Source organism: Pistacia vera, unplaced genomic scaffold (genome assembly GCF_008641045.1).
Source record: "Pistacia vera cultivar Batoury unplaced genomic scaffold, PisVer_v2 Contig459, whole genome shotgun sequence".
NCBI classification, from domain to species: domain Eukaryota; kingdom Viridiplantae; phylum Streptophyta; class Magnoliopsida; order Sapindales; family Anacardiaceae; genus Pistacia; species Pistacia vera.
In genome coordinates, this window is record NW_022196289.1 from 1,113,268 (window position 1) to 1,185,356 (window position 72,089).

Consider the following 72,089-nt stretch of genomic DNA (forward strand, 5'->3'; position numbering starts at 1 on the left):
CATCTGAATTAGCTAAGACATCACATGCTGAGGCACAACACCAGAATGAACTCCACTCATGGGATATTGTAGAGGTATTCTAGATAAAGGAAAACTTTGACTTGAAGCTGTTTCAGATGGTTATTGTTTTGAAGCCATTAAGGCAGAGGACAAATGCTCATGAAAATTCATCATTGCACCATATTGTCTTTCTAAACGCATCTCATGTTTATGTAAAAGGAACTGGGCTTCTTGGAGTGTAGCATGGCTGCTGTTTGACTGAAGATTTGCAACAACGGCATCATACTCTGGTCCAAGACCATCCAATTTATATAAGAGTAACTCTTCATCATCAATATTCACTCCGCTAGCAATTAATTCATCCCCTAATTCTTTCATCCTCAAAACATATTCATTTATACTCTGTGACTCCTTTTTTGTTTTTTGTAACAAGTTTCTAAAATACAAAGTTCTTGCCTTTGAAAAGGACTGAAAATGAAATTCCAACGTATTCCATATTTCATACGCACTGTGACATTTTCCTACATGTCTAAACATTGACTCAGAAATAGACGAAATCAACCAACTCACCAAGAATTGGTCAGTTCGTTTCCACATATGATACTTAGGGTTTGGCTTTTTAATCAAATCTTCATTTTCTTTTGTTTTCTCAAATTTAAAGATTGAAGGACAAGGATTCTCACCGGTTACAAAACCATCCAATTCGTGAGATATCAGTGCTGGTAGAACTTGCGAACGCCAGTAATTGTAATTTTTGTCAGTCAATTTCACAGTCAGCGTGGGAAGTGAAGGTTGAGCTGCTTGGGTATGTGCATTTGCATTACCAAACTGCTTTATATCTGCTTTAGAGGTGTTATTGTAAAACTCAGGATTTAGATCTGCCATTGACATGTGTCTGAGGCTCTGATACCAAGTAGAAATTCAAGAAGAAAGCTTAAAGAACTGAACGAAAAAATGCAGAGAAGAAACAGAGAAGCTGTTATAACAAACTGCACTTTTTAGTAAAGTGTTTTTCTCATTAACTGTTTGAATCTTGCGCAGACACACTTATAATGCTGATGGTGTCTGAAACGCACCGTTTACATAACTCATCAGAGTTTACAAAATAACCCAAGCCATCTTTTCTATTCTTACAATTTCACCCCAGGTTTCTACAAACTAAACAAAACATAAACTGCAATAGAAACCAAAACAGAGCATGCGAATACAGAAAACAGAAACTCCTTTTTACGTCTGACACCTACACTTCATATCACAATATTTCCCCTCAAACTAAAACACTCTTGACCCAACAGAAGACTCCTGTTTACGTTTGACACCTAAACTTCATATCACAATATTTCCCCTCAAACTAAACCATTCTTGAACCAATAGAAGACTCCTTTTAAAATCTGGCACTAAGACTGCAGATCACAAACACCATTAAACTGCAAGAACAAAACTGTGTTACACTTCACCGATACTGCAGATCACAAAACACCATTAAACTTGCAAGAACAAACTGAGTTACACCCCACTGAGACTGCAGATCGCAAACACCATTAAACTGCAAGAACAAAACTGTGTTACACCCCACTGATACTGCAGATNCTTAGGTCAATACTTCCATTAGATATTACAAGTCATTCAACTATTCGATTCAACCTTCAACAAATCTTTTATGACTATTAAAAGTTTTTGATCCAAACAACTAGATGATTGCGACTGCAGTGCTTAATTGGGACAGTCAATAAATTCGGTGTGAATATAATTATGGTTACGTTGTCTAGTCAATTTTAACAGCATTTCCAAAGGACTCTTTATATGATCCAAACTCTTTATTATAAAGAGTTTATCCATAAAAATACGAGTCCAACTGACTCTTTATCTTTAAAATATAAATTAGAGAGTGAGTTTGACTTTCCACATTTAAAGAGTGGAATTTGACTCTCTATCCTAATTTTAATTAATAAACTATAAGTTCCTATACATTTCATTTATTAATTCTCTCTCCTATTAAGTCTCTTTCTTAAAAATAAAGAGCATCTTCATTAAATTTAAAGAGTTTATTGGATTTGAATGAAAATTGTGTTCTTTATATTTTAAAATTAATGAAGATGCTCTTTATTGATATAAAAGATGCTCTTCAAAATAAAGAGCACATCTCCAATGGTGTTCTTTGTTTTAAAGAGCATATTTCATATAAATAAAAAAACATTTTCATTGATTTTTAAATATAAAGAACAAAATTTTTATTTAAATCTAATAGACTCTTTAAATTTTAAGAGAAAGAATATGTTTTTTCAAGAAAGAAACTTAATAGGAGAGATAAATCATAAATAAAATATATAGAAACTTGCAATTTATTATTTAAAATTAAGATATAGTGTGAAATTTGACTCTCTAAATATGGAGAGTCAAACTCACTTTTTAATTTATATTTAAAGAATAAAGAATCTGTTGGACTCTTGTTTCTATGGATAAACTCTTTATAATAAAGAGTTTAGGTCATATAGAGAGTCTTTTAGAGATGCTCTTAAGATTGATCGAAAATGCATACATAGAATTTAATTGATTGATACTGCCAACCACAATACACGTAGGCTGTAGGTTTTTTCCCCTTCCTATTTGTCTAAGAACTAGCCTATAGATCTACCATACCATAACTGAACTTTTATGCCTCTTTAATCTATATAAAGCTGAGCCACCCCCTGGTTGATTGACATATAGTACTCGTTTTGTGAGTGTAGAATTGTTCCATCTTGACACGTTGGATTTACGATTTAATGAGCCCACTAAAATTGCTCCATCTTGACACGTTGGGTTTGTATTAATTGCTTCATCTTGACACATTGGATGTGTATTAATAATAATTATATAGGTGCATTGCATTGACATTCCAAAGGTCTAACCATTTTGACACATTGGATGTGTACTAATAACAATTATATAGGTGCATTGCATTGACATTTTGAATTTCTAAATAGAAAGATATAAAGATTGGAGTTAGTCTTTTCATATCTGTTTTGTAGCTCTACAATTGCTACATTTTGACACGTTGGATGTGTGGTTTAATGACCTCTACCTGAATTGCTAATAATAACTATATAGGTGCATTGTATTGACATTGCAAATGTTTCTTCGTATTCAATTGCATTGACATTCAAAAGGTCTAAATAAAGAGTTATAAAACGGTCATCTATTTAGTTGTGTATTATCACAATATGTTAATTGGTGTCAACAATACGTCCAGTCTTTTGTTAGTTGTTTATAGATCATGTTAGTTGGTGTCAATAATACGTCTGGTCTTCAGGATTTTGTTAATTGATTTTTTTTTTTTTCTTGGTTGTTTACAGGTCAAAGATCCATGAATTGGCATGGAATAAAGGCAGGGTGTTTGAGGAGGATGTTTGTATGCTAAGATGTTTTTATTAGGAACTCAGATTGTTGAACCAATTGCTATTTGAGTGATTAATTGTTTTAGACATGCCGAACGGTAAGTATATTTCTTAACAATTTATGAATTAACTTTTGTTGATTTTGTTTTCAGGTATTTTGTTATGCCGGTTGCAAGTATATCTCCTAACTATTTTAATGTGAAAATCAATTAATTTTTGTTGATTATGTTTTCAAGAAAAACATTCACGTATTTTAATGGAATCAGTAACGGTAATTATATTTCTTAATAATCTTAATATGAAAATCAATTAACTGTGGTTGATTTTGTTTTAAGGAATAATCTTAATATGAAAATCAATTAACTGTGGTTGATTTTGTTTTTAGGTATTTTGCTCTACCGAGTTGTAAGTATATCTCCTAACTATTTTATTATGAAAATCAATTAATTTTTGTTGATTATGTTTTCGGGAAAAACATCCATGTATGTTAATGGAACCAAAGGGAAGATGTTTGTATGCCAGGATATTGTTATTATGAACTCAAATTGTTAAACCAGTTGCTATTTGAATTATTAAACAATCTTAATATGAAAATTAATTAACTTTTGTTGGATTCCTTTTCAGGTTATTATTTGAATGAATAATTGTTTTTTTTTTTTCTATGAATCTATTTGAATTATTAATTGTGTTAGTCCTGCTGAACGGTAAGTGTATTCCTTAATAATCTTAATATTAAAATGAAATTAACTTTTTGTTGATTTCGTTTTCAGTTAACAGTTGTTATTTGAATGAGTAATTGTTTTTGTTCTTTGAATGGTAAGTATATTCCTTAACAATCTTAATATGAAAATTGATTAAATAATAAATTGCAACTTTCTATATATTTTATTTATGATTTATCTCTCCTATTAAGTTTCTTTCTTGAAAAAACATATTCTCTCTCTTAAAATTTAAAGAGTTAATTTGCTAATATTTGGGCCTGAGTTAGGTTAGAATTAATTTGCTCATGGTAAGCCCTATTAATAATTGGGTTTAGAATTAATTTGCTAATATTTGGGCCTGAGTTAGGTTATATCAGGTAAACCCAAATGGGATTAGGTTTTCTATTACATGCATTAGCCGTTTTTTACATTGTATTTGTTGTAGCTTTCTGATACTCAATAAAATTCTTTATTTGAATGTTGGATGCAGTTCTTTATTGAAACGAAACAGGATAAATCGTGTGTCTTCTTTATTTTTCTGCTTTTATTGTTGCGTGTGTTTTTGCTGTGGTTTCAACAATTCCAAGGCAACTGCTGGGGCAAGAACCAAATGGGAGAAGCTAAAAGTGTTGTCCGTTGAAATCGATCTTACTCCCAACAAACTTTTCTTTGTAAAACTTCCCAAATCACTCAAGGCTTCAGGATGTCTTCCGATTACGCATACCTTTATAAAAAGCTCATACATCTCTGACAACATAAAAGAGAGAAGATTCGATCAATGGCTAAATTCTACAGTTTTCAATATAAACAAATCTTTTTTCATACAAAAGACTCTCTCAGTTTTACATTATAGAGCTATTCTATAACAATTGTTTACAGAGAGTTTAAGTGGAATAGAAATAAACAGTGGGATGTTATCATCCAGATTAATCCAACGGTTGAAACTCCATCCAAGAATCACACGCGCACATATAAACGACCACAGCGGATCAGATTTTTTCACAGCTCAATGAACTCAAAAGAACTCCTGCCAAATTCAACAAACAAACAATGGAAAAGATTCGCTCACCTGTTCTCCTCCTTATCACACTTTCTTCTCTCCTCCCTCCTATCACAACCGCACATCTCACCAACCAAAAACTCTCTCATGCAATCTCAGCCCTCCGATCCCACAGCTACATGCTTTTCCCCAAAGCTATTACCGAATTTGATCTCCACAACCGCCTCATTTTCTCTCGGAATTCCACTTCTACCCTCTTCTCTCTGCCCGACTCACTCATCTCCGCTCTTGATCTCTCCTCCCACTCCCTCTTCTACCACGTGTCACCTCTCAAACTGACCTTGTCACACCTCTGAAAGTTGAGCTCCAATGGAAGCTCCTATGTCGACACGCTATAGGAAGAAGATTTTAGATAGAATTCTAGTATATCTTTCTATTGAGATAATTCTAATATAAATAAACAGCAGAGTATTGCTAAAACTAACAGACCTAAACCCACTCCTATATACAAGGAACAGCTAGAAGATAAAGATATAAAAAACAAATTACAAATTCAAAAATATTTAAATACAAAGTTGAATCTGATCAGATTACTCCAGCAAAAGCAGTCTTCAATATGAGAGTCCTTCTTTATGCCCCCTCAAGATGGAGCTTGACAAGAGAGACCAATCTTGTCTCTAAGAGAGAGAAAACGAGTTCGGGGAAGCAGCTTTGTAAGAATATCAGCTAGCTGATCTGTGAAGGATACATGAGCAACATGTAGAGTCCCATTTTGCACCTAATCACAAATTAAATGAAAATCAATAGCCACGTGTTTCATTCTAGAGTGAAAAACAGGATTAGAGCACAATTGAGTGGTTCCAATATTATCACAGTAAATCACTGGACATGTACGAAGCTAAAGTCCAAGATCAGTTAATAAGGATCAAACCCAATTTATTTTAGCAATGGTATTAGCAACAGAGTAGTACTATGCCTCAGTTAAAGAACGAGCTACCATTCTTTACTTCTTGGAACTCCAGGAGATAGGGTTGTGGCCAAGATAGACAATATAAGCACCAGTGGAGGAAAATTCATCTTTGTTGCCTGCCTAATCGACGTCAGAAAAGGCGTGTAAAGAGATAGGAGAGTCACGGTAAAGTTAAAGTCCATGATTAAGTGTGCCACAAAGATATCGTAGTAAACGTTTGACAAGAGCCCAGTGTTCAGTAGTTGGCTTATGCATATACTGAGACAATTTATTAACAGCAAAAGCAATGTCAAGGTAGGTGAGCAGGAGATATTGTAGACTTCCCACAACTGCTCGAAAGTTGGCAGGATCAGAAAAGCTAGTGCCAGAGTGTAGCGAAAGTGAAGAACTAGTGGACAGAGGAGTTTGCACCAGTTTAGCATCAGACATATGAGTACGAGCAAGAAGATCCAGTAGACAACGACGTTGAGAAAGCAAATAACCATGCTGATTTGGAATAACCTCAACACCCAGAAAGTAAGAGAGCAACCCAAGGTCCTTAAGAGAGAATCGTCTGGCTAATAAATGAACAAATCGATCTACTATTGTCACATTATCTCCGGTAACGATTAGATCGTTAACATAAACAAGCAAATATAGGATATGCCCACTAGAGTTGAAGACAAAGAGAGATGTATCAGCATGAGAATTTGTAAAGCCAGATTGAAGAAGAAAAGTATGGAATTCTTGATACCAGGCGCAAGGAGCTTTTTTTAGCCCATAGATGGCTTTCCGTAGTTTACATACATGTGATCGAAATTCACAATCAATGAACCTTAGTGGTTGACTCATATGCACAGTCTCACTAAAATGACCTTGCAAGATTGTGTTATTAACATCAAGTTGACGAATAGACCAACCGCGACTGACGACAAGACTTAGAACAAGTCGAATGATGGTAGGTTTAACGATCGGACTGAAGGTATCATGATAATCAATGCCTGGTCGTTGATGAAAACCCTTAGCAACTAAGCGAGCCTTAAACTTGTTAATAGAACCATCAGAGTGACGCTTAATACGAAAAGTCCGTTTACATCCAACAACATTGTGACTAGGATTAGAGGGTACTAATTCCCAAGTACCATTCCGAACTAGAGCATCATATTCAGCAAACATGGTTTTACGCCATTTTGGATCTTTGAGAGCCTAGGTTGGTGTTGTGGGTTAAAGGTCAAGAGATTTGGATAGCTGGGTATGAAGGTTTAACTTTTGAATAGGTTTATGAATGTTATTTTTGGCTTGTGTTTGCATTGAATGAATTGGTCTTAGTGTGGTGGGTGTGGGTCGATTAGGTTGAGTGGTGGTGGGTGTGGGTCGATTAGGTTGAGTGGTGGTGGATGAGGGATATGTTGTGTTGTTGGAATTGTGTATTTGGTCTGTGGGGATAGCTAATTCTGTTAGAGCTTCACATTGGAGTTGTTGTTGAGTGTCAACTTCAGATGGTGGCATGAGTGACAGTGAAGAGTTGTTAATTTTAATTATTAGTGGAATCCAAGTAGAAATAGTGGTGGACTTTGGATGTGGACCTTGTGTAACTAAAGATGCAAAAGGAAAAATGGATTCAATGAACCTAACATGCCTAGAAACATAGATTTTTGATGTTGATGGATCATAACAATAATAGGCACTTTGAGTTAGATAGTACCCGAGAAAAACACAAGGTTTGGAACGTGAGTCAAGTTTGTGAGAAGTGTATAAGCAAAGCTAGGGATAGCATAAGTAGCCAAATACTTTAAGTTTTGAGTAGTTAGGAGAAGCACCAAAAATCTTTTTGTAAGGAGAAAATAGGTTTAACATTGGAGTTGGCATACAATTGATCAAATACACTGCAGTAGCAAAGGCATTAGACCAATAGGTTAATGAAATAGAGGCATGAGAGAGTAAAGTAAGACCTATTTCGACAATGCGGTGATGACGCCGCTTAGAAAAACCATTGTGTTCGGGTGTATGGGGTGGAGTAGTGAGTTGAGATATACCATTAAGAGCAAGAAATTTAGCAAGTGCAACATATTCACCACCATTATTAGAATACAACGTATTGATGTTTTGATTGAAGTGTTTTTCAACTATTGCTTTAAATTGAATCAAGACTTCTTTTACTTTTGACTTTTGTTTGAGAGGATAAAGCCAAAGATACTTGGTAAAATGATCAACAAAAATAACATAATATTTAAAGCCATCATAAGAAATAACCGATGAGGTCCAGACATCAGAAAAAATTATTTGAAGCGGTTGATTTGAAACTAGACTAGATTTGGAAAATGAGAGTTTGTGACTCTTATTGCAATTGCACGCAGTACATGAAAAATCAGAAGTCATGGAAGATGATAAATCTAAATTGTAACTGGAAACAATGTGCTTTAAAATAGGAAAAGTAAGATGACCCAATCGGTAATGCCACTCGGACGAAGTGGTTTTGACACTTGAGAATGCAAATAGTGGGGAGGATACTAGCCACTCATATACACCATCTATAGTGTGACCCGTCAACATTGTTGCCCTCGTGCGAAGTTCCGTCACAAGAAAAGAAAATGGCAAGAATTCAATGGAAACATTATTGGAAATGCAAAATTTGGAAATGGAAATCAAGTTCTTTTTCATGTTAAGTACACAAAGTGTTGAAAATGGCTTTTAGCAAAATCATATGGGGTGGAAATAATAATGGAGAAAGGTTTAGGGACTTATATGTAATAGGCCAAAAAAAAGGTTAGTTTGTCCCACATTAATTAGGATTTAAAAGTGGGAAACTTTGGGGCCTAGATATAAGGACCCAAATCATTGTTATTAGGCATCCCAAGTTGTAATTCCATTATACTTCTTTTGTTTAGGGCTCTTTCTTTAAGGACCCTTTAGTTTGTAAGTTTTGTTGTATCTCCCTTGTTTTGGGTATTTGTTGTATTGCCCAAAAGTTTATAATGTTTGGAGATAGTGGTTTTCTTTTGCAGCGCCGAGGACGTAGGTTTCAATACCGAACCTCGTTAATTCCTGGTATCTTTATTTTATTTAAATTTTGGCTATTTATTTATGCTTACTACTGTTATTATTATATTCAATAGCTAGCGTTAGAGTTTATGTTTCCGTTGCATAACAATTGGTACAGAGCCTAGGTTTAGGATAGTGAGTAGATTTGTATGGTTATATGCATGTCTAGGAATTCTGTCAAAAAGACGATAAAAGTCTAAGGAGACTGGATTTTAAGCGGGCCATTTGTGACCCTCCACTGTTTCCTGGGAATTTCCTAGTGCATATTAATCATTTCAGCACTTACTACTACCTAGGGCTATTGTTGATTTGTTGGTGCTATTGAATATAATAATTTGTGGAGCTTGGTTATTGGAATTTGTTACCAAGCTATTGAGTAAGGCATAAATGGCATCATTGTCCAGGATTCATCGTCCGAGGCATCACCGTGTGGCACCACCATCCGCACCAGTAAAGATGATACAGGTTTCAAATGCAAAAATTGATGTTGAAAAATTTGATGGCCAAAATAATTTGGCTTGTGGCAGAGTGAGGTAAGGATAGCTTATACAGCAGGATCTAGATATCGTTCTAGAGGAGGAAAACCAGAAGATATCTATGAGAAAGACTGGGTGCGGTTGAATGTAAAAGCGTGTGGGATGATTCACTCATGTCTTTGAGAGAGCAAAAATATCCCTTCATGAAAGAGACTTCTGCCAATAAGTTATGGAAGGCGCTGGAAAACAAATACATGAAGAGAAGTAATGGAATCGGCTCTATTTGATGAAAAGACTGTTTCGTCTTCGTTGAGACAGGTACGAATATCAGTAGCCATATTGATATATTTAACAGATTAATTGCTAATTTGTTAAATTTGGATGATACATTCAAAGATGAGCATAAGGCTATGTTGTTAATGGATCTTTCCAGATGAGTTGGACTATCTTAGTATTACACTTCTTCATGGGAAAGAAAAATTGTCCTTTGAAGAAGTTTGTTTCTACTCTGTCCAATCATGAAATTCGGAAGAAGGACAGAAAGAGAATAGAGATGAGTCAGCAGAAGCTCTTGTTGAAGAGGGCGGAGTCAAAATCAGAGTCGTAAGAAGGAGAGAGGAAGATCTCATTCTAAGGGAAAACTCAATAGGGATCAATGTGCCTTTCGTCGTGAGAAATGGCATTGGAAAAAAGATTATCCGAAGTTGCAAAAGAAAGAGGGCAAAGCTGCTTCTGATGCATACGTTGTTGAGCGTGAAGGGATGAGTAAATTTTTGTCTAGTTAGCCTACCATCCATCTCTGGAACAAATGAGTGGATTATGGATTCAGGTTGTACCTATCATATGGGTCCCCACAAGGAGTGGTTCTTTAATTTGAAGAACTTGATGTGGGAGTTGTTTATATGGGCAATGATGATGCTTGTTAAACAAACTAGGATAGGTTCAATCGGTTGAAGAATCATGATGGCTCAACTGAACTCTGACAGATGTTTGGTATGTACCGAAGTTCAAAAAGAATCTCATCTCTTGGGAGCCTTGGAATTAAAGGCTTCACGGTGAATATGCGAGATGGAATTCTAAAAGTTTCTTCAGGCGCTCTGTGGTAATGAAAGGCACAGGAGAAACAACTTGTATTAATAATGGTAGTACAGTATTGAAACGATAGCTACAGTCGTGCAGAAGGATGCAGATTCAGAAATGCTCAAGCTGTGGCAATGCGTTTGGGGATGCAGGTGAAAAAGCTTACTTAGTTTGGTGAATCAAGGTTATTGAAAGGTGCAAAGACCTGTAAGCTGGATTTTTGTGAGCATTGTGTTCTGGGAAAACAGACAAGAGTGAATTCGGCACCGCAATCTATAATACTAACAGTATTTTGGATTATGTTCATTCTGATGGGGGGACCTACCAAAACAAATCTTTGGGAGGTATGCACTATTTGTCACTTTTGTAAATGATTTTTCCAGAAGAGTTTCGGTGTATGTGATAAAAACTAAAGATAACGTACTTGGTGTTTTCCTTAAATGGAAAAAGATGAGAGACTCAGACTGGCAGAAAGATCAAGCAGCTACGTACAGATCATGGTGGGGAGTATCGTAGTGATCCGTTTTTGAAAGTTTGCCAAGATGAAGGAATAAAGTACTTTACAGTGAGAAATACACCACAGCAGAATGGGGTGGCAGAACGCATGAATCGAACTATACTGGAGAAAGTTCGATGTATGTTGTCCAATTCTGGGTTGGGCAAAGAGTTTGGGCTGAGGGAGTTATATATGCATGTCATCTCATTAATCTCTACCATCAACTGCAATTGAAGGCAAGACGCCGATTGAGGTCTGGTCTAGAAAACCTGTTTCTGATTATGACTCTTTACATGTTTTTGGTTCCACTGCTATTATCATGTAAAAGAGTCTAAGTTAGATCCTAGAGCAAAGAAAGCAGTATTTATGGGGATTACCTCAGGTGTGAAAGAATACCGTCTTTGGTGTCCAAGTTCAAAGAAAATAAGTTTAGTGGGATGTGACATTTGAGAGTCTTCTTGTTAGAACAGAAAACAGGAAGCCAGATGAAGGTTTTCAGTACTCCGCAACAGGTGGAGCATACTCAGCAGCAGGTGGAGTTTGAAACAACATCAGTTAGCCTAGCTGGAAATGAGACTCCTATCATAAAGAGTTCATTGGAGATGAAGAAGAGGATTCTTCCCAAGACCATCAAAAGAATCCATTGTCGTTAATAGGCAAGGGAGAATTAGCAAACCTGCTCGTTTTGGATACGGTGGCCTATGCACTCCCAATTAAGATGGTGAAGTTCCTTCCACTTATAATGAAGTAGCTAGCAGTTCCGAAAATAGTAGTGGGGAAAGCCATGAAAGAAGAGATGCAGTTCTCCATAAGAATGAATTGGGAGGTTGTTCAATTACCAAAGAATAGAAGGCAATTGGATGCAAATGGGTATATGCAAAGAGAAGGATTTCCGAATTTGAAAGACATCCGATACAAGGCAAGGTTGGTGGCGAAAGGCTACGCTAGAAGGAAGGAATAGATTTCAATGAGGTATTTTCTCAGTTGTTAAGCATTCTTCCATAGAATTTTTTTTGGCCTTGGTTGCTCAAATGAATCTTGAAGCTGTCAACTTGAGTTGAAAACCGCGTTTCTACGGTGATTTGGAAGAGAATCTTATGACTCAGCCAAAAGGATTTAGGATTATTGGGGAGAAGAGTTGTGTTGTAAACTAAAAAGATCGCTTTATGGTTTGAAACAATCTCTGACAGTGGTAAAGCGATTTGATAGGTTTATGAGGGTCAGGAGTACACAAGAAGCAAATTTGACAACTGTGTGTATCTTCAAGGCTACAAGGTGATACTCTCATTTATCTACTCTTATATGTTGATGATATGTTCATTGCTTCAAAGAACGTAAGAGAATTGAGAAGTTAAAGGCTCAACTAAATCAAGATTTGAGATGAAGGATTTAGGGGAAGCTAAGAAGATTCTCGGTATGGAGATAATAGAGATAGAGGAAATGGCAAGTTTGTCTGACACAAAAGCAGTATCTAAAGAAGGTCTTACAACGTTTTGGCATAACTGAAAGTACAAAACCTGTAAGTACTCCACTTGCTCCTCAATAAAGCTAGTGCGTCATTATCTCCAAGTACGCATGAAGAACGAGGTATATGTCAAAAGTTTCGTATTCAAATGTGGTTGGTAGCTTGATGTATTCAATGGTTGTACTAGGCCCGACATTTCACATGCAGTTGGAATTGTGAGCAGGTATAGCATGATCCTGGTAAAGGACATTGGCAAGCTGTGAAGGGATTTTACGGTATATTATAGGTACTGTAAACATTGGTTTGGTTTTTGAGCGGATGAAAATCTTAGTCAATTCGCTGTGGCTATGTTGATTTTGATTATGCTGGTGATTTGGACAAGCGTCGGTAACTACTGGATATGTATTTACTCTTGCTAGAGCTCCAATAAGTTGGAAATCTTCTTTGCAGTCTACAGTTGCTTTGTCTACTACAGAGGCAGAATACATGGCAGTTACAGAGGCTGTGAAGGAAGCTATTTGGTTACAAGGGCTATGGATGAATTGAAAATTAGTCAGAAGAGATCACTATCTATTCTGACAGTCAGAGTGCTATTCACTTAGCAAAGAATCCAGTATTCCACTTTCGCACCAAGCATATGATGTTCGTTACCACTTTGTGCGGGAAATTATTTCTGAAGGAAGACTCTCTTAGAGAAGATTGGGACTGCTGAGAATCCTGCAGATGTCTTAACGAAGTAGTGACAATGATCAAGTTCAATCACTGTTTGAACTTGATCAACATCCTGCGAGCTTGATTGTGCTTTTTGACACATTTGAAGGTGTTGTAAAATTTGACAGAAGAATACAAAACTATGAAAGTTTGCTAATTCGCCAAGGTGGAGATTTGTTGAAAAATGGCTTTTAGCAAAATCATATGGGGTAGAAATGATAATGGAGAAAGGTTTAGGGACTTATATGTAATAGGCCAAAAAAAGGTTAGTTTGTCCCACATTGATTAGAATTGAAAAGTGGGAAACTTGGGGCCTATATATAAGGACTCAAATCATGTTATTAGGCATCCAAGTTGTAATTCCATTATACTTCTTTTGTTAGGGCTTTTTCTTTAAGGACCCTTTAGTTTGTAAGTTTCGTTGTATCTCCCTTGTTTTGGGTATTTGTTGTATTGCCCAAAAGTTGTAATGTTTGGAGATAGTGGAGTTTTTCTTTTGCAGCGCCGAGGACATAGGTTTCAATACCGAACCTCGTAATTCCTAGTATTCTTTATTTTTGCTTTAAATTTTGGCTATTTATTTATGCTTTACTACTTGTTATTATTATTCAATAGCTAGCGTTAGAGTTATGTTTCCGTTGCATAACACAAAGAAAATTATTTAAGGTAAATTGAGCATTGGAAGTTCTGAGAGAAGTGGAACTAGTGTGAGTTATTGGGAGACCTGTGCCATCTCCAATTATAATGTCATCGGAACCTGCGTATGGTCATGAATGGACAGATTTTTAAGTCAAAGGTGACATGATGTGAAGCACCACTGTCCAAAAGCCATGTTGGAGTGTTGGATGGATTGGCCGCATAATGAGCTCGTGGCTGCGAGAATAAGGATGGTGATTCTGTGGTGGTGGTTGATTGTGCAACTGGTACTAGACGAAAGGAGGGACATCATCTGGTTGTATGTCCTTGAATTTTGCAGATTTGGCTGTAGCCGAGATAGGGTTGTGGTGGTGGACAAGGTGGGTTAGGCCCAGCGTTGGTTGACGCGGGAAAGCGACCAGAGTTGGGCAACGGGCGCTAGCCCGTTTTGTTGACACCAGGTTTGGATGAGGAACGCCAACCAGTACTGGTGGGATTGGAAAAGGGTCGCCAACTTGTATTGGTGCGACTGGCAGGATTAGCGGAAGCTGGGAAATAAGACGGAACAGACTTGGTGCTTTGAAAAGATGATTCGAAACTTAGTAACTTTTCATGAAGTTCATCAAATCCAATTGGATTGTCTCTGGCCTGAACTGCACGCACAAGCTCTTTGTATTCATCACCAAGGCTATCAAGTATTTTGTCAATTAGATCTTCATCATCAAGTGGTGCTCCAAGGATCTCAAGTTCATCGATGCGAGCTTTAACTATCTATAGGAATTCAAAAATAGTTTGTGAGTCCTTGGTGAGATTTTTAAGTTGGCTTTTTACCTGTTTGATTCGTCCCCGAGAAGGCTTGCCATAAGTATTGGCTAGTATAGTCCATGCTTCCCTTGAAGTATTAGCTCTAGCAATGAATGAAATAATGGTAGGAGAGGGAGAACCAACAATGGCATTGAGGATTAGTTGATCCTGCCGAATCCAGAGTGTGTGAGCAGGATTTGGTATTGTTGTTTCATTCTGAATAAGAGTTGCAGAAGAGCATGATTTCGATCCGTCAATATACTCGAGTAGATCATATCCAATGAAGAGAGTCTGAAATTGAAGTTTCCAGGGGATACAGTTATCACCAATGAGTTTGAGACGGGCTTGAGCAGCAATGTTAATACTGATTAAAGTATTGTGTGATTCGTTGCGGTTGTGGATGGAAGTGTTTGGTGTTGTGGAACCAGAGGAAGTGGTTGTTGCCATGATGACGAGTTCAGAAAAGAAAGAAGAAGAAAAAAAATCAATTCTCTGATACGATATAGGAAGAAAATTTTTGATAGAATTCTGGTATATCTTTCTATTGAGATAATTCTGATATAAATACATAGCAGAGTATTGCTAAAACTAACAGACTTGAACCCACTCCTATATAAAAGGAACAGCTACAAGATAAAGATATAAAAAACAAATTACAGATTCAAAAAGATTTAAATACAAAGTTGAATCTGATCAGATTACTCCAGCAGAAGCGGTCTTCAATATGAGAGTCCTCCTTTACACGCTCCTTCCTCGCCATCGAATTGTGATCAGAAACACTCCAGTTTTTCTAAACGGCACTATCTTTGATTCTGTTACAGCTGACGAAGTGAGGCTTTCGATTCTGGATCTTTTTGCCGGGACTGGTGTAGAGGTGCATGGACTCGACGGGATTCTTGTTTCCGGGTTCGATTCTGAGGATGATGAAGAGGATTACGATGGCAATCATCACCTACGGCTTGTGTCACAGCCGGTGAGTCGTCCTAACTACGAGGTTGTGGCTCCAACCGTACCCCCGATGAAGTTGAAACGTGTCTCGAGATCAAAGAATCGACGGAATCCGAGAGGATCTCACCGTAATGGCGGTAAAACTGGTCATGGAAAGTTTTCGAAGTTAAAGAGTCGGATTGGTCTGTGATTTTCTCAATTAAAGTGCTGTTTGTTTCCCCCCCCAAAAAAAAAAGAGGAACTTCGGGAATCTTTTTCAGTTTTCTTGTATATTTCCTCAGGAACCAAACGGAGAAATTGTAGAGGATGAACGTTTTTAGGTGTATTGCATAAGAGAAATTCTCAGCTGTAAATGAGCTTCATCATGTTTCTAATTGCATAGTTCAGTTACATTCCTAAGAAATTAAAAGAAAAAAAGAGTTCAAGTAGTTATTTTATTTTTATTTTATTTTGGTTTTCATGTATTTCTCGGGAACCAAACAGAGAAATTGTAGAGAACGTTCGTGTTTTAGATGTATCGCATAAAAAAGTCGCACTTAATAAACGAGCTTCATCATGTTTCTAACTTTCTTTGTTTCCCGAGATAGTCAAGGAAGAAAATTAATAAGCAAAAGTTCAGAAATCTTTAACTAAAGAAATAAATTTTTTATTCCATATATAAGGATCAGTACAAATTCGTGAAGAAATTCTGAAAAAGACCCTTAATTTGAAACTGGCGAGGCTGCAGCGAAAGGCGAAGGAGCAGTTCCAGGGCCAGGGGAAGAAGGCTCAGCATCACAGTAGCCTTTAAGAATGTCACCTTCCTCAGCTGTGTAGCCAAGTGAAGTGAGCATGGCATTGGCATGCCAGCAATTACTCGTGATGACGCCGATGGCGCGACAGCATTCAGGACCGATACTCGCCTGCCCACTGAGGAAGAAGATTGCAATCTCATTTGTGCACGATTTCAGCTCCCAAAGCGCGTTGAAGCACTCGGCTAGACTTCCGCTGCTGCTGGCGGCAGCGGCTGCTTCAAGCCTCGCCGTGAGGTTGTAGCCTGGCTTGATGGGGAGGTCCCTTGATGCAGTGGCATATGCCATGAGGCATGAGAGGGCCAGAAGGGGAAGAAGCATATTTTTGAGAGGCATTTTGAGAATTGTTTGTGTTTTTAATGGAAGTGTTTGTGGAAATGACTGAGAGAAGATGGAGAAGAGATGAAACTTGGGGAAGGTTTTATAGGATTCGAGGGGAAGATTATAAGTTTTGGGAGGCCAAAGGGTGAATGAATTATGAAACAATTAAGCTGTTAATCATGCTCATTTGAAACTGATTAGCCTTTAATGCAATTGAATTTACTTATTTCTTGTAGTGGGAAGTTATGAAGATAAAACCCCTTAGTTAACCTTAATTAATTAATAATTGTAACTTCAATTCTCTCACAAATGATTCAAAATCTTCATGCAAATTTATGGAACTTAACTTTACAATATAAACAAGGGTTGCAATGTTTTACACAACCCATTTACAGCACATTCTTTCTGCATTTATGAGGTTATAATCAAACACTTGCAATCTGCAAATTACTGTTTAATCAAATTGTCCAAACTCTATTTAACAAGTTACCTGAAAATTAACCGAAACAAGTTGTTAGCATTCTTTGTTTTATCTGATCTAGAATAAAACTAATGGTTCAAGCACCAATTTTCATGCGTACAAATTCAGGGATATATCCGATTGATCTTGCTGTAATCATAAGGTAATTATCTTCAAAACAAGCTAATGGAGAACCTCAACTAGCTGCTGCTGCTTGTTAAGTATGATATTTGATGAGAATACACAATGTTACATCAATGTTAACCCACTTTTAGTTAATGATTGAGGAGCCAACCAACAGCATCACTCTTATTTACTTAAATCCCTAATTTATAGTCCTAATACATTACAAGGGATCATTAACAGGGGAAGGTGCAAGTGCAATAGAGTTTAAACTTGCTGCAAGTCCCTTGAGCTTTGGCTCCATGTTTTGCCTGGCAAGCTCCAACACAAGTTTCTGCTTCGCAGCCACTTTTAGGATTTAATATTTCCTTGCACGTTTTAGCATCCACCATCAGTAGCTCATTACCTACAAGAATTATAAACTGCGTAATTAGAATACCTTTATCCGGGGATTATGACACTAATTACAATTAAAATCAGTCGAGATTATTTTTAAATTTAATCTACCTGCAGTGGTAAAGAGAACAAGGAAAAGAATGGCAGAGATTGAGAAGCTTTTCATTTTTGCTCTTGTACAAAAGATTAAGCTAATTCTATGTGTATATATAAGGGAGATTTAGATATGAGTAAAGTTAAGTTGTTACTTGTTTGTGGCCATGAGTAAATATAATGTAACGATATAATATTAAAGCCACTAACAAAAAACAATAAAACCATATTTAAAACAATACTCACCGATGTTAAGTTAAGAAATCTACAATGATATAATAACATGACAACTATTTTACTTTAGATTCTAACATTCTTCCGTTAATTTGATAAATGTAGGGATTTGAACTTGAAATCTTTAACTCTCAAACCATGTTAAGTTACCACTACTTGAAAACTTAAGCTAGTAGTCAAAAGCTGAACACTAATATTTGAGTCTAAGGTCAATTAGAACGTTAACCAATACCTATCAATTTTACCGTGTGTTGTTAATTGTTAGAATGTGTTCATGTTATATCCATGTGGGTTAAATGTGAAATATGATGAGAGTATCATTTCACAATCTGGAGTCACTCTGTTTCACAACTTAAAAATAAAATAAAATGATAAAAAGTCTTTTATTTAAGCTCTAACAATTTTTGCCATGATAGAAGGAGATGAAGTTGAAGAGGACTAAAACTGCAGCAAAGGAATATTTAAAAACAACAACAAAAAATGATAAAAATAACACCAAAGAGATCTTTACTTGCATATAGAAATTATACAGTAGCTAGTTCTGAAATGCCTCTTAGTTATTACTTAACAAAGAAACTATTCTGCAGAATGCAAGTTTCCGGCTTGCATGACTGAGGACTATTCAGAAATTGCACAGGCCACATCAATATTTGTCCAGGCGATAAGCTGGAATAGCCACAAGATTATTTGCTGTAGGAATCACAAGACCAAACTCCTCAGTCATGCCCAATTCACTTGCCAACATTCCATTCGGAAGCTTCCAATCAAAGCAATGCAGAAGTTACGCTAACACAAGCTTCAACACTCTGAGTGCCAATTGCATTTATGTTCAATATGGTTTATACTTCTTTTAACTTTAACGGGTTATCGATTTACACTGACTCATGGTAAGCTCTATTAATAATTGGGTTTAGAATTAATTTGTTAATATTTGGGCTTAAGTTGGGTTATATCAAGTAAACCCCAAATGGGATTAGGTTTTCTATTACATGCATTTGATGCTATTTACATTGTATTTGTTGTAGCTATCTAGTACTCAATAAAATTTTTTATTTGAATGTTGAATGCAGTTTCTTTATTGGAACGAAACAGGTAAAATCGTGTGTCTTCTTTATTTTTCTGCTTTTATTGTTGCATGTGTTTTTGCTGTGGTTTCAACAATTCCAAGGCAACTGCTGGGGCAAGAACCAAATGGGAGAAGCTGAAAGTGCTGTCCGCTGAGATCGATCTTACTCCCAACAAACTTTTCTCGGTAAAACTCCCCAGATCAATCAAGGCTTCAGGATGTCTTCCGATTACGCATACCTTTATAAAAATACGCGAACTTTTTGCTATGTCAAAGCTTTTTACCGTGAAATCTTTCGCGGATTCAAAGTTTCTTTCACAACCATGTTCAATTATTCCAGCTTCTCCAAATCCGATTCTTCAACCATCCTGTTCAGTCCCACAACAGTTTCCAACTCTTTTTGTAATTTCTTTGTAATCTCAGGATTATTTAAGAGTTCCAAAAGTGTCCATTCAATAGCTGTAGAACTCTCTTGCACTCTTCGACATCTTTCTTACTGCTCTAGTCTTCTTCTTCGGGAGTTCTTGTCTTTCTTTCTCTTGCTTTTCCCTCTTTTTACTTTACGTTCTTCTTCTTTTATTAAAGTTGAGGTTCCTATAAATAAACAGAGATTATTTTATAACTATTTCGTAAGGTTTAAGGTACCATAAATAATCTGAACCAAATTTCTCATCGGATATAATTCAAATTCGAAAGAGTGGATAACTCAGAGAAGAAAGTTATTGGTCATGGAGAAAGAGTTGTTGTCTTTGTGTGAAGCGACCAAGAAAGCAGCTCCTGCTACTGCCATGGACATTGTCTCCTCAAATGGACCAGAGATTTCGCGATGTATTGATTCATTGAAGCGGCTCAAGGATTTTCCGGTCACCGGCGAGGTTCTTGACTCAACTGCAGTGGATAAACAGCTCCGACATCTCTGACAACATAAAAGAGAGAAGATTCGATCAATGGCTAAATTCTACAGTTTTCAATATAAACAAATCTTTTTTCATACAAAAGACTCTCTCTCAGTTTTACATTATAGAGCTATTCTATAACAATTGTTTACAGAGAGTTTAAGTGGAGCGGAAATAAACAGTGGGATGTTATCATCCAGATTAATCCAACGGTTGAAACTCCATCCAAGAATCACACGCGCATATATAAACGACCACAGCGGATCAGATTTTTTCACAGCTCAACGAACTCAAAAGAACTCCCGCCAAATTCAACAAACAAACAATGGAAAAGATTCTCTCACCTGTTCTCCTCCTTATCACACTTTCTTCTCTCCTCCCTCCTATCACAACCGCACATCTCACCAACCAAGAACTCTCTCACGCAATCTCAGCCCTCCGATCCCACAGCTACACGCTTTTCTCCAAAGCCATCACCGAATCCGACCTCCACAACCGCCTCCTCTCCTCACGGAATTCCACTTTTACCCTCTTCTCTCCGCCCGACTCACTGATCTCCGCTCTCGGTCTCTCCTCCCGCTCCCTCCTCTACCACGTGTCACCTCTCAAACTGCCCTCGTCACACCTCCGAAAGTTGAGCTCCAGTGGAGGCTACTATGTCGACACGNAATATGAGTGTAGAAGAGATGGCAAGTGATAAAAGGCAGAGTGAGATTAGGAAGATAAAAGAGAAAGCAGCTTTGAGGGAACAAATGGCTGAGGAAATATCAGAAGAAAAACAGGACTTTGATGAAGTAAATTGGTTGGAATCATTGTGGTGATTGTCATTGTAAATTGATCAGAGTGTACTGGTGTTTATGTAGTATTGATATATGACAAGTTATTAGTTTCTTTATAATCCAGGTATATCAGTTCTTAGTAACTATTCTTTGGGAAAGTAAATGATTTGATTGCTGTAATTTTAAACATTAGCTTCCTGAGCTAAATTAGCAGTGGAACGTGTCGACTTCAAAATGAAATATACATTTATTTAGTATTTGTTCATTATTTTTTTCTTTAACTTTCTTTAATTCGATGTTAATGGCTGTTACAATAACCTGAACCACCTATTATTGCCGCTACTAGTAACTGGGACTATTCCAGGTTCTATGCTTGCAGATGCTGAGGCCTCTGTTTCTCAACAGGGAACAACTGTTTCATTTTCCATTGATTTCAGGTTTTGGCCAAAGTGTTAACTTTAATTTGGAAAATGGATGACAATTATGCCTAATCTAATGTCGGTGTCTGAAATGCATGTATGCAAAATGTAGAAGTATTGTCCATATTGCTTCTTACAGTTTTCTGGGAAGCAATTCCCTCCTGGTTTCATTATTACTGTTCCTTTACACTCTGCACCATTCACCAACATTTTCTCACTCTCTGCAATTAAGGAATTAACAAATTTCCACAACTTCATCATAAAAGACTAGACTAAAAACATAAATAAGAACATTAAAACTTACCTGTGGCAATCAAAACAAAAAGTAAAAAAGCACCAAACAAATGGAGGAATTTTTCATATTTTATCTCTTGCATGAAAGAACTAGCTAAATTGTTGTAGCGTGAGATAAGATAATAGTGAAATGTAATTGTTTATGACTAATATCTATAATTAGGCCTATGATATTTTTATGGGAAAATTAATTAAATTCTTGAAGATTTTGTCAGCTGAAGGTTATATATATATAATTAATACTTACTAAAATTAAAATTAATTCGAAAACAAAAATCCTGACAACATTTATTTGTAGAGTAAGGTTAAGTATATGTTTGACAAGTAATATCCTTCAATTATTTAATTTATTTTTAATTTAAAATACTCTGATAATTTTAAAACACGTCAATTTGAAAAATAATTGTACTTATGTGTACATCTTAAAAAAAAGAAAAAAAAAAGAAAAAAAAAAGAAGCTATTTTTCTTTTTTCAGGACTTTTCTTCCTTTTATTTACCATCATAAAGAAACACAAACACAACTTAAATAATCCCCCACGAGGAAAGTTTTATTTAATTAATTTTAAGAAAGATAATAATTAGTAGGTTAAAATTAACCTCAATAATTACAAATTAAAGAAGTAATATGGGGATTAACAGGGATAAGCACATTGACAATCTATCATTCTAACCCATTTTCCTGAAACATTGGATTTGGCTCCAAATAGCTTCTTACAATCCTCCATGCAGTTTTCTGGGAAACAATTTCTTCCAGGTTTCAGAATTGATTCTTTACATTCAGCACCATTCGCCAGTCCACAATTTTCTCACTTCCTGTAATCAAGAAAATTAATTACAACGATATATTAATCCATGAATGGAGCCAGGATTTTGTTTCAGTGGGGGGCAAAGAAAATAAATTTTAAATATAAACAAATTATTCATGAAAAATCGACTTTTTAATGCATTTAAAGAAAGAAGATTAAAATATATTTGAGATTTGAAATAAATAAAATAAAATAAAGGTGGTGATAATGTTGCGATTTAAGACTGCTTTGATAAATAAAATAAACAGTGCTAATGTTTCAAGTTTCAACGCAGTAGAAAAATTTTCCATGTTCAGTGTGGGCATGAGCCCCCACTCACCACATCATATACGAGGTCGACGAGATTGTTGGATTAAGGATTTAAACATAACAGAAATAATTTCCCATCATTAAAAAATTCAAACAAACGCATTAACATTTATATATAGATCGTATATAGTTTTTTTTCTTTGATGCGAATAAAAAAATAAAAAAGAGTAGAAAACTACGTTAAAAACAAATAAAATTTAATATATACCTGTAGCAACGAGAACAAAAAGTAAAAGCAACAAAGAGATTGAGGAATTTTTCATTTTCGTTTTTTTCGTAATATTGAATTGTAGGATTATAAGATTATAGTGAATTGTGATTGGTGGTGAGTCTAGTGACTGATATTTATAATAAAGTGTAACTATATAAGGATCATACATATTCACTATTGGATCTTTATATGTAAAATATTATTTCAGTCTAATAAGTGGATCCAACAGTATTCAAGCACGGCCCGATATAATTATATCGAGACAGTCTTGACTAGAGAATTTTCATATATATATTAATCTTGATATTAGTCATTGATGGAACCCCCTACCAAAACAATCAATTCCACCCACAAACAACCGCCAAAACACAAAGAACAAATAATAACCCCGCAAGGAATCAAATATTATATTGAATTAAAGAAGAAAGACAAAGATGCAATTAATAAAAGACAGATAAGTTCGAGGAGCTAGGGGCCTCCCAAAAGTCCCTTAAAATATAACCTGCCTTTTAAGAGTTAACTCCCTCCTAATATATTGTTCCTTCCCAATATTATTCCCCTCTAACGAACTATATTCCCTTAACACGAGGACAACCTATAACAATTATAACAACCCTCACTACATCACACTCGCAGCACCCTTTTTACCCTTGTGCCCCCTCAGCTAGTAAACTTTACTAACCGGAGGTCTATCAATACTCCCCCCCGAAGAGTCACCTTGTCCTCAAGGTGAAAAAGCGGATACTGGATATCAATGATATCATATGACTCCCAAGTTGCTTTGAAAGGCGTGAGGTCCTTTCATTGTATAAGGACTTCCTTAGACCCATCCATTAAAGTGCGGACTGCCAAGACTGCCTTCGGTTGGACAAGAAGTTCTAAGCCCTTGGATAGGAAGGGAGGAAGTGGTTGAATTGGAATTGAACTATGCAAGCTGCGTTTCAATTGAGAGACATGAAAAAGGGGATGGATTCGGGCCGTCGAAGGTAAATCTAATCGACAGGCAACCTGCCCAATTTGTTCCAAAACTGGAAACAGACCATAAAACCTTGGACTTAGCTTCTCATTCATCTTTTGGCTAATGACTTGAACCGGTATGCTTGAAGCTTGAGGAAAACTTGATCCCTTAGTTGGAAGGTGACTTCACGTCGGTGCAAGTCGGCTTATGCCTTCATATGTCCCTGGTAGGTGTGCATACAAGCCGAGCCGAGCCGAGCCGAGTAGTGGCTGGCTCGAGCTTGGCTCGGTCAGACAAGGTGGGAGCTCGAGCTCGTCGAGCTACAGCTTGTGAGCTCGAGCTCAGCTCGGAAATTTAATTGCATGGCTCGAGCTCGACTCGGCTCGACTCGTCAAGTTTCAAGTCGAGCCGAGGTCGAGCTCGAGCCAAGCTCATTTGCACCTTTTTATGTTTGAAGTATTGATAATGGGATATTGCCACTTTTTTCCTTGGAGTTAGACTGAGGTTAAGCTTACTCAGTTGTCATCTATACATCCTACAGCACCTCTGTGGCAACTTATATGATTATTATTTTCCTTGCTGTAGTCTTTATGCTAGGACAATAATTTTATGTCATTGCCGAATCATTAGCTGTTGCCTCATATCTTTACTTATATCATGAAGTCGGTACAGAACTGCAAGTTTAAGCTTGATGGGAGTTGGTTCTCACAATCCATTTGAAACTGATTTACTCTATCATTTCCCTCACTATTTAATATCTTATTAAACGTCAATTTTCTAATAGCAGGTGAAATTCAATGTGAGCATCCAAACAATTCATTGTACAACTTCAAATATTTTTTTCTCCATTAACATTATGTGCAAACTCCACGTAGTCATTCACTTAGCAGTAAAAATTTTGGAGTATTACCCATATGATCATTGATATCTCAACAACACATTGGATCAGCATCAACCTTAAATATGAATAACTTTGGAGAGCAAAAGTGAAAGCAAGCATATATTTATTGAACATATGGATAATAAGGGGCCCAGATGACCAATATCTTTCATCAACATAGTTCAATTTATAATCTAAAAACATTCCAAAAGCTGTAATGTGAAAAGAAACAGACAGAATTTGAGAGTATAACCCATGTGGTGGAATTCAAAGTTGACCACAGGGTCAGCATATTAAACTTTTATGTCTGCTCTAATTTTCCCTTGTGATGAGGTTGATCCAATTATCAAATAATCAAAAACTTAAGACAAAATAGCTACTGAGAAACAAATTTTTCAGACCACCTTCCTTCATCAACACCCTTCTTCAACATCCTGTGCACATATAAAACATCCCAAATCATTGAAATTTGCATATAGCAAACAGATTATATTCAATTTTTAGAAATAATAACACATTACTGCCTAACCCAGCAACCACAAAGTATGTTCAAATAGTAACTAATTTCTCATAGAAAGTTCAACATTTACTATCACTAACCTGTCAAGATTCCACCAAAACTTCATAGGATTGGAAGCCGAAACTTCTCATTTGTCTTCTTTTTCTAAACAACAAAAAGGAAAACATATTGTTTTAGTTTCAATAATTTTAATAAATGACCAAATTAATACATAATTTTAATAAAATGGACTATAGAAGTATGAAACTTTGGAACTTTTCTTGACTCTATAAAGATTGCAACACCAATCACCACCACAGAGTAGCATTTGCACGGTATCAGGAGACAATTATGATCGATAAGTGTCAATAACTCGACTCCCCGCACTGAAAGTTGCCTCCGAAGAGACTATGGTGATTGGAATGTCAAGTATTTCATAAACTATCTTAGATAGAATGCGATAGTTCATTTGATTTACCTTCCACCACTGTAACACATCAAATAAGGTATCATCCTCGTCCCATAACAAACATTTCTCCTCTAAATAACGATCTAACTGAGATTTCTCATGTTGCACAGTTTCAGTTGTCCTAACAAACTGGCAGAACCATGAACTAGTACGTTTAGGGTGTTGTACATTGTCCCGCTGAACTTTACTGATTTCTACAGGTGGTTCACTATTGGCAGATTGAGTTTCCGCTGCATATTCCTCATAAATCTCATACAAGGCAACTTACACTTCATCAATTTTGTCTTGTGCTTCTTCAGCAGGATACATTTGTGGGTAGGCAAATTGCAGCATCCTCATTTTCATCCTCGGATCCAATACAGTTGCAATTGCCATTACAAAATTGCATTCCCCCCAATACTTGTCAAACTTTTCTTTCTTCTTTCCCACCATTGACCGAATGAAATCATCATCATCAGAACACTTTCCATCTAGCAACTCTTTTATGTCAATAATTTCTTGCAAAAATAAGTTCGAAGTGGGGTACTCACTCCCCGATATGACATTAGTTGCCAAGTTGAAGGCTTCCAAAATCTCACACACTTTCTTAAGTTTTTCCCAATCTTTATCTATTAGGGCAAAAGTAAAGTTATTATCCAATTGAACTAACATTGGAAACACATCTCTGTATTGAATTGCAAGTGTCAACATCTAATAAGTAGAATTCCACCTCGTTTTGCAATCAAGTATGAGTTTCCATTTGGGCTACTGCAACATCTGAACAATCTCTACAAACATAATTGCTCTGGTCTCTGATTGCTTGACATACAAAATACAGTCATGTATGTCTTGAATGATGGGCTTAATCTGGGAAAGCTCATCCTGAACCATGAGATTCAATATGTGTGCCACGCACCGTACATGAAACAACCTCCCACCACACATTAGCTTCTTGTTTCTTCCTAAATTCTCCCTCAAAATCTTGATTGTCGTGTCATTACTTGAAGCATTGTCAACCAAAATACTAAACACCTTGTTCTCAATTCCCCATTCAATTAAACACTTATGAATAACAGCAACAATCTAAACACCAAGTCGAGGAGCTGGTATATGAACAAAATTGAGCACACGCTTCTGCAACTTCCAATCATTATCAATAAAATGTCCGGTGACAACCATGTACTCAAGCTTCTGATTAGAAGAATTCCATAGATCAGTTGTTAAACTAATCTTGTTAATACTCTTAAGCAAATTAACCAACTTCTTCTTTTGTATCTCATACACAGTCACACAATGTTGTTTCAAAGCAGTACGCGTTATCTTCTCCCATAGTGACATACCACATTTTTGAATCATGTTAAAACACTTCTCCTCCACAACTGTAAATGGATGCTCGTGCATGAGCACCCAGTTTGCAACTAGTTCCCACATCAAATTCATATCAAACTTGGCATCTGAAAATGCAAGTGCATATCTCATTGAGATATCATTTGTTGAACTGGGTGGCCGAAAAAACAACTGTGTTTGCATTTGACTACTTATTCACTTCAAACATGATTTCAAATGTCTTGCAAACTGAGTTGTGATCTTGGTCTCCGTTATTGCTAGCTTTGCCTTACAATCATGAATACACTCTCCCTTTGTAGAACCATCTGGTAGAACTACCTTTTTAAATTCATTCCAAACTGCTGATGTCTTTTGTTGTTTTTTCCTTTGAAAAGGATTAACTTGCTCCTCGTCAGTACGAGGGGTAGAAGCATCAACACCATCACTAAGTGTGCCTGTGGGTGTCGCATCGTCATCAGACCAAATTTCAAAGATATCTTCTACTGGATGCATTCGTGAAATGGAAGGGTGTGTTGGATTGGGGGTGAATGATGGATGCTCCATTGGAATAAACAAATCCTTCTGCAAAAAGAATATAAAGTCAAAATGCGAAATTAAGTAACTTTGACTTGTTAACTTTGATAGTCTTTGAAATGCATTCTTATAATATTAATACTTTATTTATTAATTTTAAAATTAAAATTAATAAAACTTAATAACTAGAACAACATATAATACCTTACTGGACTCCATTACCATTACTGCATTGAGCAAAATTATAATGTTTCAACCTAGGTCTGCCAGCATAAGTAAATGTGAGCATGAGTGGAGTGGCCATAATAAGATACTGACACGAACGTTTTTGTCATTACAATGATTGATTTGTATTTGGACACAAGTAATATGTGCTCCTAAGCACCAAGACCCTTAGACAAGATTAAGGGACAAGCAATACAAAAGGAACCAAGGGCACTAGGCTAAAGACTACCCATAACAACAAAACAAAACAAGAACTATTAGCAGCACCACACTGTACATGCTGCAAGGCTGCAGCAACCATGGAGCAAAACAACTACTGCCTTAGCTAGAAAATACAACAGCCCAAAACCACAAAGAGCAAACAAAGAGCAACCCAAAAAACAGACAATTGGTTCCCAAAGTCGCCCCATTAAAGTTTGGAATCATCTGGTTCCCAAACCAAGTTGTCAACCCCAAATAACAGTTTACAGCTAAATGTTCAAAAATACATTGAGTAACGCCAAATGGTGTTCTATTCCTATGGTTCTAAGTTCAAAACTTTCCTATGTTTCTCACTATAGGAGCGCCGTTGGTGCTCTGTCATGAAGAGAGCTTATTTTGGCTCATAAAGAAACTGGATTTGACTCTTCTTCTTCATGTTCTTTTAGTTCTATTCATGCACTAGTCATTAAGAAAATTTATATATTACTTGAATCTCCATATATAAAAGTCAACAAGTCTCTCAGGAGTTTAAACAAAAGTACATTATTAACTTTGACTTGTTAAAAGTTATCAAAATCCCATCATAACTATCAAAACTCTTCTCTCAGAGGCATTTCATCAAACACATAACAAGTTCTCTGCAAACTTCCAAAATTAACGCAACTCATCACCCAACTTCCAATTTCCAAATATCTAGCAAAGTCAACATAAACCCACGAAGAATTTGTAACTAAGAAACAACAAAAGAGAGAGGAAAAAAAATAAATGAGTAATCAACTTAAGCGGGTTTAAAGAATGAGACTCACAGCAAGAGATAACTTTTACCCATAACATGTTGTCCTATAGCTTATATATTTTATTTTAAGCTATTCAGCAACACAAGAAGCAGGAAATTAATTAATGAAAGTCTAATTACACTTGCTTAAGTTGAATTACAAATTTGGGTGTCAAGAAGCAGGAAAATGTACCTTGTGACAGTAGGGAAGTGACGAAGGAAAGACGATGGTGGACGGTAGTAGCTGAATGAAGGCTGGACAATGGTGGTGTCTCAGATCTTGCAGTGTGTTTTGGTGGAGGTGAATAGCTGAATGTCTCTGTTTTCGGCCGAATGAATGACTTGATTTCAGATTGTAGGGCAAATATTAATACACGAGCTTTGCCTTACCAATCGATCTCAGGAGCTTTCCTGCTAGAATGACATCTCGAGTTCTTCAAACAGCTCGTGAACAGTTTGAATCGAGCCCGAAAAGCTCAACATTTTTCACGAGCTTGAAGTTGAGCTCAAACTCATGAACTACTCGTTCTCCGATGAGTCGATTCGGAGCTCATCACGAGTCGAATCCAAGTAGCTCACGAGCTACTTGGTTTGACTGCACCCCTAGTCCTTGGGCCACAACCAAATCGTGTTTTAGTTCATCCGAAATTGAGTTTCGCTCCCGCATTTGCTGATTTACCTCTTACACTAACGGTAGGTAGTTCGTAAACTTGAGGATGGTGGGAGGATCCCTTTCGTATAATGCCTTGAAAGGTGTCATTTTGGTTGAGCGGTGAAAGGTGGTGTTGTACCAATATTCTGCCCAAAATAACTACCATGACCACTGTTTGGGTTGGTAACTACAAAAACACCTTAAATATGACTCCAAGCAGCGGTTGATGACCTCAGTCTACCCATTAGTTTAAGGATTGTACGTAGAGCTGAACTTTAAGCTGGTTCCCATGCTTTTAAAAAGCTCCTGCCAAAACTGATTGATAAATACCCTATCCCTATCAGATACAATAGACTTGTGAAATCCATGCAACTTCACAGTATTGTTCACAAACACAGTAGCTATGTCCTTAGCATTATATGGGTGACAAAGCGGAATGAAATGGTCGTACTTAGTAAGTCTATCAACCACCATCAGGACTGTGTCATACCCTTTAGCTCTAGGCAACCCACCAATAAAATCCATGCTAACCTCATCAAAAACTTGAGAAGGAATAGGTAAAGGTTGTAGTAGCTTCACTGGTTTGAGGGGCGAATGCTTGTTTAGTTGGCAGACTATACATTTTTGCATAAACATTTGAACATCTTTCTTAATCCCTTCCGAAAAAGCAATACTAGATATCCTTTTATAAGTTCTAAAAAAACCCCGAATGACCTCCACTTGAGCTACTGTGGAATTCTACCAGAAATTTGGGGATGAGTTTAGAAGTTCAAAGGACCACTAACCTGTCTTTATAGAGGAGACAACAGTTGCAAATACGGTAGTGAGGATGGCTGGAGGAATCCAGTAGTAAATCTTGCATGATGGATTTTAATTTAGGATCATGTTGCACCTCAAATGCAAAATCATCCAACTCTGAAAACTCAACCATAGAAATAGCCGCCAACTTAGCTTCATTTTCTCTCCTGGACAAGCATCAGCCACTTGGTTGGAAGTGCCAGGTTGGTAATGGATTTCAAAAGAGAACCCCATGAGTTTCGAGATCCATTTATGTTGCTTTGGAGTTTTCACCCGCTGATCCGTCAGGAACTACAGACTCCGTTAGTCGGTTTTGATAATAAACTTGCATCTGATTAAATAGTGGCTCCATTTGTGGACCGCGAACACTATGGCCATGAACTCCCGCTCATAAACCGACTTCTGCTTGGATTGGCTAGAGAAGGCTTTACTGAGAAAAGCAATGGGGAGCGATTTTTGCACCAAGATAGCCCCTATCCCTTGCCTGGAGGCATTGGTGTGAACTTCAAAGGGCAAGTTGAAATTGGGCACTTCCAAGACAGGTACCATTGTCATTGCAGTTTTTAGAGCCTCAAATGCTTATTGTGCTTGGTCATTCCACTCGAAGGAGTCCTTTCTAATGAGCTATGTTAACAGTTGTGCTATCATCCCATATCCTTTCACAAAATGCCTGTAATAACCCGTCAACCCTAAAAATCCTCTCAAATTATTGATGGTTAGCTGAATAAGCCAGGACAGTATTGCCTCAAGCTTCTGTGGGTCAGCCTTTACACCTCTAGATGAAATCAAATGGCCTAAATATTCCAACCTTTTTTGACCAAACAAACATTTCTTCTGATTGACCACTAATTCATTCTCAGCTAGTATCTTGAAGGTTTGTTTAAGGTGCTCTAGATTGGTGTCTAAATCGAGGTTGTACACTAGAATATCATTAAAAAAAAAAAATTAGTATAAACTTCCTCAAAACCAACTTAAAGATGGTATTCATGAGTGTTTGAAAGGTGGAAGGGGCATTGGTTAACCCGAATGGCATAACCAGGAATTCATAATGTCCCTCATAAGTCCTAAAGGTTGTTTTGGCTATGTCCTCCTCCCTTACCCTAATCTGGTGGTAGCCTGATTTCAGATCCAATTTTGTGAACACTGTCGCCCTAGCCAACTCATCTAAAAGTTCCTCAATTGAAGGAATAGGGGATTTGTCCGGTATGGTCAGGTTATTTAAAGCCCTATTGTCTACACAGAAGCACCAACTACCATCTTTTTTCTTCACCAATAAAATCGAGTTGGCAAATGGACTAGTGCTAGGTTGAATAATCCTGAAATCCAACATTTCTCCAACTAGCCTCTTTATCTCGTTCTTTTGGAAGTAGAGGTACTTGTAGGGTCATATGTTAAGGGGTTTGGAGTTGTCCAGTAAGGTTATGGCATGGTCTGTAGGGTGTTTGGGGGGAAGTTTGGTAGTCTGTCGAAAAAGATGGCTAAAGTCTTCATAACAACAGCAACTTTCGATTCAATTACTTCCTCTTTTTCCACACCCCTGTCCTCTATAGAACAAGATTCTACCACATATCCAACATCCTTAGTTTGTAATGACTTCAACATGGTTTTTAAAGACATTATTGATTTTACCAATGAAGGGTCCCCTTGCAACCACCCTTTTGCCCTCATTGACGAAAGCGATACTTAGATTCCCTGAGCCTAAACGTTTTATCGGTTGCTATCCCCATAATGGAATTCATTGATAAGGCGAGAGGGATACCTTCCTTAAGTGGTGCATCATCCAGCTCCTACACGTCTTCCTCTTTTTCGATATCATTGTCGTCATCCAGAACCAGTAAGATTGGAGTGATTTACTCTTTCAACGGTGATTGGGTCCAAACTTCTCATCATAACATAACAGAGCTTTCTTTCCCGTTTAAATTGAACCTCAGCTTTGGATAGCCGTTGGAATCTGTCACTTCTAACCGGAGTTATCATAATTTCTGTAGACTTACCTCCCATTTCCCAATTTCAGTTTTGAGCTCCCGTGAATGGTACCAACTCAGTGTTTTTCGGTGGAGTGCTCCACCAATTTGGGTGACTCAGATCTAGGCCAGAGGATACCTGGTTGTAAGATTCAAGTCTGTGGGTCTAGGCTCTACCAAATCTGGGCCAAGTTTTCTCTAAAACCCAATTCTTTTCCTCTATGCAATAGGCCTGTTCAATTAGCTCCACTAATGCTTTAGGCTTATTCAACCTCAACTCGGCCCGTACCTCCTCTTTAAGCCCATTCATGAAAATCCCCATGAGCAACTCCTCTCCCAACTCTTTCAATGGAGTAGCAAACTCTTCCTAAAACTCAGTCACCGCAACCGTTTGTTTCAAGCCCACTAGCGCCTTATAGGCCGTCCCTTGGAAAGATGAACGGAATCTGGCGATTAGGACTGCTTTAAAAGCTCCCTAGGAGTGAAAAGGTGTCCGAGATTTTGCCCACTAATACCAGTTCAGGGCCCTTCCCTCCATGCACATGGCGACAGCCTCCACCATCTCCTTCTCTTTGTATCGATTAATGCTAAAATAGCGATTTACCTTGAAAGTCCACCCCATAAGGATCATCATCACTGAATATCGACAATTCCAGCTTCTTAATCCTCCTATCATCTTTCCCATCTTAGAACCATTTTTTATTTGATCGTGACCACTGTTCTCGCCGTCGTTCTGGCTCTCTGACGATGATGTTTTCCTTGTCTCGCGATTTCGTGCCTCATCTCTTTCATCTCTCAATTGCATCAGCTCACGCATCTCAAGCAGGTATTCTTTCACACTTCCTAAGTCTTGCTTCATAGATCCAACTTCCTTTTCTAGGCTGTCAATTCTACTCTTCATTCTAGTATTTACCATTAGCTAATCGAGCTCTGCCACCAAATTGATGGAACTCTATGCCAAAACAGTCAATTCTGCCCGCAAACAATTCCCAGAACACAAGGAACCAACAATAACTCCACAAGAAATCAAATATTATATTGAATTAAAGAAGAAAGACAAAGATGCAATTAACAAAAGACAGATAATTCCAACAATTCCAAGAGCTGGGGACCTCCCAAAAGTCCTTTAAAATATAACCTGCCTTTTAAGAATTAACTCCCTCCTAATATATTGTTCCTCCCCCATATTATTCCCCTCTAACAAACTATATTCCCTTAACACGTGGACAACCTATAACAATTATAACAACCCAATTATATCAACCCTCACTACATCACACTCCCAGCACCCCTTTTACCCTTGTGCCCCCTCAACTGGTAAACTTTACTAACCGGAGGTCTATCAGTCATTCTCTAGTCAAGACGTTTTTATATTATTTTATTAAGATCATACTTAATCCCGTTACATTCAACTCATTGGACTAATATGATAGTTTACAATTTAGATCTAATATATTATATATAGATGCATGGTCAATGGCGGACCCAAGATTTTTGCTTGGGGGGGGAGGGGGGGGCTTCGCGACTCCGCCATTATTTACCAAACAACTAGTGAAAACTTTAAAAAATCACCAAACCTTAAGTAAAGAAAATAATACAATATCAAAAACTTGAAAGAAAAGAATGCAATAACACAATATTTTCCTACTTGAATAAATCTATGAGAAGCAAAATTTTGAGTAAATGTGTTGAGTAAATCTTGAGCAAAACCTTCTTTTAATTTTTGGCTTCCAAATATTACAATATAATTTTTCATGACTTTGATCAGACTTAGCCTAACTTAAAGTCAATCAAAACTTAAATCAAGTCAAAATTACGTTAACTTTTAATATGAATTAATAAAAAAGAGGGAATTTTATTGGTACAATCATAGATAGTAACTCAAATTTCTTTAATAATTTTGAGCGGCTGAACAATGACATTTGAAATGTAGAAAAGTGATAGGTGAAGAGTAAAGAATAACGTCTTTTAAAATATAGTTAAGGTTTTAATTCGGAAAGTAGGAATATTCTTAGACGAAAAACACAAAATAAACTCCAAGATCCTTGTCTTTTTCCCTCAAATTAGAAAAAAAAAAACCCTCCAAAAAACAAGCACTGAAATAAATTAAATTGAAATGAGCAACACATTCCTAAAACTAATAAATAGAAAACGGAGCTAATTGTGACACCTTAAGTAGTAAAAACTTTAACAATTTTAGTCTTCAAAAGTTTTAAGAGCGAATAGCATGAGAAATAGAATGAGAGAGTAAATAATTTTAGGGATAAAATCATAAAAAGCAAGTGAAGCTGTGAAGAAGAAGAGTGAAGAGAGTTTTAAACTTTTAATATAATGTGAGCTTAGAATATAAAAAAAAAACATATATATATATATATATATATATATATATTAAGAGAGAGAAAGTTTTGTGGGCCTGGATATATGTATAATAGTTATCGTTTTAAAAAAATCTAAGGATAGGCTTGGATATGTATAATAATCGCAATTTTTTGTGGGTCTATATATTAGTAATTTTTAAAAAAAATATGAGGCATACCCTCAAAGGGGTTGGATCTGCCCTTGTGCATGGTCCTGACAAATTAATATCAGGACGTATTGACTAGAAATTATTCTATATATATTAGTAAAGTAATATAACTTTTACAAATTATTTACAAATTATTTAATTATTTATTTAATTTAAGTTCAAAAATATTGTAAGTAGAGCATAATAATAATATGCATTACACGTTTCAATTTAAGATCATTAAGATTAATTTGAATTTATAGTATTCTTTTAATAATAAAATATTTTCCCCGTGAGATTACTTCGTATAAGCTCATTCATCTTGTTTAGAAAGTACTAGAAGTATTCCTATAATTATTGAAAACCTCTTAAAAATATTAAAAAAAAAACAAAAAAACTCAAGAAAATTTTAAACATCCCCTTACAAAATTATGAAAAACTCTCTTAACATTTTTAATACTTTCTAAGTGAATGAGTTTAATACCAAACGGTCTCATAATGAAAAATAAAATAAAGCACAATATTTGTTTAAAATATTAATGAATTTATTGAATTTGTCTAAAGTATGAATGAATGTAATAGAGAAAATAAAATAAACCACAATAGTTGATGATATAGTTTTCTCCTTCTGTTTGGATGTGTTAAACAAAAATTAACAATTTCAGGTATTTACCCACAATATTATTTTCCAAAAAATTTCTCCCATTTATTTACCATCATAATTTCATAAAGGCGCACATTACACAAATTAAACGATCTCCCTCCATTTTTTTACTTAAAACCCATTGCTTGGAATTTAAAAAATAAAAATTCTAACCAATCAGGTAGTTCTGTCGAAGATTGCTTTATTTTATTAATATTTAAAATAGATAATAATTAGTAGGTTAAATTCAATGTTCTGAAAACAGGACCGGACAATGACCCGTTCAAGGGTCCGGTTTCTGGTTTGACCGGTTGGACCGGTTGGATCGTAATTTGTAAAAAAAAATTTAGTCCTTGAAGGTTTGAAATTCATCAAAAACACCCATATAATACTCCCTTAAGCTTTGAAATATATCTAAAACACCCCTATCGCGCGAAGATTCTGGTGAGTGGTGGCAGCAGCGATGATCGACGGCCAATCGAAGCTGGAATCTTGGGGCTTTTGATGTGTAGGTTCCGGCAACTCTGATGGTGGTGCTATGGAGTTCCATCGACGTCGGAACTCGCCGGAATCAGCAAAAGAAATCCGACGTCGCGTGAACTTTAGGTGGACGGCGATCAACGTAGGCTGGACGACGGCGACTGAAAATGGATGGGTTTGGTCATGGAGATGTCGTCCGTCGAATGGGGGTGTTTTCTCCATCAAAAGATGTCGGAATCCGGTGGAGTTTAGCTGCAATTGGAACGCAATTGGACTGTGATTCGGCACTATTCCAGCGGTCCAACCGCGGTCCAATCCGATTTAAATCAAAACAGCAATTTTTTATATATATCGGACCGAATTTATTGCCGGTTGCCGGTCGAACCGGTCCGACCGGGCGGTCCGGTCCGGTTTTCAAAACATTGGTTAAATTAACCATATCATTCATACGAGTCGTATTTAACATGCATTGGCCTTCCTTGAGTTAAAGGCCTCACTATATATGTATCATTAACAACTTATTATTAATTTAATTATTTTTTATTAATAATAAAAATAACATTAGTATCTCTCTAAATAAGGTCCATTTAATATTAATTGTTCCTGCACTAAATATTCATAATCTCCATAATTTACTCTTACAAGTGAAACTTCTATATTATACTTTATATACATTGAACAATAGTACTGTGTCAGTAATTGATTGGATTAATTATTATAAGAATTCACTTAATAAATGAAATATTTATACTTCAAGATTATTTTCTAATTAAAGATTAGTCAAATTTTATTAAAATTTTTTCTTTTTTAAAGCTCTAACAGAAAGTACATATTCTATGATTTGTATTAACTATTTTTCTTTGTTAATATCCTTTCAATAAAATATATATATAAAAGATAATATGAAAAGAGATTATATTCGTTAGTTTCAAAATTTTAAAATAGTACACATTCTATTTTAAGATAACTACAATTAATTTTAATAATAACACTACTCATCCCAAAATATATCCCAAGAATCACATCGCAAATGATGTGTTAAATGAGGCAATGCCACGTATAGTGATTTTTGGGATATGTTTAGTATTACTCATTAACCCAATGTATTGGGGTTTACTAGTCACTTATAATAACATGTAAATAAGATGACAGGGGTATTATATACATTTTATTAAAAAGTTTCACTTGATTGGACTAAAGTGTTTTTATCTCGTAATACTGAAGATAAGTGTAATATACTTCAAACTTTAAGGATATGGAAGTGAAAATAACCCTTTTTCTTGAACGTTATTTTATCATCCCAAACCTAGACCTGGCAAAACGAGTTTGGACTCGCAGGTCGACCCTAAACTCGGATAAAAAATATAGGATACGGGTCTTTAATTTTGGACCCATTTTTACTCAACCCTTCTCGGCCCGGCTCGTTTTTGTAACGGGTAAGACGGGTACACCCATAGGTACCCATTTGTTTTTAAAAAAAAAAAAAAAAAAAAAAAAAAAAAAAAAAAAAAAAAAAAAAACCCTTTTCGCTTTTTAGTTTTCCCCAAATCAGGAAATCCCTAACCCTCAACAAACATCAATCATCTCTCAAACTCAAATCGAAATCCCTAATGCCACCGTTGCCACTTCTCCTGTCTCCACTCTCGATGCCTGTAGTCTCTCAAACTCACTCACGCAAACACAAATCAAAATCCCTAATGCATCTCCAATCATCGTATTTCCAGACTCCAATCTCCAAGTCTCCAATCGAAATCAAAATCCAAGGTATGTGTATCCTAACTCACACTCATTCTCATCTTTAACACTCACTCACTCTCATCCTCTGTTTAGCTCACTCACACTTATCTCTAGACTACAATCTCCACGTCTTGCTATTGTTTGCTCCTCAAGGACATCGAACTATTCTTTAAATGATGAGAGCGCAAAAGCATATTGATTTGAAGGGATAAAAGATGAAGGAAAGTCTTGGCTAGTGAGGTCGGGCAATCCCAGTAGAGATACCAAAAATGATGGGTCTTCAATGTTATTCCTTATAATATCACCATAACCCTTGAAGTAATAATAATAAATATTGAACATGGTGGTTTTTTGGTTCCAAAAAAGTGTAGTTGGGATGTCATTATTTTCTTTTTGCACCTAAGTATAAAAGTGTTGGTGTTTGCAATGAGAAGTGTAATGTTTTCACTTTTGGTGTATTGCTACTTGTTCTATTGACTGGATAAAAAATATTTGATTCTTCTCATTGTGAAAATGGGGATGATTCATGGTTATTGTAGCATGTGAAGAATTGTATTGGTCAAAATGATAGGTTTATTGAGATAATAAATCTTCTAATTGTTCAGTAAAGAATATATAATGTGGGGTTATTGTAAGGTGGTGTCGTGGTGGGGTTGTTTTGGTTTAGATAGTTGTGTTGCTGTTGTTGGCTGTTGCGTTTAGATGTAGAATAAAATGTGTAGTGATATGGTTTTGATAGTTGTGTTGTTGTTGTTGGCTGCTGCGTTTGGAACTTTCGATGTAGAAATAAAATGTGTAGTGATGTTTAGTCTTACGTTATTTTGCCCTTAAAATAACTCATTAGCACAAGTTGGATTATTCCTTTCTCATCTCACTAAGGTGAAAAGAGATGCACATAAAGAAGAAGAATAGGTTTCCTTTAATCTTTTGAGTTTTGTTGTATGGTCTTGGAGTTTAATATAAACTGAAACCAAAACAAAGCTTATATTTTTCTGTTTGATTTGTATGAAAATTTTGGACATCATACATTCATGTCTTTGATTGTTTTTAAGTTTATGGTGTTTGGCATGCCTTTAAATTATTGATTTTTTTTTTTTAAGGAAGTCTCAAGTATTGATTGTGGGGGTATAATTGTAAAAAATGATAACTATAGGAATTTTGGGGGTGTAACTGCAAAAATTAAAAATTGGAGAGAGAAAAAATGAGTACCCGCAGGTCCACCTGTACCCACATAGGGTAGAGTCTGGGCCTAATATTTTGGACCCGTACCCATTTGGACCCGACCCTAACTCAACCCACTCGCTTATTTTGCCAGGTCTATGGCCAAACCCGATCCACTACAAGCTTCCCCCAAATTATTGTTAAGTTTTTCAAATCAAACTGTGAAATATAACATTATAGAATTCTTATAATTAATTTTGTACGAGAATATTAGACCATATACCTAAATGCATAAAGTTTCATCTAATTATTAGACAATGTATTATCTATTATGTGAAATATAATTAATCTTTCCACTAAAGTTTCATCTTAAAACCGTCTACAAATATTAATAAAGCATGAGGCATGACAACACCACATTTTACCGTTAAATTTTATAAATTTATATTTTAAAAATTTAAAAGTAGTATTAGCTCTATTGAATTTTAATATAAAGATTAGGGGACAAAAAATGAGACTATTTTTTTTTTTTTTTACATTGAATGATAATAGAAATTAGGAAGAATACTATAGCAAGTACGTTAAAATTTTAAAAAATTAAATAGGTAATCAAAATATTACATCTTATTTATTATATTTTTTTTTTTGTACTTTATTACAAAAAATTACTAAAGTATATTTAATTAAAAAGTCAAACTGGTCAAACAGACCAAATTGGGTTCGTGTCATGTTATCAAGTCGAGTTCAATTTTACCGGGCATAATTGTATATAGAAACTGATCAAATTCGTCCCCATAAATTCAAGCGTCTCTCTTGGCCCTCTCAATTGTTGAACTTACTTTGGCCCCCAAAAATGAAGTTTTTCTGGTCCCCTAAGTCATTGAACATTACATTTTCGTTACCAAGACAAGAAGGCAAGAATAAATTTGTTGGCCCTCTGGCTGTGGGTAAACTAACAATTACTTAAAAAGGGTGGCAAGTTGCACAACTAAATCACAAATCTATTCACAATAAGTTAACAAATTAAGTGGGCTTGATCTATGTTGTCACCTTGATGTTGAAATTGGCACCCAAATGGAAGCTGTGGTCAAAGGCATAGACTTCCAGTACAGAGTAAGCTTCCACTTCTCATTTTGCACCCAATAGCCTCCTCTGAAGAGACTCACCAAGGACTTGGCTTGGGAAATGTTGCAAAAACTCAAAGTTATTGGCTTGAATGCTCTTAAACAATCAAACCCTTTTCCCCATTGCCTTTTCTCTTCATTTGCAGAAGGAAATTGGCCCAAAGTGTCAAGAATTCTGATCCCTATAAACTCCTTTTCTATCTGTCTTAATCCTGCTTCACGGTTCTTGCAAAAACTGCTCACAAGGGAATCAGAAAGAGCTGTGTAATGGTGAAGGGCCTCACAGAAAAACTCTACAAATGACATCGATGGAGTTCTTGTAAACCTGAAAAGTTCTTCCTCTACTAAAATGAGGATTTTTGGTGAGAGTTTTGTTACACCATCTATGAAAGTTTTCACCTGGGATAAATTTCTTTTCGGTATGTGAAGTTGATGCATCATGCAATTGGCTATCAGGGTATGGCCAGTGTTGATTGATTCAAAATCGTTGTCACTCACTATCACCAAATGGTCAATTACGAATGGAAAATGGATTGAATCTGCAAATTCTTTGAGCCTTCTTCCTGTTTGCTGAACAGAGATTAGATTTTTCTGGTCAGTTATGGTGGCTGTTACTCTGAGAGAAACAACATTCTTTCTTGCTGCAAGATCAGCCATCAAAGGCGGCCATTGAATCCCCTCCATGATATCGAAATCAATGACATGAATCTCTTGGTCACCCTCTGTGGCTTCTAGGATTGCTTGGTTGGCTGTGAAGTGAGCAAATTTTACATAAGGGGAGAGTTCCTGGAGTACGTGAAAGATAGGCAAAATGTCTGCCTGTCTAGTAACAGTCTCCCGGAACATTTCAGGAGCATCTATGCTCCTATGAAACAGACCCTGAGTGAAGAACAAAGCCAACCTATTAAAAGGGTTATCGCCATTTTCTCCATCATTCAAAAGACAGTTGAGCTTTGCAACAATGGCTAAAGACAGAACCCAATTTCGTGCTTCAACAGCTTCAGCTCCCATCACCAAAAGATCAATTACACTGCTGTCTTCAACCAACTCACTGCCTTGTGTTGCTTGAACCATTCCAGGACTCATCAGTTCTTTTTCCGGGGAACTTCCGGGACTGGCACTCACTGAATCCTGACTAATGGAAGCAAAATCCATGAGTTCTGTCTCTATCTGGAGCAATCTTACCAGGTTCTCATTGCCAAGAATCTCATCACCAGGAATGGTGTTTCCGGAGATGAGATCTTCTCCCTGTAAAAAGCATTCAGTGCCCAATCTATAAGCCTGGAGCTTTTCCATGAAGCTTGGTTCAACCAGGCAATGGACTTAATCGAGCTCCATTAAATCAAGGAATGAAGAATTATATAATTTATTCTTGGAAGAGTAGATAATTAGGTGGAGTAGCTAGCAGGATTTGAACCTTGAAAGCTCTAAAATTTAAAAGTATCCATGCTGTATATAATAAAACAACTTGATGTGAAAAGATACCTTATGTTACTGGAATACCTAACACTCAGTCAATTTTTTCCTCATTAATTATGTTTCCTTTTAAGAAACCAACCTTGTAATGATATGATAAAGCATCTAAAAATCCAATGTAAAGATCCATCTCTAATCAATGAAATAAATCTTGTTTAGATTTACAGATGAGAGAGAAATTCACTAGTTGTACAAATACCAAATAATTGAATATATATCTGATATAATTTAGAAAACGCTCCATTAAGAGTGTTGATAGAGGGTAATAGAAACGCCAAACACACTCGAAAAGATAGGTAAAGCTCGCCGTCCTAGAAAGAATTCGAAACCCACTTGAATTTACATTGATATCATGCATTAGAGTTACATACATTAGTTTTTCTATGATAATAATGACTTATTACTGCATGTTTAAAAATTATTTACATAACCCTCCAATAAATTAAGATCTATCTTCTTAATCTTTTGGCAACTTTGGATGCAATTACCAACCCTGAAATGTGATCAAAGGAAGCAAAATCCATTCAGCAAACTTGACATTTCTTAACTAATATTATCAAGAGCAAATGTACCATACTAATCACCTTAGCAAACATATATTTTTTTTATATGAGAATACAGCCACATATGGATTCATATCTTTGGTGAGAATTTTCCAAGTATAATTTTGTCCTTGAGCTATTAATTTAAGTTTAAGATATGAGAAGAGACAAAAGAGGATGAAATCATCGATAAATATTGAAGAAGCATAAAACATGTGTAGGGCACATGAAGGTCTCAATATATTAATGCGAGTGCCAAAATTTAGAAACCTGGCTAGAGATATTTCAGATTATTCTTTACTCCCAGGAGCTTTGGGACTTAATTAGAATAGTCAACTTGACTTGTATAAAAGTTCAATATCTTATTTCTTTTGTTTGTTTTTGAGAAATGGGATTCTTATTAGACTTAAAAGAATATTAACAGTGGGTTATCTAACACGTTATCAGAGTTAAATATATTATATTCGAACTGTTAGAATCTCACACCGACTTGGTACGTTTAAACCTACTGGTTTGTAAAAACAGGTAATCCTTCCATTCAATAAAATCTTATTGGGTAAGAAGTCAGATTTACATCAAATTCTATCACGAACCTCCCGATTCATGTATCAGAGAAAGTCTTTTGTGCAAGAGATATACATACAACCAAGCAATAAAGACTTTTGTTTTTTTGTGAGAAGCATGATTCTTGTTAGACTTAAAATTAATGTCGGGTTATTTACCAAGTTATTAGAGTTAAATATTTCATGTTTGAATCTTCACTTATCACCATAAATGCGCATACAACCAACCAATAAAGACACGCCACATTAACACGTATGTCATATATATGCTCTCTTATTGAATGGTTATATATGCATGCTTCCATTGCACATAAATTATTTTCAACTCATTGATGTAATTCAAAATTTATGGTAGGTAAATGAATTCCCACTTCAATCTCCGGTGCTATTAAAAGCTAGTAGTTGAGTATTATTATAACATTCAAGACCAAAGAAGTCATTATATATATACACTATGATGAGGTCATGGAAGGAAGATATATAAATGAAGAATCTTTGCCAAGCCACATGCAATTTGTCTTTAAATAGCAACCTAATGTTCAAAATAAACTATAAAATACAGATTGATTTAGTCATTTAGTCCTCCAGTTGTTAAGGGATCATATGTTATTTTATACCATGGGAAAAGGATATAAGATTAATTTGTCTAATTCGGGTACTCACCGACCAAAACTTAGTTTACAAATCCACCTCAACAGAATATCATTATTCATTAATATGCACCTAACTAATTAAGGGTTTCTTTTGAATATTGATATATGAGAGTCCATGAATATTATGTCATTTTAATTAATATTAGAAGGGAACAAGTCACATCAAAATACATTTAAGATGGTGACCAAGCTAGTATAACTTAGTGGGCAGTTTGCCTCATGATTAAGAACGATATTACAGTGTTGGAATAACGTTACTACATCGACTCAAATATTGGATACTTCAAACGATTATTGACCCTTTGATCTTTGAAAGCTTTGATGGTTTTCAATGGTTGAGATGTGTAATGCTACTCCAACAATATAGTTGTTTCATTGTATTAATATTTTGAAGGGCAATAATATGGTATAAAAACGATAAAATAATTGACTTTGAGTATAGTTTATTAACACTCACCTCTTTTATAGATACTAATCCAACAATTATTGACATCTAAATATCTAATAACACTATCAAACAGCATGGTTCAATCCATCACCAAAATTTGGAGTCATTACTAAACATTTTAGATAACATTCAAGATGTTTTGTTTCAAACAATGTGTTATCATTTGTAGTATAATTAGATGACTTATTACTTCGACAAATTACATAAAAAAATTTAAAAATAAAAATAAAAATGATAGTATTTAGAGTATATAATATTATTTCAAATATTTATAAAAAAAAAAAAAAATTAACATAATTTTATTGTAAATAGCAACTTTCTAATTTCTACAACATTCCGATAAAATCCCGGGCCAGGCCACCAGTTAGGCCCGGCCCAAGTATACTCTGGATCTAGAATTCTAAGTGAGCTCCAATCGGACATAACCCCAAGCTAGGCCAACTCTGGGCCGGGCTCTTTCACCATTCCTAAATTTCTCATTCAAATGGAAACTCAATATCCAATTTTGGGAAACAAATGCAAGGTGAGTAATGTAATAAATCCTGATCATCAGCAAAAATGCAAAATGCTCAAGAAATCAGGTGATATCAAATATTTGGTCCACAAGCATAGCATTGAAATATAAATTTCAAAAAACAGAACAACAAAATATGAAGTACCAAAACAAACTCTCCATGATTTATACAGTAATGAACAACCGGTGCTTTTTACATAAAAAGTTATAAATCCAACATACAAACTTTCTGTTATAGTATAAAACTTGCGTCTCCTTATCTCATATTTTTATATTTATGTATACTGCTTAAAAAACGCATTTCGGCTGCATGGCGTGAAACCACAATTTAAAAACCAAATTTTCTGTACAATATGTACAAAGGAGTATTAACATTAGCTGAGCTTACCCTGTTGAACCTCTGCTGCCAGGTTCTGCAGTAGAATAATTATTTGCCGATGAGTGGGACTGGGACCTGGCACCTTGTCTAAGCAACAAGTTTTTCATATCTTTGTAACCCCGGAGTTCTTCTAATGCATCAGCAGTTGTCTTTGATGCTACAAGACCAGAAGATGTAATGCTCACAGAAGCACCCTGCTGACTTGAAGTTGCATCGGAGATCTGTCTTGGCTCCTGGGTGGTGCTACTCCACGTCTGAGGTCTGGAGGCTTCTGATAAATTTACTGAACCGGAGAAGTCTTGGCGAAGAGGCGGTGCTTTCTTCAACATACATACAAAGGCACCAACAGCAGCGTCTTGGGATTTCATTGGATATCCACCAGGCTCAAGTGGCTCACATAGATGCCCTTTCTGATCAAATGATTCTGGTCTGGAAGATGAACAGGAGGCGAGTTAACATTGAGTAAAAAAGACTTGAAATTCACTAGCAAATTCATTTGACACATAAATGAGGGCATTAAGCACATGAAGAAAGAGAAATATATTAAGGATCCTGATAGAAAGCATATGTGGTTGAATCTGCATTAAGAGAAGAAATCATTTTCAGATTTATCTTATATACAGCTTGGTTCGCCACTAGGTAACTTTGTTGAGCTGAACTATGTCAGTTCATTCCCAGGTTGACCCTAATCAAAATATCAGTTAACAATTTATAAATGTACCATATGGATAATCTCTTTATCAAATATAAAAGTTGCCCCTAACAGTGGGTTATATCTTTCCTGGAGATGGATCATTTGACCCAGCATCCAGCGACCATTTCTGCGAATTCTATTCATTGATTGTTAATGCAGAATGTATAATTAAATGAGGTTGATTAGGCATAATTAGCATCGCTGTCTTAAATAAAATAAAATAATGTTCACTCTATCTTGGATCTAGGGCATCAACTCTACTAACACTGAACCTAAATCTCAAAAGTTTCTTGGGAAGAAAATTTAAAATGTTTTCAGTAATTACATCACTGTTCAGATATTTCACAACTTAAATTCCAGGGTATAAGAAAACAATCCACTTGTCATGTTTCAACAACATCGTGACAATTGCACACTACTACTTAAAAAATTCTATACACATTTCAGCTAACTAAGATATTTGTATTATTCTTAATGGTACAAGTTCTTTGTCTCAATAACCACACCATACCATTGAATGGGGCCTTAACAGCAGCATCACACCAAAGTATCATAATGCCAGTCCACTATAGCAAAAAGCAATCAGCTAGTCTTGTTTAAGACCTCATAACACATTATTCAACTAACTGAAGCTTCTAAACATTGAGTACTATCATTATGGAAAACAAACAACTCTCAATGAAAAATATTCTCTCTCTTTTTTTTTTTTTTTTTTTTTCCCCCTCTTCCTGACAATGGATAGACTGTTAGTATGCATGAAATAACTTTGTACCAAAGTGCCTATAATTACTCAATGAGACTTTACCATATCAGTTTGGTGTCATCATCATGAATAAACTTTTCGCAGACCCCATAATTGTTGATAATAAAATCCCTATGTTCATAATGTATGCTGGTCTTATGCATTATAACTGGCTAGTATCCTCCTCAATTCCGTGCGTGGCATGGTATATATTTTTCCAAATCAAAGCCCCAACCTTGTCCTCCTCAGCCAGCAACCAAATTTATACCACAGCAATCACTCCTCATCGAGGTTGCTTTTGCTCATTCATGTAATCACACTTTATAATTATCAAAGTACTAGAAGGCCAATCTAGGCCCAAACATGTTTGAGAACAACCCACATTGAATGAACCAAGATCCATGCCCAGAAAACCTGGCTTTGATTTGACAGAACTACAGCATTGGGTGATTACATGATCAGTTAGTGCGCCCAGCATTACTGATTCAAGACTCAACATCTACTACACTTTGCTCTGACATTTGTGTTTGAATGCTTGTTAGAACCCTTGCTTAGTTCTAAACTAAGTTAAATCTTCATAATATAATATTTCTAACATCAAAACCAAGCACAAGCAATTAATGTTAACACATTGGCTGCCAGTCACCTACCATTATTCAAATGTGATAATTCACAGAACCCATAAGTGTATATTTAGAAACCTAATTTTGATCGCAAATGATGTAAAGGCCTATAAAATGGTCTAGATATTTAATATTCCACCTTTTAATAAAAATCAAAATTCTCTATCTTCAGCATTCTACAATACAACTTTGATAGTTTCCACAAGAAAAATAGGCAATCAATTCAACAGCTGCTAACTTAAGATCTTTATCACCGAAACTTCCTTTATTATCAAAGATCATACCATAGTCTTTGGGCAATCAATCAATAAACTAAAGCATGCAAGCAGCCACCTATAGTTGGCAGAGAAGAAAATGCAAATTCCTTCAAGTCCTAAAAATGGAACAGAATCAACTTCTAAGTCCTACAAAATATGGTGAAAAAATAGCTAGCAGAGTTCCACTTATATTTAGATTCAGAGCTTCCCTACTTTGGAGATGGAGAGCCGGAGTAGGTAAGAAATAGTATTATTAGTACCATGCTAATATATCTCACATATAATTTGCAGGTTTAGCAAGCATGACTAAATGAAGAACCGCAATGGCACAATCAATGCTTTGTTCTTTCAAATTTCTTATGTTTTTATATAAAAGCCAGCTAGATGACTAGGAAGAAAAGTGATAAGGTAATTCTTGAACAAAAGCTCTTCTCTTCTGTGATTTCAAGTATTATCCCTTGGTATGCTAACAAAGTTCAGATATAAGCAGGCTAAGAAATAACTTGGACAAAGTAAGTTGAAGTAATTATTATTAACAGTAAATCACATAAATAATGCAAAACAATTCAAACTAAAAGTAGAATCAAATCAATGAATTTTGACATACCTGCTACTTGAATCTGTCACATCAACATCCTCAACATCAAACGGGCAAGGATACTCGTCATCAAAATCATCCTGGAAAGACCTACTAGAGCTTCTAGAAAAAGAAATTTGTGGAGAGCTGTTGCACGATAACTTCACCCCAGAGCATTTTCGAGAGTCATCTTTCCCAAAAGAGTGAAACTACAACAGGAAGAAAAAGACATCCTAAATGAAGCAAGCACACCTGGGATATTAAATATGATAATAATGACCAAATATAATACCTTCTCAATTCCTGCACCAGTTTGAATCTGACCCATACTTCTATCAATCCTAGAAGTATTGGACCTTGTAATTTTAAGGGGAGGAGACGGAGACCGGTGCTTGCTTGACAATGCAGGGGAATTAGCAAGCTTAGGAGCAGGTAAGCTGAATGGAGCACTTTCAGATCGCAAAAGACCCGTTGACAGACGTCTTCCAGGAATATAGATTGGTGGTGAGGGGGAAGGGGAGGGGGAAAAGCTAGGAGATGGATAGTACTCATCAAAACTTGTACGTTTCTTCTGAACTAGAGATGTTTCAGGCGGATGTGGAGGCAAGTTGGTAGGGGGGTAACGGCGGGAAGCATGTGGTTCTGAATGGGTGGGTGAAGGTGAGAAAGAAATTGAAGGTGGAGAGGCCTTATAATGGTCATAGCTCCAACTGTGGGGTCGTGACAATGGCAATGACGACGGTGAGCAATGTGACATAGGAAGAGAGGGGAATCTCTTCAGTGGATCCGCCAATGGGCTCCCAACATAGTCTGGTATAAATTGGGGGGACATAGGGGTTGAAGGCTCAGAGCATACATCCGAAGGTAATGAACGATACAACACTGAAATGCAAAGCCTACCAGAAGAAGTATCAACAGGAGTGAAACCAAAGCGCTGAAATTCTGCCTCTTCTTTACGAGTGAATGGCTCAACAAAAGAAGACACTCTATGACCCAAGGTAAAGGTGCATATTTGTCCAGAGGAATTCAGGTCGCGGAAAATGTTATACCCAGGTAAAAGCCTAACAGTCACATACAACGATCTCAAAAGTAATATTGATTTCTTATACACATTATGCAAAGCATAATTACTCGACCTCCTACTCCCCGAACTACAATCACTGGCCTTCCTACTCTCATACTGCACTATCCATCTCTCTACAATCTTTTCGCTCTTACCCTCACACCCAAGTTCCTCCTGATCAGAACTCCAACCAACCAGACACCTTTCCTTAGAAGAAAAATGCCTAACAAGATCCCTTTTGGGAGAAAAATTCACCTGGTCCCAACCAACCGGTCTCTGCACCAAAATCACATCAACGACCATTGGTTCTGAATTACTCTGGCGCCAGAGATCACAATTCTCTAGCGCAGCAGGGCATTCCCTCAGAGCTAAATTAAACCATTTATCTCTCGGCCTCACGCTAGATGATGACGACGACGAAGAAGACGGGGATAAAGTTTGTTCACCACTAAAGTTATGTGAAGACATATAAGGAGACCTTGATTCAAGTATAATTTGGAGACTCTTAGCATAGAATTCAGTAACAATTTGTTCCATTTTAGCTGCTTCTGAATGCATATTATTATGAGATGATGCCATAACTCAAAAAACTAGCTTCAAACAACACAAACCCTTTAAAAGAAATTCAGATTATAACCTTGTAAAGTTACAACCGTTTGCATTCATACCCCTGCAAGCAAGAACAAAACAAAGCAAAATTCAAACTTTCTTCAGTAACAACATCAAAACACGAAAAGGGTTTTGTAATTTTGTAACAAGAAACTGGAATTCCAAGTTAAATTAGAGTTATAAGATAACTTACTCACCAAGGAGAGTGTGTTCTAATGTGTTTCCATTAGCTAGCAGTTTCAGTTGCTGAGTTGAAGAAGAGAATCAAAGAAAGTTTAAACTTGGGTTCGGAATTTTAATTCGAATCGGATTTTTCTTTTTTAATTTTAATTTATCGGTATTCTCATTGAACTCGAAGTCTAAGTCGAAGAAGCATAAGAAGAAGAAGAAGAAGAAGAAGAGGAGGAGGAGAAAGTGCGGGCCATTGGCTGAGGTTTTGATTTGATTTGATTTAATCAAGAAATATTTGTGAAAGATCAGGGTCCGTTGTGATCTCGACACGTCATATGTTGTCCCACGTAACTGGTGGTTCCTCATTTTCCTGTATGTCTGGAATTTTTATGCCATAGGTGATTCTCACCATGGACCTTTTTGGTAGTTTGTGGGCCAAAGTTGAGCCTTAATTTGGAGGGTCCAATTTTATGATTAAGGGCCCGTTATCCCATGAAAGAATCATCATTACTATTCGTTGAATTTAAGAATACCCGAAATTATAATCTATGAATTAAAGTTCTAAAAATTTAAAAAATCAAGCTCCCTAGTTGAAATCGATACACATTCTTGATTTTTAAGAGTATTAGATCGTATAATTATGTCATATCAATTATTATATTACTTGGAAAGCAAAATTGGAATACTAGTTTTGTAAATCATAGTATTATTAATGTATAATTTTTTTTCATTTTTTGAATTCTTGATTTCACAAAAACTTTCTTTCATACCAAATGTAACCTCGGGATATAAGTTTCTACTCCAATAAAAAGAAGCGATACAATGTACTTAACTATTTATAAAGCACTCGGCGTGTTTCAAAAGCCCCCATTTTTTTTTTTTTAATACAAATTTTGGCACAATTTTTTAGTCATTACATTCATGCATTTAAATGGTTGAGATTTCATCTAAATTATATTATTTTCGAGAATATCAATTATGCAAGCTGAGATGAATCTCAACTCTCAGAAATATCGTATCCAATAGCTCATAAATTGTATCATAATTCATATAATTAAAATAACAAAAAAAGGTTGTTGCCTACAACTTGCCCATATCAGTTTACATGTATAAAAAGTTGGCTTGGACTTATTTTGATCCATTTACATTGAATTGCATATTCTCATGGCCTAGCCCAAGCCTAAGCCCAATTTAATAATTTGAGAGCTTAGAATTTGTTGGTATTAATTAACCAATAATGCTAGGGACACCGAAAATTTTACACCGAAAATGTGTACCGGCCTACATGTAACACGCATCTGATTTGTTTAACAATTTTTTTCTAGTGAACGGCCGTCCATCAAATTTGGACGGCTGTTCACTCACATGGACGCCCGTCCATATACAAGGGACGGGCGTCCCCATTTAAAGGACGCCCGTCCATAAATAAAATATGAAAATAAAAAAAAAAAACTTTGGAGACGGCCGTNAATCATTAAAGTCTTTGTTAATGTTGCTATCAACTACCGAATAATGTTAGGGGCACCGAAAATTTTACACCGAAAATGTGTATCGGTTTACGTGTAATATGTATCTGATTTGTTTAACAATTTTTTTCTAGTGAACGACCGTCCATCAAATTTGGACGGGCGTTCATCCATATACAAGGGACGGGCGTCCCCATTTAAAGGATGTCCGTCCATAAATAAAATATGAAAAAAAAACTTTGGGAACGGCCGTCCATAAATTTTGGACGCTCGTCCATACTTAAAAAAAAAAAAAAAAAACGTTTGGATACTTTAAAAAAAAAAAATTCGTCTTCTTCGTCTTCATTCCCCAGCTCCTGGGTTCTCATGTTAGTTCTTCGTCTGAGCATTTTGTTGTACAAGAAATTATAAGAACTGAAGGTGCTCATCTTTAAAATAATAGCCAAAATCCTGATAATGCCAAGAGCAAGAAGCTAGGCTTGCAAGTTGTATCTGGTTTAAGCTCAGAGCTCACCAGTGTGAAGAAATCTGCTGCCATGGATTCTGACGTGCTCAGCAGTGATGTGTCCAAGCTTTCTAGAGCAAAATTGGATATATCCCTCTCATGGCCTTTTCAATTTTCCTCCTGGGGTTCATCCTGTGCCTCTGGAAATACATATTCAGGGAGTGGATATATCCAATTTTGATGCAAGGATGCAAGCCATGACGAAACCCATATATACTACAATTGTCCAACATGCGAAGAATGGAAAACCTGTGCTTGTATTTGTCCCTTCAAGAAAATATGTGTAGTATCTGTAGAAACCAAAATAATGGCTAATGGACGCCCGTCCAAACGTTTTTTTTTTTTTTTAAAGTATGGACGGGCGTCCATTCCTAATGGACGCCCGTCCAAACATAAGGGACGACCTTCCAAAATTTATGGACGGCCGTCCCCAAAGTTTTTTTTATTTATTATTTTCATATTTTATTTATGGACGGGCATCCTTTAAATGGGGACGCCCGTCCCTTGTATATGGACGTCCGTCCATATATTATGGACGGGCGTCCATGTGAGTGAACGGCCGTCCAAATTTGATGGATGGTCGTTCACTAGAAAAAAATTGTTAAACAAATCAGATGCGTGTTACACGTAGGTCGGTACACATTTTCGGTATAAAATTTTCGGTGTCCCTAGCATTATTGTTAATTAACTTATGATATAATTACAAAAATTCTAAATTGTCATTTTAATACTTAAAACTTAACGGCAAATGGACTTATATTATTTACAAAACCTTAGGGGAATTTTTGTTATTCCATTATATACACCTCAAGGGATTAATGTCATTAACTCATTAATTAATGAACAGTTAGCTTAACCTGCGATAATAATAACTGAAGACTTTTTTAAAGCAAAAGAGAGACTTCAATTTCATAGTATCTTTAATTAAAGTGATGAAAATTAAAGGCAAAGTTGCCACTTTTGAAAATTAGGAGAGAAATCTATAAAAAGAATTTTAGGTTTCACACCTATTTATGCTTTTTGAATTTTGACTCTTGATTAATTTATTTAATTCCAATTTCAAAATAATTAATGGAGTTACCATGAAGTAATTTCTCGATTTTAATTCGGTTCAACTTAGTGTAAGATTATTATATCTTGTCTTATAATTGCTTATTGGATAATTTATATGATATTGGTTTTTTAAATTAGTATAATATAATAAAGTTACAATAGAGGACTCAAATATATTTATTGAATTTTGGAAAGTATATAGATAATGGGATTATTAATTGAATGGTGATTCATAGATCCTCAAAGGTTTTCGGATTATTTACAACTTTAATTTGACTTTAATTAAATTAAATGAAAATTAATTCCATCATTTAGTTCATAAAGTTTTGATTGTGTTTGACCTTTATCTTTATTAATTTATAATATCTCCCTTAATTTTCATTAACTTTAAATTTGCAATTCCCTTTTCATGTCCACTTGTCTTCTTTGATCCCTCCATGAGTTGCCATTTTCATTGTCTCCAATCGCTCCTTAATTTCCTTTCTCCCAAAACTTCAGGGAACCTTCCTCATTATTTCCTTTCAAAATGATGCTCAATTTTAATAATAATAGCAATTATAATTATTATTATTATTTAATTTCGTGGTTTGACCCAATTAATTTTTATTTTTTTTTCCACATATTCTGTAAACGATAAAATCTACTCTTGATTCGGAAGGGACAGATTTTGTGTGAATTGAGCCACTAACAATTGGATGGACTTGCAAAAAAAGAAAGCATGAACGTGAAGGCTCAGGAGACATTAGTGTGGTGTCTATCGTAGGCACTCCAATGCTCAAGTCGGTACAATTGACGGTATTTTAGTGAGGGTTTGGAGTGGAAAAGGGTTTACCGTGAATGTGGCTAGGGCAAGACTTACATAAAGTGGTCAGAGCATAGCTTTGTAGAGGCTAAGGGTGGTAAAGTTAGTTAGAACTAAGCTTTTATTATGATGGGGAAAGACGAGATTATTGAGGGCAAGAATTTAAAAGTCAGAGCTATGGGTTGGATGTGAATCAATAATGAGGGGTTTGACCCCTGTTTATATAGTGAATCGAGGAAGTTGTAGTCCTAATAAAACATTAAGTCCTACTTGGTGTGGGATTATGAATTAGGAAGAAAGTCTTATTACTTGCTTTTATTATATTAGAAATATCAATTCATGTAGGATTCGAGATCTTAAATAAATTGGAAAGTAAAGAGGATTCTGATTTCTATTTTGGGATGAATGTGGACTAATGGGCTGAAGCTCGCTTTAGCTTAACTTGTAGATAGACCCACCTCATGGAGTGGCCTAAAGTGCAAGTTGGCCTAGTTCGTAGGGTGGCCCTGCTCATAGAGAGACCGAACTCATAAAGTAGCCTAACTCGGGATACAAGTTTCTATTGAATTAAAAACTTTCTTTTTTGAATTTCTGATTTCACAAAAACTTTCTTTAATACCAAATGTAACTCGATATACAAGTTTCTACTGCATTAAAAAGTGGCGATACAATGCACTTAACTACTTATAAAGCACTCGTCGTGTTTTAAGAGCTTCCATTTTTTTTTTTTTTTTTTTTTAATATACACAAATTTTGGCACAATTTGTTAGTCATAACATTGATGCATTTAAATGGTTGAGATTTCATCTAAATTATATTATTTTCAAGAATATCAGTTATGTAAGCTGAACTGAATCTCAACTATCAGAAATATTATATCCAATAGCTCATAAATGGTATCATATTTCGTGTAGAAAACGGTAGTTGCCTTCAACTTGCCTTTATTAGTTTACATGTATAAAAAGTTGGTTTCGACTTATTTTCATCCATTTACATTGAATTGCTGTCATCATGGCCCAGTCCAAGTCTAAGTCCAAGCCCAAGCCCCAAGCCCAAGTTGATTATGTGAGACCTCAATACTAAAGGGTAAAACTAAAGGTATAAAAAAATTTATAAAAATTTCTTATACAAAGTGATATGACAGAAGATGATTGGAACAAAGTGATATGACAGGAGATGATTGGAAGAGTGAATATGAAGAGTTTGACTTTTTGTATTTACTCTTCTATTAATTTTCTGTCACATTACTTTGTATAAGAAATTTTTGTAAATTTCTTTGTACCTCTAACATTATTGAATATTTAATCCCTATGAGATATGATACAATAGCAAAAATAATAACAAAAATTCTTATGAGATTTTCAAAATAACATAAATCCCTTACTATTAATAAACTATTATTGAGCCATTAAAACTTACGTTGTTATGAGTTAGTAAACATTTCCAAATTGCCCTCCTACCATTTTAACAGCTAAAACTTAACAGTAAATTGACTTATATTATTTACAAGACCTTAAGGGAATATTTGTTATTTCATTATACCCCAAGGATGTGTTTGGTTTAGGGAAGTTGTATTATTGGAAAGATAGATTACCAGTGAATCTTTAAATAAATGTGTTTGGTTGGTTGGAATAAATTGGTGGGTATGTTATAATAATATATTTGGTTGGAAGGATAAATGAGTGGGTATGTTATATAAATTACTAAATTGCCCTCTTTTTTAAATAATAATATAATATCATTTTTATTATTATTTTATTCTATTATTTTTTAAATTATTTCTTTTAACCCCCTATATTTGAAATTTTGCTAAAACACCCCAACCATATAAAACTTTAATTTGTAGCAAAATCATCCTCACCCACCCCAAGCCACTGCTGACAACCAACCACCACCATCGGCAGCCGCCATAATGGCCCATGACCGGCCGGATATGGCTGGTCGTGCGCTGGTAAGGCCTAATCCGACCATGTATCAAAGATCGATGGTCGAAAACGTCTCTACCAGCACACAACTAGCAGGATCCCGTTGGTCTTGCCCCAATATGATGACTTTCGCCGGCAACCAGTGGTGGTGGCTAGCGGCTGGCGATGGTCTTGGTTGGCTGGCGGTATTTTGTTAACTTTCAAACTTTTTTGTGGCTAGGGTGTTATAGCTATATTTTCAAATGTAGGGAGTCTGGATAATTGTTATTTGGTAGACATATGAGGGCAAATGTGTTTGAAAATGATAAAAGATTAAGGGCAAAATAGGGTCAAAATTAGGATTACCTCGGTAATCTTACATTAACACCCCTTGGGAAGGTAATCTAATTACCCCTGATATTACCAATAGCAAACACTATTTACAATAAAAGATTACGTAATATTTTATTACTTAACAACCAAACGAGAGAATCTGAAAAATTAAACAAAAATTACAAGATTAATCTTATATCACCCCGAACCAAACGCAACCCAAGGGATTAATGTCATTAACTCATTAATTAATGAACAATTAGCTTAATTTGTGATAAAAATAACTTAAGACTTCTTTAAAGCAAAAGAGAGACTTCAATTTCATAGCAACTTTATAAAAATATATATATATATAAATAATGAAAATTAAAGTCAAAGTTGCTACTTTTGAAAATTAGGAGAGAATTAAATTTGCTTTTACTTTTAGGAGAGAAGATATAACCAATAGACCTAAAATATATTTTTTTTAAATAATTTTTTTTTTTTTACTAAAACTTATTAAAATAATTTTTTTTAAATAAAAATGTTTAAAATTAAAAAATAATAATTGAAAAATGATTATATTTTTAGAAAGCATGGAATTTTTATTATTTTTATTAACGGTAACTCAACATATTCAACTAAATCTATTGCAATCCAATAAAATAGAGTTACAATAGAGGACACAAATATATTTATTTAATTTTGGAAAGTATATAGATAATGGGATTATTAATTGAAGGGTGATTCATAGATCCTCAAAGGTTTTTTTGGATTATTTACAACTTTTATTTGACTTTAATTAAATTAAATGAAAATTAATTCAATCATTTAGTTCATAAAGTTTTTATCGTGTTTGACCTTTATCTTTATTAATCTATAATATCTACCTTAATTTGCCTTAACTTTAAATTTGCAATTCCCTTTTCACTTTCCACTTGTCTTCTTTGATCCATCCATGAGTTGCCATTTTCATTGTCTCCAATCGTTCCTTATTTTCCTTTCTCCCAAACTTCAGGGAACCTTCTCCATTATTTCCTTAATTTTAATTGGAATTATTTTTATTTTTTTCTTTTTAATTTCGTGGTTTAACGCAATTAATTTCTTCTATTTTGTTTCACAAATTCAAAGTTACATTGCATGTGAATCACGATACCTTTTTAACATGAATTTTTATTTAATTAGTCACGAAATTAATCATTCCAAATTGATTTATGTACAATTAATCAATCATAAAGTACGTATATCAATTTCAAACACGTATATTTTTACGATTCCAAAGTAATATTTCTTAGTGCAATGATATCGTTAATGTGATACCACAAGAGATAAAAATACTCTTTATAAAGTATATTTAAATTTGTGAATTGTTCATCAAATTCTTTTTCTAGTTCTTGATATAACGATTTGAATTGATTATACACATTATATTGCAATAAATATAATAAGATGGGCAAATACTTCTAAAAAAGACACTAATCAAGAAAGAATATTAATTACTAATCTATCAATTTATATATAATTAACTCAATACTATTCATTTCTATTAGGTAATTTATATATAATTATCTCAATAATTAACACATATTATTAACACTTGTAATCTCAAAAATATTAATAAATACAAATAGTTTATTAATACTTACAAAAAGTCTTGGATATTCCAGTTAATATTCTTCTGCCTTTAAGCTTAGCCTATCCCAGATGCTTCACTTACTATAATGGAAGCTTCAACAAATCCAAAAAAAAAAAAAAAATATTGTTCAGCCATTTGTGTTCTAGGGAAACTTTTTGTTCATTAATCTACATTATCCAAAGTGCTTTACATTCATACATAGATGACTCTCAAGCCATTACAGTTGTGCATGAACATCATGATCTTACGAACTATATTATTATTTTATGTAAATATAAAGCATAGTACGGGTACCATATGCATAGTGCCCGTACTATGCGTTATATTTACACAGGATAAATAAGATCATGAGTAAGCATAGCATTACTCGATAGATATTAAGATCAAATCCTTTTGACCACTCCAGTTTGATGTCTTTTATTTTGTATATAAATAAGTAGATATTTAATTTGTGTAGGATTCAGTGTATGAACCATAAGAAGATGTTAATTAGATTTTTTTTTTTTTTTTTTGGTTGAATATCGTATATACTTCTCTTAGCCTTGACGGATTGTAGGATTCAGTGTATGGACCATAAGAATATGTATCTGCTATAATAGTGAAAAAAAACCTAAGGTGTGAAAGAATAGAGAGGGAGAGTGAGCTACTGTGATGATTCTTTGTAATTGCTATAGAGTTCTGATACTTAATAAAATTATCTATTTGAATTTTGAACGTAATTTTTTAATTGGAATGAATCAGGATATATCGTGTGTTCTGTCTTTTATTTTATATTTTATTTGTGACATATTTAGCTTTCAGATTCAACATTTTTATCTATTAGTTTACAGTTAATTAAACTAGCTATAGCTGGCTAGAAACATTATGATCATAAATTTTCATTTTTCGTGTGCGCATGATTGTGATTGAAAGCTACTGATGAATTTGAATCAGAACTAACCATTGTGTTATATATAGTGTGATTAGGAATTATTTTTGTATTTGTTCATATAAAAGCTCATAATATCAAAAAGAGACTTTTGAACCTTTCGTTCTTCAATTACAGTCTATGAGAGTTAATTACATGTACCCCTCAGGGTTTGGGTCTGGATTAGTTAAAGAGAAATAGACAGTCCAGAGGCAAAATCTGAGCTTTTAAAACTGAGACAATAACAAAATGAAGGGTATCCTAGTTTTAAACAGAAAAATCCTCCCCAATTAACCGATTATGTTATTGTTTAATAAATTCAAGGAGAATAAATCATAATATTTTAAACACAGGACTTAGACATAGTTGATCAAACCTTAGGATGGATATAGACTTTCTCTCCAGTCCATGGTCAAAGTCATTTGGTCAAAAGTTTTCAATAGAGCTATAGCAGATGAGTTTCATGCGACTGAGCTCAATAATTGTCGATCGTGAGCTCGGTATGCTTTAAATTGAGTTGAATCTGACTCATAAATTAGAGAGCATTAATGTTGTAAAAACATCTTGAATTTGGTAAAAACACAGTTTCCAAGTCATCTCAGATTGAGAATTTTTTTCTTTTTTTAACAAATTAATTTTAATGTTTTTGGGGAGCTAGTGGGTTCAAGATATTCTTGATTCATAGAAAGCAACCGCCACTTTCTGCTGCAGCTAGCTATCTACCAGAAAGAGGAAAAAAGAATCATTTTGATACAAACCAAAATTAAATAATAAATAATCAATCAAACCTCAGTGGAAGATCCATACCTTTAATAACAAATTCTCTATATATACAATGCTTAATCCCATCGACCCTTCAGCAAATCAACCTCCTCCAAGAACTCTCAAACTCTAACCCTCTCAACTCCCTCAAAATGTCACCAATTTTCCAGGATTTTCCCGGAAATTTTCCCTCAAGAAAATTGCTTCTATTCAACCACCTTAACCAACAACAGCCGCCACCTACGGCTGCTCCTCCTCCTCCTAATTATCCTGGAACCAGCAGCAGCTTCGACTCGAATATCGTGATGGTCCTCTCAGTCCTCCTGTGTGCCTTAATTTGCTCACTGGGATTGAATGCTTTGATCAGATGTATATTTAAATGCTCAGGATTTGGCGCCTCTGGCAATTCTGATTCCAGGGCCAATTCCTCAGCTCAAATTCCCAAAACAGGAATAAAAAAGAAGGCCCTGAAAACTTTTCCTGTACTGAAGTACTCAGCAGAGCTGAATATGCCAGGATTGGACTCGGAATGTGTTATATGCCTGTCCGAATTTGTTCCCGGAGAGCGCGTGCGCCTCCTGCCGAAATGCAACCATGGATTCCACATGCGCTGCATCGACAAGTGGCTCAAGTCTAATTCTTCTTGCCCCAAATGCAGGCATTGCCTGATTGAAACTTGCCAGAAGATTGTGGGATGTAGCCAGCCGGCTGCAGGCTTGTCAGGATCAGCGGTTGCGCCTGCGCCGCCTGTACAGGAAACAGTTGTGAGCATCAGGGCCCTGGAACCTGAAGGAATATTGCACAACTATGGAGCGCTATGTTAAGTTTGACGATTTTGATTGGTTTAATTTATTTGGTCATATTGATTGAAGATGGCAAAGGCAATTTTCTTGGCAAATTAATTAGCATTACTTATTGGTGTCCTGAAAACTTTGATCAGGAGATCCATCAGAAGTTAAGTGAGCTTTGAATTCTTCTCAAATGTTTCAGAATTGGCCAGTGAGAAAGTCAGTGAAAAATGTAGAAGAAAACAGTTAATTTTTTTTTTTTTTTTTTTTGTAATTATGAATATATAAAGTAGAAATTAAGAGTATTATTTGAGCTTTAAATGATTTGGTTACATCTTAAATGTGGTTCAGCTGATTCGTCAAGATCTATTTATTTAATATTTATTGTTCTTTCACTTTTTAGCACTCAAAAACAATTACATTTAACTCTTAAATTACAAGTTGCTATACTAAAGAGCTTCTTTGTTTATAGTGCATGTAATTTTCTTAATTTTTATCCTTTCTTTTGATGTACAAAGATAGTTTAATTATCTCGGTTTCATAATTAATTTTTAATATGGGTGACTTTCTCCAATTAATTGGAATGCCCTTGGTATTGGTATATTTGATCTTTTCTTCGGCGAATAAATCAAAGGTCCCATAAACACTCTTCTAAACTTTTAAAGATATCATTTCATACATCAATTTTTGATGGAAATTATCATGGATCATCCACACTAATGGTCATTTATTGACGATAACAAATACAAATTTTTTATTTATTTTTTTATTTGTCAATATATGTATCTTTTGTGGGCATCTATTTTCATTTATTTGGTAAAATATTGAAGCTTTACATAACTACAACGTTGAACAATATTAAACATGCTCCCCAACCAAACCTATGACCAGTTAAAATGTTGGTAAAATCTATGACCAGTCAAAATGTTGGTCAAGCTCATCATATATTAAGACTCCAATATATTAATTAGTGATATTAATTAGTTATTAATTAGCCAAAACTGTAGAATAACAACCGTACCNCAATATATGTATCTTTTGTGGGCATCTATTTTCATTTATTTGGTAAAATATTGAAACTTTACATAACTACAACGTTGAACAATATTAAACATGCTCCCCAACCAAACCTATGACCAGTTAAAATGTTGGTAAAATCTATGACCAGTCAAAATGTTGGTCAAGCTCATCACATATTAAGACTCCAATATATTAATTAGTGATATTAATTAGTTATTAATTAGCCAAAACTGTAGAATAACAACCGTGCCTAGCATGATCATGAAAGCACTAATAATAAAAGTGCTTCCAAAAAGTTCGTTAATTAATTATTCTCCACACAAAAGGATAAGCTCTTCCTCTCCCAATACACACACACATAGTGAAATCCAACCCATAAGATAAGGATCAAAACAGCAATACATTCAACAATTGCAAACAATTTAATTCTTTAATATTTGTTGGCCTAGGAAAAACAAAGTATAAAAACTAACTTTTTAAAAAAAGGATAAATATTTTCCTGCTTTATTAATTTGGATTGTGATCAACTTAAAATTTTTAATTAACTTCTTATTTACCTGTAATGGACTACCAATTTGATGTTTTATATTAGGAAGATCATTCTGAGGATCCATGAATAAATTTTGCTTTAGTTTGCAGCCACAAAAAAAGGCTAATATATTACACATGTTGACTGCATGCTGAGATTGAATTAAGATTGCATACATGGCAAAAGGGTCTTTGTGCCTATTTTTCTGGGATTGTGAAACAGCTAGGATCCAGGACTTATAATTTAAAAAAAAAAAAAAAAAAAAAAATGAAGGGTGAGGTGGGATGGGTTATATGAGACATATTCTCAATTATTATGTTGTACATAAGAATAGAACTTACCTTTTTGAGTATTGAGCAAATTTATCTAAGGAAACTAAAGTTACTAAGAGAAGTATAATATATATAACGAATCTGAATCATTGGATCATGATACTATCAATCGTCGAATTATGATCTATAGAAAAATCTATATATATGAGACACATTATCTTGGAATTGTCGGTGAACCCTCAAAATGGACAACTTCAATGATAGAGAACTTGTCTCCTTACAATTTATATTCCTATTGATATGTGATTGGCTCCCAATGCTAAGTTCTTATTATGTAAATTAGATTACAAATCAAAATATATTAAAGGACTAAGGCCTACAAGTGGATGATTATGGCATATTTTCTTATGATATCCTAGTTAACAAGTACAAGTAATTAATTCCAACTTGAAATTAACCCGTAGTACAAAAAAGAGTACTTAATTTGTGTATTATATATATTCATGATTTAAACCAATGGCAGTGTAATCAAATGGATGGAGATCAACTTTTTAACTTCAGATTACCTTGATGAACTACCAAATTGATAGTTTATATTAGCAAAGATCCTTTTGAGAATCCATGGAGAGCCGTTGCTTTAATTTGCAGCCAAACGAAAAGGCTAATATATTGGACCTGCTAATAATATTGCGATCAGACTAAGTTAAACTATTCCATGCATGGGAAAAAGATTATGGCCTAATATTTTGTTTATCACAAAAAGATTAAGAGATTCTAGAAGAAAATCTATTTTTTATAACTACTGAGATTGTGTCACCAAATTCTGGGACATAAATCAGGATGGATGAAGTGGAACTAAGATTTCATACTGTTTTCTTAATAAATGGTATTATATTATTTAAGAACTGATTGTTAATTACAACTTGTATTAGAGTCGGATTTAAGTCTCATTGTTGGAGACGAGCCTGGTGTTGGTGTTGTGCTTGACGCTCTTGATCCTGGGAGATCAAGAGGGCAGTGAGATTTTGCGTCGATGCACATTGCCCCGACGAGGGTAGGCCAAATTTTACATTGGGAAAGGCTTGCCCAGACGTAAAAATTGTGTTTCCTACACTGGGTCTGCACCGGCACAGTACTTTTAATTCTAGTGGCGGAAGTAGAACAAGTATATTATATTGGCTTCGAAATTAAAATTCCTAAGTTGTAACCAGCAAGATAATTGGGATTGTTTAATGAACATCATTGAGCTGCCTACAGATGGATGCATGCGTGAGATGTTTTCTTATAATATCCTTATTAGCAAAAGTACAAGAATTTTATCCCCACTTATCAAATTGGGCAAATCTTTATCCATAAAACTTATGAAATCCTAGTACACAAGTAGATAATTACTTTATCTATTATATGTGCTTATGATTTTAATCAATAATAAATGGTGCAGCACTTGAGATAAACTTTTTTATGAAATTCATAGTCACTTTCATAAACTGCAATTTGATATTTTATATTTGCAGAGATCTTTCTGAGATCATTAGGAGAAGAAAAGGCTAATATATTGGCAAAAAGGGCATTGCCTAAGCATTCGTATCACAAAGAGATAAGAGATTCCTAGAGGAAGATCTTTGTACCCATTTGAGATAGTGTAACAACAAGATTACATAGAGAAGATGGATGAGATGAAGGAGGAGTATCGTATACTCATTTCTTCATTAAAACATTTAATGAAGTGAGGTTGCGTCACTAATTGTAACTTTTCGCGACAAAAATAGTGTTCATCGATCATCAAATTTTTTTCATAATATATATGTATGAATCAAAATCACAACGTTGTGTGGTTTCTATTAATGGGTTGTGGAAGAACAAGATTCAAAACTCTTCAGTCGTGAAAGTGAATAGATACGATGAATGAGGTGAAGATAGGAAAAGATAGAGTGATTTCAGAAATGGAAATTTTTTGAATTAATATCCAAAAATATCAATTGCACAGTGATTAACAGTGTCACTGTAATTATTGATTAGTGATAGATTAAAGTTCCACTAAGTTCATATAATGTAAAGTTGATAGTAACACAACATAATATCAAGAGATATTGGTCATCAAAAAAAAATATCAAGAGATATTTTTATGAGATATTTTTTTGAAAACATTTTTTTTATAAAACCCTTTTCTAGATGTACTGAACTTTTAAATTCATCCCAAAATCATGGCAAGCAAGAAAAAAAAAAGGTTAAACACAAATCAAAATTTTGTCCCTACAAGTGTACTAAAAGGTAAAGGTCAACTACCTCTAGATAGTTTGACGGTTCACTTGGGACTCTTGGGTATATTACTCAAGAGGTCATGAGTTCGAATTCTCACGATTATTAATAAAGGATAGTCATCAGAGGTTTACCTGGTCGTTAAGTTTAAGGCTCTGAAGGACTCGTTGAGGTGTGCGCAAGCTGACTCGAACGCCCCCGAATACAAAAAATAAATAAATAAAATAAAGCACACAAAGATTTGAGACCTGCATGGGCCACCAAACACGTCCAAGTTTTGCGATCTGCCCACGCGATCTAAGAACTCTGATGCGTGCGATCTGCGATCTGACCACGTGATCGAAGAACTCTGATGCGTGCGATATGCGATCTGGCCACGCGATCAAAGAACTCTGATGCGTGCGATCAACGATCTGATCACGCGATCAGAAAACTCTGATGCGTGCGATCTGTGATCTGAGAACTCTGATGCGTGCGATCTGACCACGTAATCTAAGAACTCTGATGCGTGCGATCTGCGATCTGACCACGCGATCAAAGAACTCTGATGCGTGCGATCAACGATCTGACCACGCGATCAGAGAACTCTGATGCGATTGAAGAACTTGGACGCAGGGTTGAGACCTGCATGGGCCACCAAACTGTTGATGCTTGATTTTGGACGCCAACAACTCACACATGCAAAGTGCTAAGAGAGCCTTAGAAATTACATGTGATTGATCCATGAGATTTGAATATGGAGCTGAGATTATATATGTTGCAGAAAATATAAATAATAGGCTGATAAGAGAGGTTTTTATAGTGGTTCGGATGCTTAAAACAGATCCTACATCACTGTTATTTTATTGATCTTTGACTATTTCCATGATATTGCCCGTAAGACATACAAAGATGAAGAAATGCTTTGCTTACAGAGAGAAAGAATTGAATTCAAATATATGTCTAGCTCTCATATGTCCAACCTCCTTTTTCGTGAAGAGAAGTGTCAATTTATACACATTTGAGGTCAATGTAATGAGTGTTTCGCAAGTTGTTTTGACACATAGAAAGCTTTCATTCGTTTTTCTCTTAAAATGAGATAGGGTTGGTATAAGATATCTTTAAGGCGGTATGGGTTTGATAGAAAGTACAATTTGTCTTTTAAGTACTTATTGAACTGACATCAGCCTGACCTTTTAGGCATAACAATATATATTGGAAAGAAAACCACAACAAAATATGTTTTCTATAAATGAATTGTAGAAGAATATCAAGAATTCAAAACCTTTTCAATGGTGAAAGCGAAGAAAAAATGACAATGTCAAATGATTTCAAAGATAAAATTTTGTGAATTTATACTCAAAATCAAAAAGGACAACATCAATTACATGGTATTTAAGTGTGTCGTTATAAATGTGATTGGTATTGATTAGTGATAAATTAAAGTTCCACTAAGTTCATATTATCAAAAGTTGATGGCAACACAACATATATAACATCAACAGGACAAGGCCTACAAAGGAGGATCTGATTGCCACCTTAACAGTATTAAATTTTATGAAGTAAGTTATAAGTGTTTCCTGAAAACATTTTTTATAAAACCTTTTTCTGGAATCATAGCAACAAAAAATAAATAAAAAAAGTTAAACACAAATCAAAAGCTCTTGTCCTTGCAACTTTGCAAGTGTACTAAAAGGTAAAGCCTACCTGATGGAATTGATTTAGGAAGATTGTCCATGAAAGCTGGCATACTGTTATATATATGCCACCAAATGCTGCATCAGAAAGTGAAATGAGCTATATTTTTTTAATTACAAAGGACAAAATTTCAGTGGAAGATCCATATAAAATTAACTCTTAAGGTTGGCCGAAAACGGAAAATCTTAGAAACTTAGGCTATGTTTGGTACATATATTGGGAAAACTATTCTAGTTTTTCCAATAAAGTTAAACAAAATTTGTGTTTAGTTCACCTATTTTCAAAATACAATTCTAAATTATTCAATTTCTTTTAAACCCTCTAAATTTATTAATTTAACTAAACAACCCCCAACAAACAATTTTAAAAATTGACAAAAACACCCCAGCAACCCAAATTTACCAGATTCCGGGCACCACTGTCAGAATCTGGTGTAATGGTGAACTACCGGCTGAATCTGGCCAGTAGTGCATCGATCTAGCATTTTTCAGCCTTATCCACGGTGAATCTGGTCAGAAAAGACTAGATCTTTGGCCGTTGACAATCATCAACGACGGCCAAGATAGGGTCGTCATTGACCATCAACGACGACCATTTCTTTGGCCGTTGTTGACGACCAAAGGAAAAGGCCAGATCGATGTACAACCGGCAAGATCCAGCCATGGATCTGGTCGAAAAAGGCTAGATCGACACACAACCGGCAAGATCCAGCTGGTCATGCGTCGATACGGCTACTCCGATCACCTTCTAGCGGTGGTGGCCGGCTATCCGTATTTAATGAGTGGATTGGGGGTGTTTTTATTAACTTTGAATATTTTATTATAAGGGTGTTTAGTAAATAAATAAACATAGGGGGTATTTTTGTTAATTTTTAAAATTTTACATCGTAATACTCACCCAATTTAACTTTTTTCAAAATATTACTCTAAAAACTACCTAATAATAAACCAAAATGGAGCCTTTATATGTATAATCAAATATACTATGCTTCTGTATATTCTTTCGGGTTATGATAATAACATGGGATAGAATTAGAACAAGCTTTATCTACAGTCCACATATTACTTTTGGGCTCATCTTATGTTATTACTATTAAACAAATATCCATATGGCCTNCCACGCGATCAAAGAACTCTGATGCGTGCGATCAACGATCTGACCACGCGATCAGAGAACTCTGATGCGATTGAAGAACTTGGACGCAGGGTTGAGACCTGCATGGGCCACCAAACTGTTGATGCTTGATTTTGGACGCCAACAACTCACACATGCAAAGTGCTAAGAGAGCCTTAGAAATTACATGTGATTGATCCATGAGATTTGAATATGGAGCTGAGATTATATATGTTGCAGAAAATATAAATAATAGGCTGATAAGAGAGGTTTTTATAGTGGTTCGGATGCTTAAAACAGATCCTACATCACTGTTATTTTATTGATCTTTGACTATTTCCATGATATTGCCCGTAAGACATACAAAGATGAAGAAATGCTTTGCTTACAGAGAGAAAGAATTGAATTCAAATATATGTCTAGCTCTCATATGTCCAACCTCCTTTTTCGTGAAGAGAAGTGTCAATTTATACACATTTGAGGTCAATGTAATGAGTGTTTCGCAAGTTGTTTTGACACATAGAAAGCTTTCATTCGTTTTTCTCTTAAAATGAGATAGGGTTGGTATAAGATATCTTTAAGGCGGTATGGGTTTGATAGAAAGTACAATTTGTCTTTTAAGTACTTATTGAACTGACATCAGCCTGACCTTTTAGGCATAACAATATATATTGGAAAGAAAACCACAACAAAATATGTTTTCTATAAATGAATTGTAGAAGAATATCAAGAATTCAAAACCTTTTCAATGGTGAAAGCGAAGAAAAAATGACAATGTCAAATGATTTCAAAGATAAAATTTTGTGAATTTATACTCAAAATCAAAAAGGACAACATCAATTACATGGTATTTAAGTGTGTCGTTATAAATGTGATTGGTATTGATTAGTGATAAATTAAAGTTCCACTAAGTTCATATTATCAAAAGTTGATGGCAACACAACATATATAACATCAACAGGACAAGGCCTACAAAGGAGGATCTGATTGCCACCTTAACAGTATTAAATTTTATGAAGTAAGTTATAAGTGTTTCCTGAAAACATTTTTTATAAAACCTTTTTCTGGAATCATAGCAACAAAAAATAAATAAAAAAAGTTAAACACAAATCAAAAGCTCTTGTCCTTGCAACTTTGCAAGTGTACTAAAAGGTAAAGCCTACCTGATGGAATTGATTTAGGAAGATTGTCCATGAAAGCTGGCATACTGTTATATATATGCCACCAAATGCTGCATCAGAAAGTGAAATGAACTATATTTTTTTAATTACAAAGGACAAAATTTCAGTGGAAGATCCATATAAAATTAACTCTAAGGTTGGCCGAAAACGGAAAATCTTAGAAACTTATATGTATAATCAAATATACTATGCTTCTGTATATTCTTTCGGGTTATGATAATAACATGGGATAGAATTAGAACAAGCTTTATCTACAGTCCACATATTACTTCTGGCCTCTGGGCTCATCTTATGTAGTTACTATTAAACAAATATCCATATGGTCTACTTTTATTATGTATTCTCATTTTAAACTTTCTATAATGTATGATTGATATAAAATTTGTTAATATATTTTTTATGGTGTTTTCTTCTGCCCTCACAGAAACGTATTTCCAAATGGAATCTTCTTTCATCGAGCAGGATTAGCCCTTGGAAATGAACCTTTTTTTTTTTTTTTTTTTGAAATCAGGGTGTTTAACCCAATTTATGCGTATGTCAATTAATCCCTCGACGCCCTGAAAGTTAATCGTCAGGTAATCCTCTAATGGCCATCTTATTATCAACCGAAGAGAATTGAACTCAAGACTTCTTGAGTAATACATTCAAGAGTCTTAGTTGACCATCTAACCACGCAGATAGGAGCGGATATAGCCCTTTTGAGGGCCAGGCCTATCCTTAGATTTTTTTTTTAAAAAAAATTATTAATATATAGGCCCACAAAAATTGCTATTAATATATATACCCATGCCCACCCTCAAATTTAAAAAAAAAAAAATGAGAACTATTATACATATATTTAAGCCCACAAAAGACTTGCTACTAATACATACATATATTCCAAGCCCACATCGTATTAAAAGTTTAAGGGTGCGTTTGGTTTAGTATTTTGGATAGGATTTTGGGGATAGTATTGGGTTATTGGATAGGGGAGTATTACGAGGTAAATTTTAAAAATTTGTGAAAAAGCCCTTAGGTTTACTAATTTAACTAAAGACCCTAACATATAAAATGACAAAAACACCCCCACCACCTGTAGTGTCAGATTCTGGCCACCACCGCCGGAATCTGGCCGGAAAATTTTGTTACAGCACAGACCGGTCGGATCTGTGCCGTAACACGTCGTTATGGCCTTTTCCGGCCAGATCCATGGTGGATCTGGCCGGAAAAGACCAGATCTACGGTCTGTTATGGCCGTCGATGGCCGGAAAAGGCCAAACGACTGCCATCTTTGGCCGTCAGCGACGGCCAAAGATGTGGCCATCGTTTTCGGTCAACGACGGCCAAGATTTTTCCGTCGTTAACCGTCAACGATGGCCATTTCTTTGGCCGTCGCTAACGGCCAGATCTGGCCTTTTCCGGCCAGATCCGTGGTGGATCTGGCCGGAAAAGGCCACATCGGTGAACTTCCGGCCATTTCTGGTCGGAAGTTAGGCCGTTGTACAGATTCCGGCTATCACCGACGGTGGTTGCCGGAATCTGACAAGTTGGGTTGATGGGGGTGTTTTTGTTAATTTTTAAACTTTTTTTCAGGGGGTATTTAGTGAAATTAATAACCTTATGGGGTTTAAATGTAATTAAAAAAATAGGGTAATATTTCTGGAATAATGTGCCAAACATTATTTGGAGAATAGGATCCAGAATATGGATAAAAATATTAAGCCAAACATGCAGTAAAATTCTCTCTACTTTTTTTCTTAACAGTTCCACCTGCTTTTTATGGATCCCCAAAATTTTTTACTCTCTCATTCTCTCTCTCTTTCTTATGTTATTCGTTCTTAAAACTTTTGAAGACTAAAATTGTTGAAGCTTTCACTACTCAAGGTGTCACAATTAGCTCCGTTTTTTGTTTTATCAGTTTTAGGTATATGTATTGCTTATTTCAATTTAATTTATTTTAGGGTCAAATCATTTTTTTTTTTTTTTTGAGGGTTTTTATTCAAATTTGAGGGAAAAAGACGTGGATCTTATGAATTTATTTTGTGTTTTGTGTTTAAGAATGAACCTGCTTTCTCAAATTAAAACTTTAATTATATTTTAAAGGACGTTATTCTTCACTCTTTACCCACCACTTTCCTACATTTCAAACGTCACCGTTCAGTTACTCAAAATTATTAAAGAAATTTGAATAACTATCTATGTTTATACCAAGAAAATTCTCTTTTTTTATTAATTCATATTAAAAGTCAATACAACATTGATTTAATTTAAGTTTTGGTTGATTTTAGCTTATAGATCTGATCAAAATCATGAAAATTTATATTATAATCTTTGGAAGCCAAGGAAAAAAAAAGTTTTGTTCAATGTTTACTCAAAATTTTGCTTCGCATAGATTTATTCAAGTAGGAAAATATTGTGTTATTGCATTTTTTTTTCTCTTAGGTTCTTGATATTGTATTATTTTCTTTGTTTAAGGTTTAGTATTTTTTAAAATTTTTACTAATTATTTGGCAAATAATGGCGTAACTGTAGAGGTCTCCCCTCAGCAAAAATCCTAGATCCATCATTGCACCCAAAGGTTGGTTAGCATTTTCAATAATTAAAGAATGTTATTGCCTGATTTGGGTCACTAATACAGTAACAATTACTGTATGTAACCAAATCCAATGAATTAATTGGTCAATGAAAAAGTGTTCAATTAATTTCATCAAGACATACAACGAAGAAAGTTAATTAGCACTCCCACTGATTTAATAAAACGCATTAGGAGAAAATCATTACTAATTAATTACATTTAATTAGATGATTAATAACCAAAAGCAAATAAAGGCAACAAAAATTTGGATATTTATCGAGAGAATTAACAAACATATCTAGTTGGTCTCCCACTGATTTAAAGTTGATACATTTCTAGAAGTAATTTTTAATTTTGAGATTAATTATGATGCATCCTTTGACAATTTAGCTACATATATAATTAAAATTCTTTTTTTTTTTTTTTTTCTCTTAGTTTATTGATACAAGTGCAAACTAGCCAAATTTCTTAAACTATTCAAAAGTGCATTCCAATAATAATAATCTAAAAATATTAATATGCAGCAGCAGCCCTAAAAGGGGCATAGATTACCAACTATTTATTGTCTTCTTCTNGATTTCATCTAAATTATATTATTTTCAAGAATATCAGTTATGTAAGCTGAACTGAATCTCAACTATGAGAAATATCATATCCAATAGCTCATAAATGGTATCATATTTCGCGTAAAAAAAATAGTTGCCTTCAACTTGCCTTTATTAGTTTATATGCATAAAAAAGTTGGTTTGGACTTATTTTGATCCATTTACATTGAATTGCATGTCATCATGGCCCAATCCAAGTCCAAGCCCAAGCCCAAGCCCCAAGCCCAAGTTGATTATGTGAGACCTTAATACTGAAGGGTAAACTGAGAGGGGCAAAAAAATTTACAAAGATTTTTTATACAAAATGATATGACAGAAGATGAATGGAAGAATGAATAAGATGAGTTTGACTTTTTGTATTCACTCTTCCATTCATCTCTTGTCATATTACTTTGTACAAGAAATCTTTATAAATTTCTTTGTACCTCTAACATTATTAAATACTTAATCCCTCTAAGATATGATACAATAACAAAAATAATAACAAAAATTCTTATGAGATTTTCAAAATAACATAAATCCCTTACTATTAATAAACTGTTATTTAGCCGTTAAAACTTACATTGTTATGAGTTAGTAAACATTACCAAATTGTCCTCCTATCGTTTATTTTAACAGCTAAAACTTAACAGCAAATTGACTTATATTATTTACAAGACTTTAAGGGGATTTTTGTTATTTCATTATACTCAAGAGTGCGTTTAGTTCAGGGAATGTTGTATTACTGGAAAGAGAGATTATTTAGAGAAATGTGTAACTTTTTTGTGGCTGGAGTGTTTTAGCTATATTTTCAAATGTAGGAGGTCTAGGTAATTGTTATTTGGTAGACATATAAGGACAAATATGTCTGAAATGATAAAAGATTAAGGGCAAAATAAGGTCAAAATTAAGATTACCTCGATAATCTTACATTAACACCCCTTGAGAAGATAACCTGATTACCCCCAATATTACCAATAGTAAACATTGTTTGCAATAAAAGATTACGTAATATTTTATTACTTAACAACCAAACGAGGAAATCTTGAAAATTAAACAAAGATTACAAGATTAATCTTATATCACCCCGAACCAAACGCAACCCAAGGGATTAAAGTCATTAACTCATTTATTGATGAACAATTAGCTTAATTTGTGATAAAAATAACTTAAGACTTCTTTAAAGCAAAAGAGAGACTTCAATTTCATAGCAACTTTATAAAANTTTCTCCAATTAATTGGAATGCCCTTGGTATTGGTATATTTGATCTTTTCTTCGGCGAATAAATCAAAGGTCCCATAAACACTCTTCTAAACTTTTAAAGATATCATTTCATACATCAATTTTTGATGGAAATTATCATGGATCATCCACACTAATGGTCATTTATTGACTATAACAAATACAAAAATTTTTTTTTTATTTTTTTTATTTACCAATATATGTATCTTTTGTGGGCATCTATTTTCATTTATTTGGTAAAATATTGAAACTTTACATAACTACAACGTTGAACAATATTAAACATGCTCCCCAACCAAACCTATGACCAGTTAAAATGTTGGTAAAATCTATGACCAGTCAAAATGTTGGTCAAGCTCATCACATATTAAGACTCCAATATATTAATTAGTGATATTAATTAGTTATTAATTAGC

The 72,089-nt window shown here is 34.9% G+C and overlaps 5 protein-coding genes and 1 non-coding gene across 7 annotated transcripts; 2 read left to right on the plus strand and 4 right to left on the minus strand.

Annotated features, from left to right (window-relative positions):
* Window positions 1-14,523: 14,523 nt before the first annotated feature.
* LOC116144920 lies at window positions 14,524-14,662 on the minus strand. Its single transcript, XR_004130332.1, has one exon. It is a non-coding gene; the product is annotated as a small nucleolar RNA Z247 (small nucleolar RNA).
* Window positions 14,663-15,461: 799 nt separating this feature from the next.
* On the plus strand, window positions 15,462-15,875 carry LOC116144870. Its single transcript, XM_031430293.1, has one exon. The coding sequence runs from the start codon at window positions 15,462-15,464 to the stop codon at window positions 15,873-15,875; it is 414 nt and encodes a 137-aa protein (XP_031286153.1).
* Window positions 15,876-16,386: 511 nt separating this feature from the next.
* LOC116144871 (egg cell-secreted protein 1.4-like) lies at window positions 16,387-16,836 on the minus strand. Its single transcript, XM_031430294.1, has one exon. The coding sequence runs from the start codon at window positions 16,810-16,812 to the stop codon at window positions 16,387-16,389; it is 426 nt and encodes a 141-aa protein (XP_031286154.1). The 5' UTR covers window positions 16,813-16,836.
* Window positions 16,837-39,717: 22,881 nt separating this feature from the next.
* Window positions 39,718-41,091, minus strand: LOC116144872 (nodulation-signaling pathway 2 protein-like). The gene has a single exon (XM_031430295.1). The coding sequence runs from the start codon at window positions 41,089-41,091 to the stop codon at window positions 39,718-39,720; it is 1,374 nt and encodes a 457-aa protein (XP_031286155.1).
* Window positions 41,092-44,141: 3,050 nt separating this feature from the next.
* On the minus strand, window positions 44,142-49,317 carry LOC116144905 (autophagy-related protein 13b). 2 transcript variants are annotated; one of them, XM_031430329.1, is made up of 4 exons: window positions 49,133-49,317; window positions 47,556-48,996; window positions 47,294-47,472; window positions 44,142-44,799 (listed from the first exon to the last, which is right to left on the minus strand). In XM_031430329.1, the coding sequence occupies exons 2-4, from the start codon at window positions 48,903-48,905 to the stop codon at window positions 44,376-44,378; spliced, it is 1,953 nt and encodes a 650-aa protein (XP_031286189.1). In that variant the 5' UTR covers window positions 48,906-48,996; window positions 49,133-49,317; the 3' UTR covers window positions 44,142-44,375. The 2 variants fall into 2 exon arrangements, with proteins under 2 accessions (XP_031286189.1, XP_031286191.1); XM_031430331.1 differs by having other exon boundaries at window positions 49,129-49,317.
* Window positions 49,318-54,844: 5,527 nt separating this feature from the next.
* On the plus strand, window positions 54,845-59,550 carry LOC116144874 (RING-H2 finger protein ATL78-like). Its single transcript, XM_031430296.1, has 2 exons — window positions 54,845-55,042; window positions 58,552-59,550. The coding sequence occupies exons 1-2, from the start codon at window positions 54,845-54,847 to the stop codon at window positions 59,275-59,277; spliced, it is 924 nt and encodes a 307-aa protein (XP_031286156.1). The 3' UTR covers window positions 59,278-59,550.
* The last annotated feature ends 12,539 nt before the right edge of the window (window positions 59,551-72,089 follow it).

What these genes read in the sequence shown, in the direction of transcription:
- LOC116144870 (XM_031430293.1), top strand. Translation starts at nt 15,462, where the DNA reads ATGAGAGTCCTCCTTTACACGCTCCTTCCTCGCCATCGAATTGTGATC.
- LOC116144871 (XM_031430294.1), bottom strand. Translation starts at nt 16,812, where the DNA reads ATGCCTCTCAAAAATATGCTTCTTCCCCTTCTGGCCCTCTCATGCCTC.
- LOC116144872 (XM_031430295.1), bottom strand. Translation starts at nt 41,091, where the DNA reads ATGGAAAAGCTCCAGGCTTATAGATTGGGCACTGAATGCTTTTTACAG.
- LOC116144905 (XM_031430329.1), bottom strand. Translation starts at nt 48,905, where the DNA reads ATGGCATCATCTCATAATAATATGCATTCAGAAGCAGCTAAAATGGAA. An exon ending in CTGGTGCAGGAATTGAGAAG is followed by an intron (nt 47,473 to 47,555) that starts GTATTATATTTG and finishes TTCCTGTTGTAG; the next exon opens with TTTCACTCTTTTGGGAAAGA. An exon ending in GTGACAGATTCAAGTAGCAG is followed by an intron (nt 44,800 to 47,293) that starts GTATGTCAAAAT and finishes TTCATCTTCCAG; the next exon opens with ACCAGAATCATTTGATCAGA.
- LOC116144874 (XM_031430296.1), top strand. Translation starts at nt 54,845, where the DNA reads ATGGCCCATGACCGGCCGGATATGGCTGGTCGTGCGCTGGTAAGGCCT. An exon ending in ATGGTCTTGGTTGGCTGGCG is followed by an intron (nt 55,043 to 58,551) that starts GTATTTTGTTAA and finishes TCGACCCTTCAG; the next exon opens with CAAATCAACCTCCTCCAAGA.